Genomic DNA, 60,948 nt, shown 5'->3' on the forward strand with positions numbered 1-60,948 from the left:
ATCATTTTTGAGGATTTGAAAAAAATGACGAAATGACAAAAACGATGGGTTATAGCCCATGTTTTTTGAAATTTTGAAAAAAAAAGTTAGCCTCGTTTCTCATCATTTTGGACCGTGGGCTATAGCCCATATCGTACGGCATACTATAGCGCGCCGTTTTTCATCATTTTTGAGGATTTGAAAAAAATGACGAAATGAAAAAAACGATGGGTTATAGCCCATGTTTTTTGAAATTTTGAAAAAAAAAGTTAGCCTCGTTTCTCATCATTTTGGACCGTGGGCTATAGCCCATATCGTACGGCATACTATAACGCGCCGTTTTTCATCATTTTTGAGGATTTGAAAAAAATGACGAAATGACAAAAACGATGGGTTATAGCCCATGTTTTTTGAAATTTTGAAAAAAAACGTTAGCCTCGTTTCTCATCATTTTGGACCGTGGGCTATAGCCCATATCGTACGGCATACTATAGCGCGCCGTTTTTCATCATTTTTGAGGATTTGAAAAAAATGACAAAATGACAAAAACGATGGGTTATAGCCCATGTTTTTTGAAATTTTGAAAAAAAAAGTTAGCCTCGTTTCTCATCATTTTGGACCGTGGGCTATAGCCCATATCGTACGGCATATTATAGCGCGCCGTTTTTCATCATTTTTGAGGATTTGAAAAAAATGACGAAATGACAAAAACGATGGGTTATAGCCCATGTTTTTTGAAATTAAAAAAAAAAAGTTAGCCTCGTTTCTCATCATTTTGGACCGTGGGCTATAGCCCATATCGTACGGCATACTATAGCGCGCCGTTTTTCATCATTTTTGAGGATTTGAAAAAAATGACGAAATGACAAAAACGATGGGTTATAGCCCATGTTTTTTGAAATTTTGAAAAAAAAAGTTAGCCTCGTTTCTCATCATTTTGGACCGTGGGCTATAGCCCATATCGTACGGCATACTATAGCGCGCCGTTTTTCATCATTTTTGAGGATTTGAAAAAAATGACGAAATGACAAAAACGATGGGTTATAGCCCATGTTTTTTGAAATTTTGAAAAAAAAAGTTAGCCTCGTTTCTCATCATTTTGGACCGTGGGCTATAGCCCATATCGTACGGCATACTATAGCGCGCCCTTTTTCATCATTTTTGAGGATTTGAAAAAAATGACGAAATGACAAAAACGATGGGTTATAGCCCAATGTATTTTGAAATTTTGAAAAAAAAAGTTAGCCTCGTTTCTCATCATTTTGGACCGTGGGCTATAGCCCATATCGTACGGCATACTATAGCGCGCCGTTTTTCATCATTTTTGAGGATTTGAAAAAAATGACGAAATGAAAAAAACGATGGGTTATAGCCCATGTTTTTTGAAATTTTGAAAAAAAAAGTTAGCCTCGTTTCTCATCATTTTGGACCGTGGGCTATAGCCCATATCGTACAGCATACTATAACGCGCCGTTTTTCATCATTTTTGAGGATTTGAAAAAAATGACGAAATGACAAAAACGATGGGTTATAGCCCATGTTTTTTGAAATTTTGAAAAAAAACGTTAGCCTCGTTTCTCATCATTTTGGACCGTGGGCTATAGCCCATATCGTACGGCATACTATAGCGCGCCGTTTTTCATCATTTTTGAGGATTTGAAAAAAATGACGAAATGACAAAAACGATGGGTTATAGCCCATGTTTTTTGAAATTTTGAAAAAAAATGTTTGCCTCGTTTCTCATCATTTTGGACCGTGGGCTATAGCCCATATCGTACGGCATACTATAGCGCGCCGTTTTTCATCATTTTGGAGGATTTGAAAAAAATGACGAAATGACAAAAACGATGGGTTTATAGCCCATGTTTTTTGAAATTTTGAAAAAAAAAGTTAGCCTCGTTTCTCATCATTTTGGACCGTGGGCTATAGCCCATATCGTACGGCATACTATAGCGCGCCGTTTTTCATCATTTTTGAGGATTTGAAAAAAATGACGAAATGACAAAAACGATGGGTTATAGCCCATGTTTTTTGAAATTTTGAAAAAAAAAGTTAGCCTCGTTTCTCATCATTTTGGACCGTGGGCTATAGCCCATATCGTACGGCATACTATAGCGCGCCGTTTTTCATCATTTTTGAGGATTTGAAAAAAATGACGAAATGACAAAAACGATGGGTTATAGCCCATGTTTTTTGAAAATTTGAAAAAAAATGTTTGCCTCGTTTCTCATCATTTTGGACCGTGGGCTATAGCCCATATCGTACGGCATACTATAGCGCGCCGTTTTTCATCATTTTGGAGGATTTGAAAAAAATGACGAAATGACAAAAACGATGGGTTATAGCCCATGTTTTTTGAAATTTTGAAAAAAAAAGTTAGCCTCGTTTCTCATCATTTTGGACCGTGGGCTATAGCCCATATCGTACGGCATACTATAGCGCGCCGTTTTTCATCATTTTTGAGGATTTGAAAAAAATGACGAAATGACAAAAACGATGGGTTATAGCCCATGTTTTTTGAAATTTTGAAAAAAAAAGTTAGCCTCGTTTCTCATCATTTTGGACCGTGGGCTATAGCCCATATCGTACGGCATACTATAGCGCGCCCTTTTTCATCATTTTTGAGGATTTGAAAAAAATGACGAAATGACAAAAACGATGGGTTATAGCCCAATGTATTTTGAAATTTTGAAAAAAAAAGTTAGCCTCGTTTCTCATCATTTTGGACCGTGGGCTATAGCCCATATCGTACGGCATACTATAGCGCGCCGTTTTTCATCATTTTTGAGGATTTGAAAAAAATGACGAAATGAAAAAAACGATGGGTTATAGCCCATGTTTTTTGAAATTTTGAAAAAAAAAGTTAGCCTCGTTTCTCATCATTTTGGACCGTGGGCTATAGCCCATATCGTACGGCATACTATAACGCGCCGTTTTTCATCATTTTTGAGGATTTGAAAAAAATGACGAAATGACAAAAACGATGGGTTATAGCCCATGTTTTTTGAAATTTTGAAAAAAAACGTTAGCCTCGTTTCTCATCATTTTGGACCGTGGGCTATAGCCCATATCGTACGGCATACTATAGCGCGCCGTTTTTCATCATTTTTGAGGATTTGAAAAAAATGACGAAATGACAAAAACGATGGGTTATAGCCCATGTTTTTTGAAATTTTGAAAAAAAATGTTTGCCTCGTTTCTCATCATTTTGGACCGTGGGCTATAGCCCATATCGTACGGCATACTATAGCGCGCCGTTTTTCATCATTTTGGAGGATTTGAAAAAAATGACGAAATGACAAAAACGATGGGTTATAGCCCATGTTTTTTGAAATTTTGAAAAAAAAAGTTAGCCTCGTTTCTCATCATTTTGGACCGTGGGCTATAGCCCATATCGTACGGCATACTATAGCGCGCCGTTTTTCATAATTTTTGAGGATTTGAAAAAAATGACGAAATGACAAAAACGATGGGTTATAGCCCATGTTTTTTTTAATTTTGAAAAAAAAAGTTAGCCTCGTTTCTCATCATTTTGGACCGTGGGCTATAGCCCATATCGTACGGCATACTATAGCGCGCCGTTTTTCATCATTTTTGAGGATTTGAAAAAAATGACAAAATGACAAAAACGATGGGTTATAGCCCATGTTTTTTTAAATTAAAAAAAAAAAAGTTAGCCTCGTTTCTCATCATTTTGGACCGTGGGCTATAGCCCATATCGTACGGCATACTATAGCGCGCCGTTTTTCATCATTTTTGAGGATTTGAAAAAAATGACGAAATGACAAAAACGATGGGTTATAGCCCATGTTTTTTGAAATTTTGAAAAAAAAAGTTAGCCTCGTTTCTCATCATTTTGGACCGTGGGCTATAGCCCATATCGTACGGCATACTATAGCGCGCCGTTTTTCATCATTTTTGAGGATTTGAAAAAAATGACGAAATGACAAAAACGATGGGTTATAGCCCATGTTTTTTGAAATTTTGAAAAAAAAAAGTTAGCCTCGTTTCTCATCATTTTGGACCGTGGGCTATAGGCCATATCGTACGGCATACTATAGCGCGCCCTTTTTCATCATTTTTGAGGATTTGAAAAAAATGACGAAATGACAAAAACGATGGGTTATAGCCCATGTATTTTGAAATTTTGAAAAAAAAGGTTAGCCTCGTTTCTCATCATTTTGGACCGTGGGCTATAGCCCATATCGTACGGCATACTATAGCGCGCCGTTTTTCATCATTTTTGAGGATTTGGAAAAAATGACGAAATGACAAAAACGATGGGTTATAGCCCATGTTTTTTGAAATTTTGAAAAAAAAAGTTAGCCTCGTTTCTCATCATTTTGGACCGTGGGCTATAGCCCATATCGTACGGCATACTATAGCGCGCCGTTTTTCATCATTTTTGAGGATTTGAAAAAAATGACGAAATGACAAAAACGATGGGTTATAGCCCATGTTTTTTGAAATTTTGAAAAAAAAAGTTAGCCTCGTTTCTCATCATTTTGGACCGTGGGCTATAGCCCATATCGTACGGCATACTATAGCGCGCCGTTTTTCATCATTTTTGAGGATTTGAAAAAAATGACGAAATGACAAAAACGATGGGTTATAGCCCATGTTTTTTTTAATTTTGAAAAAAAAAGTTAGCCTCGTTTCTCATCATTTTGGACCGTGGGCTATAGCCCATATCGTACGGCATACTATAGCGCGCCGTTTTTCATCATTTTTGAAGATTTGAAAAAAATGACAAAATGACAAAAACGATGGGTTATAGCCCATGTTTTTTTAAATTAAAAAAAAAAAAGTTAGCCTCGTTTCTCATCATTTTGGACCGTGGGCTATAGCCCATATCGTACGGCATACTATAGCGCGCCGTTTTTCATCATTTTTGAGGATTTGAAAAAAATGACGAAATGACAAAAACGATGGGTTATAGCCCATGTTTTTTGAAATTTTGAAAAAAAAAGTTAGCCTCGTTTCTCATCATTTTGGACCGTGGGCTATAGCCCATATCGTACGGCATACTATAGCGCGCCGTTTTTCATCATTTTTGAGGATTTGAAAAAAATGACGAAATGACAAAAACGATGGGTTATAGCCCATGTTTTTTGAAATTTTGAAAAAAAAAAGTTAGCCTCGTTTCTCATCATTTTGGACCGTGGGCTATAGCCCATATCGTACGGCATACTATAGCGCGCCGTTTTTCATCATTTTTGAGGATTTGAAAAAAATGACGAAATGACAAAAACGATGGGTTATAGCCCATGTTTTTTGAAATTTTGAAAAAAAACGTTAGCCTCGTTTCTCATCATTTTGGACCGTGGGCTATAGCCCATATCGTACGGCATACTATAGCGCGCCGTTTTTCATCATTTTTGAGGATTTGAAAAAAATGACGAAATGACAAAAACGATGGGTTATAGCCCATGTTTTTTGAAATTTTGAAAAAAAATGTTTGCCTCGTTTCTCATCATTTTGGACCGTGGGCTATAGCCCATATCGTACGGCATACTATAGCGCGCCGTTTTTCATCATTTTGGAGGATTTGAAAAAAATGACGAAATGACAAAAACGATGGGTTATAGCCCATGTTTTTTGAAATTTTGAAAAAAAAAGTTAGCCTCGTTTCTCATCATTTTGGACCGTGGGCTATAGCCCATATCGTACGGCATACTATAGCGCGCCGTTTTTCATCATTTTTGAGGATTTGAAAAAAATGACGAAATGACAAAAACGATGGGTTATAGCCCATGTTTTTTGAAATTTTGAAAAAAAAAGTTAGCCTCGTTTCTCATCATTTTGGACCGTGGGCTATAGCCCATATCGTACGGCATACTATAGCGCGCCCTTTTTCATCATTTTTGAGGATTTGAAAAAAATGACGAAATGACAAAAACGATGGGTTATAGCCCAATGTATTTTGAAATTTTGAAAAAAAAAGTTAGCCTCGTTTCTCATCATTTTGGACCGTGGGCTATAGCCCATATCGTACGGCATACTATAGCGCGCCGTTTTTCATCATTTTTGAGGATTTGAAAAAAATGACGAAATGAAAAAAACGATGGGTTATAGCCCATGTTTTTTGAAATTTTGAAAAAAAAAGTTAGCCTCGTTTCTCATCATTTTGGACCGTGGGCTATAGCCCATATCGTACGGCATACTATAACGCGCCGTTTTTCATCATTTTTGAGGATTTGAAAAAAATGACGAAATGACAAAAACGATGGGTTATAGCCCATGTTTTTTGAAATTTTGAAAAAAAACGTTAGCCTCGTTTCTCATCATTTTGGACCGTGGGCTATAGCCCATATCGTACGGCAGGGGTATTCAATTAGATTAGGCCGGGGGCCACAACTGTAGAATGATTGTGTGTGGGGGGCCGCACAGTGTGCGCGCGAAGCGCGGAAATTTGTGGGTTCTCAAAATGCTTTTTGTGCTCAAACACGAAGATTTATGTATATTTCCGCACAGTAATGAGCAGGGTAATATGTCGATACAGTTATATGCCACCTTAGAATAGATGTAGGCCTAGACCTATTTGACAGTGCATAAACAGCATTGCTTTGACATTAACGACCATCAGCTGGACGGAAACACACACACACACACAAACATTACATAGAGCAGTGATTCCAAAGTGGGGTTCGGGGACCCCCAGGGTCCTTGAGGCAGTTCCAGGGGGTCCCCAGGGAAATGGTTTGGAATCAAATGGACCCTTATGGGTCTGTAACTCTGAGAGTGTACAAATGGAACCAAATGGACCCTAACAGGGTTTATTATTGTGAGAATGATGGCTTCCATTTTCGCAACTTTTCAGGACTAGAAAGCCTGCAGTTTCTATTAGCTTGGATTCTCCATTGATGTCACTGTGGGTTTCTGAACTGCCCACAGCCCTCCTATGAGACACAGACCGAGTAGAAAAAAACGTGTCATTTTATCATGATTATTAGTGAGGACCTATTATGAAGATAGGTTGAAAAGTGGTCCTTTAATGATTACTGTCATTATGGTAATCTCACAATTAATATCGCACAAACCATACCTGTAACTTTTATTAGCCCTATTATTATTCTCAAAAAAAAAAAGAAAAAAAAAGATTTTTTTTTTTTTTTTTTTCAAAATTCTTCCAGGGGCCACAAGGAGGCGCTCCGCGGGCCACATGTGGCCCGCGGGCCGCCAATTGAATATCCCTGTCGTACGGCATACTATAGCGCGCCGTTTTTCATCATTTTTGAGGATTTGAAAAAAATGACGAAATGACAAAAACGATGGGTTATAGCCCATGTTTTTTGAAATTTTGAAAAAAAATGTTTGCCTCGTTTCTCATCATTTTGGACCGTGGGCTATAGCCCATATCGTACGGCATACTATAGCGCGCCGTTTTTCATCATTTTGGAGGATTTGAAAAAAATGACGAAATGACAAAAACGATGGGTTATAGCCCATGTTTTTTGAAATTTTGAAAAAAAAAGTTAGCCTCGTTTCTCATCATTTTGGACCGTGGGCTATAGCCCATATCGTACGGCATACTATAGCGCGCCGTTTTTCATCATTTTTGAGGATTTGAAAAAAATGACGAAATGACAAAAACGATGGGTTATAGCCCATGTTTTTTTTAATTTTGAAAAAAAAAGTTAGCCTCGTTTCTCATCATTTTGGACCGTGGGCTATAGCCCATATCGTACGGCATACTATAGCGCGCCGTTTTTCATCATTTTTGAGGATTTGAAAAAAATGACAAAATGACAAAAACGATGGGTTATAGCCCATGTTTTTTTAAATTAAAAAAAAAAAAGTTAGCCTCGTTTCTCATCATTTTGGACCGTGGGCTATAGCCCATATCGTACGGCATACTATAGCGCGCCGTTTTTCATCATTTTTGAGGATTTGAAAAAAATGACGAAATGACAAAAACGATGGGTTATAGCCCATGTTTTTTGAAATTTTGAAAAAAAAAGTTAGCCTCGTTTCTCATCATTTTGGACCGTGGGCTATAGCCCATATCGTACGGCATACTATAGCGCGCCGTTTTTCATCATTTTTGAGGATTTGAAAAAAATGACGAAATGACAAAAACGATGGGTTATAGCCCATGTTTTTTGAAATTTTGAAAAAAAAAAGTTAGCCTCGTTTCTCATCATTTTGGACCGTGGGCTATAGCCCATATCGTACGGCATACTATAGCGCGCCCTTTTTCATCATTTTTGAGGATTTGAAAAAAATGACGAAATGACAAAAACGATGGGTTATAGCCCATGTATTTTGAAATTTTGAAAAAAAAGGTTAGCCTCGTTTCTCATCATTTTGGACCGTGGGCTATAGCCCATATCGTACGGCATACTATAGCGCGCCGTTTTTCATCATTTTTGAGGATTTGGAAAAAATGACGAAATGACAAAAACGATGGGTTATAGCCCATGTTTTTTGAAATTTTGAAAAAAAAAGTTAGCCTCGTTTCTCATCATTTTGGACCGTGGGCTATAGCCCATATCGTACGGCATACTATAGCGCGCCGTTTTTCATCATTTTTGAGGATTTGAAAAAAATGACGAAATGACAAAAACGATGGGTTATAGCCCATGTTTTTTGAAATTTTGAAAAAAAAAGTTAGCCTCGTTTCTCATCATTTTGGACCGTGGGCTATAGCCCATATCGTACGGCATACTATAGCGCGCCGTTTTTCATCATTTTTGAGGATTTGAAAAAAATGACGAAATGACAAAAACGATGGGTTATAGCCCATGTTTTTTTTAATTTTGAAAAAAAAAGTTAGCCTCGTTTCTCATCATTTTGGACCGTGGGCTATAGCCCATATCGTACGGCATACTATAGCGCGCCGTTTTTCATCATTTTTGAAGATTTGAAAAAAATGACAAAATGACAAAAACGATGGGTTATAGCCCATGTTTTTTTAAATTAAAAAAAAAAAAGTTAGCCTCGTTTCTCATCATTTTGGACCGTGGGCTATAGCCCATATCGTACGGCATACTATAGCGCGCCGTTTTTCATCATTTTTGAGGATTTGAAAAAAATGACGAAATGACAAAAACGATGGGTTATAGTCCATGTTTTTTGAAATTTTGAAAAAAAAAGTTAGCCTCGTTTCTCATCATTTTGGACCGTGGGCTATAGCCCATATCGTACGGCATACTATAGCGCGCCGTTTTTCATCATTTTTGAGGATTTAAAAAAAATGACGAAATGACAAAAACGATGGGTTATAGCCCATGTTTTTTGAAATTTTGAAAAAAAAAAGTTAGCCTCGTTTCTCATCATTTTGGACCGTGGGCTATAGCCCATATCGTACGGCATACTATAGCGCGCCCTTTTTCATCATTTTTGAGGATTTGAAAAAAATGACGAAATGACAAAAACGATGGGTTATAGCCCATGTATTTTGAAATTTTGAAAAAAAAGGTTAGCCTCGTTTCTCATCATTTTGGACCGTGGGCTATAGCCCATATCGTACGGCATACTATAGCGCGCCGTTTTTCATCATTTTTGAGGATTTGGAAAAAATGACGAAATGACAAAAACGATGGGTTATAGCCCATGTTTTTTGAAATTTTGAAAAAAAAAGTTAGCCTCGTTTCTCATCATTTTGGACTGTGGGCTATAGCCCATATCGTACGGCATACTATAGCGCGCCGTTTTTCATCATTTTTGAGGATTTGAAAAAAATGACGAAATGACAAAAACGATGGGTTATAGCCCATGTTTTTTGAAATTTTGAAAAAAAAAGTTAGCCTCGTTTCTCATCATTTTGGACCGTGGGCTATAGCCCATATCGTACGGCATACTATAGCGCGCCCTTTTTCATCATTTTTGAGGATTTGAAAAAAATGACGAAATGACAAAAACGATGGGTTATAGCCCAATGTATTTTGAAATTTTGAAAAAAAAAGTTAGCCTCGTTTCTCATCATTTTGGACCGTGGGCTATAGCCCATATCGTACGGCATACTATAGCGCGCCGTTTTTCATCATTTTTGAGGATTTGAAAAAAATGACGAAATGAAAAAAACGATGGGTTATAGCCCATGTTTTTTGAAATTTTGAAAAAAAAAAGTTAGCCTCGTTTCTCATCATTTTGGACCGTGGGCTATAGCCCATATCGTACGGCATACTATAGCGCGCCGTTTTTCATCATTTTTTAGGATTTGAAAAAAATGACGAAATGACAAAAACGATGGGTTATAGCCCATGTTTTTTGAAATTTTGAAAAAAAAAGTTAGCCTCGTTTCTCATCATTTTGGACCGTGGGCTATAGCCCATATCGTACGGCATACTATAGCGCGTCCTTTTTCATCATTTTTGAGGATTTGAAAAAAATGACGAAATGACAAAAACGATGGGTTATAGCCCAATGTATTTTGAAATTTTGAAAAAAAAAGTTAGCCTCGTTTCTCATCATTTTGGACCGTGGGCTATAGCCCATATCGTACGGCATACTATAGCGCGCCGTTTTTCATCATTTTTGAGGATTTGAAAAAAATGACGAAATGAAAAAAACGATGGGTTATAGCCCATGTTTTTTGAAATTTTGAAAAAAAAAAGTTAGCCTCGTTTCTCATCATTTTGGACCGTGGGCTATAGCCCATATCGTACGGCATACTATAACGCGCCGTTTTTCATCATTTTTGAGGATTTGAAAAAAATGACGAAATGACAAAAACGATGGGTTATAGCCCATGTTTTTTGAAATTTTGAAAAAAAAAGTTAGCCTCGTTTCTCATCATTTTGGACCGTGGGCTATAGCCCATATCGTACGGCATACTATAGCGCGCCGTTTTTCATCATTTTTGAGGATTTGAAAAAAATGACGAAATGAAAAAAACGATGGGTTATAGCCCATGTTTTTTGAAATTTTGAAAAAAAAAGTTAGCCAAGTTTCTCATCATTTTGGACCGTGGGCTATAGCCCATATCGTACGGCATACTATAGCGCGCCGTTTTTCATCATTTTTTAGGATTTGAAAAAAATGACGAAATGACAAAAACGATGGGTTATAGCCCATGTTTTTTGAAATTTTGAAAAAAAAAGTTAGCCTCGTTTCTCATCATTTTGGACCGTGGGCTATAGCCCATATCGTACGGCATACTATAGCGCGCCGTTTTTCATCATTTTTTAGGATTTGAAAAAAATGACGAAATGACAAAAACGATGGGTTATAGCCCATGTTTTTTGAAATTTTGAAAAAAAAAGTTAGCCTCGTTTCTCATCATTTTGGACCGTGGGCTATAGCCCATATCGTACGGCATACTATAGCGCGCCCTTTTTCATCATTTTTGAGGATTTGAAAAAAATGACGAAATGACAAAAACGATGGGTTATAGCCCAATGTATTTTGAAATTTTGAAAAAAAAAGTTAGCCTCGTTTCTCATCATTTTGGACCGTGGGCTATAGCCCATATCGTACGGCATACTATAGCGCGCCGTTTTTCATCATTTTTGAGGATTTGAAAAAAATGACGAAATGAAAAAAAACGATGGGTTATAGCCCATGTTTTTTGAAATTTTGAAAAAAAAAAGTTAGCCTCGTTTCTCATCATTTTGGACCGTGGGCTATAGCCCATATCGTACGGCATACTATAACGCGCCGTTTTTCATCATTTTTGAGGATTTGAAAAAAATGACGAAATGACAAAAACGATGGGTTATAGCCCATGTTTTTTGAAATTTTGAAAAAAAAAGTTAGCCTCGTTTCTCATCATTTTGGACCGTGGGCTATAGCCCATATCGTACGGCATACTATAGCGCGCCGTTTTTCATCATTTTTGAGGATTTGAAAAAAATGACGAAATGAAAAAAACGATGGGTTATAGCCCATGTTTTTTGAAATTTTGAAAAAAAAAGTTAGCCAAGTTTCTCATCATTTTGGACCGTGGGCTATAGCCCATATCGTACGGCATACTATAGCGCGCCGTTTTTCATCATTTTTTAGGATTTGAAAAAAATGACGAAATGACAAAAACGATGGGTTATAGCCCATGTTTTTTGAAATTTTGAAAAAAAAAGTTAGCCTCGTTTCTCATCATTTTGGACCGTGGGCTATAGCCCATATCGTACGGCATACTATAGCGCGCCCTTTTTCATCATTTTTGAGGATTTGAAAAAAATGACGAAATGACAAAAACGATGGGTTATAGCCCAATGTATTTTGAAATTTTGAAAAAAAAAGTTAGCCTCGTTTCTCATCATTTTGGACCGTGGGCTATAGCCCATATCGTACGGCATACTATAGCGCGCCGTTTTTCATCATTTTTGAGGATTTGAAAAAAATGACGAAATGAAAAAAACGATGGGTTATAGCCCATGTTTTTTGAAATTTTGAAAAAAAAAGTTAGCCTCGTTTCTCATCATTTTGGACCGTGGGCTATAGCCCATATCGTACGGCATACTATAACGCGCCGTTTTTCATCATTTTTGAGGATTTGAAAAAAATGACGAAATGACAAAAACGATGGGTTATAGCCCATGTTTTTTGAAATTTTGAAAAAAAACGTTAGCCTCGTTTCTCATCATTTTGGACCGTGGGCTATAGCCCATATCGTACGGCATACTATAGCGCGCCGTTTTTCATCATTTTGGAGGATTTGAAAAAAATGACGAAATGACAAAAACGATGGGTTATAGCCCATGTTTTTTGAAATTTTGAAAAAAAAAGTTAGCCTCGTTTCTCATCATTTTGGACCGTGGGCTATAGCCCATATCGTACGGCATACTATAGCGCGCCGTTTTTCATCATTTTTGAGGATTTGAAAAAAATGACGAAATGACAAAAACGATGGGTTATAGCCCATGTTTTTTTTAATTTTGAAAAAAAAAGTTAGCCTCGTTTCTCATCATTTTGGACCGTGGGCTATAGCCCATATCGTACGGCATACTATAGCGCGCCGTTTTTCATCATTTTTGAGGATTTGAAAAAAATGACAAAATGACAAAAACGATGGGTTATAGCCCATGTTTTTTTAAATTAAAAAAAAAAAGTTAGCCTCGTTTCTCATCATTTTGGACCGTGGGCTATAGCCCATATCGTACGGCATACTATAGCGCGCCGTTTTTCATCATTTTTGAGGATTTGAAAAAAATGACGAAATGACAAAAACGATGGGTTATAGCCCATGTTTTTTGAAATTTTGAAAAAGAAAGTTAGCCTCGTTTCTCATCATTTTGGACCGTGGGCTATAGCCCATATCGTACGGCATACTATAGCGCGCCGTTTTTCATCATTTTTGAGGATTTGAAAAAAATGACGAAATGACAAAAACGATGGGTTATAGCCCATGTTTTTTGAAATTTTGAAAAAGAAAAGTTAGCCTCGTTTCTCATCATTTTGGACCGTGGGCTATAGCCCATATCGTACGGCATACTATAGCGCGCCCTTTTTCATCATTTTTGAGGATTTTAAAAAAATGACGAAATGACAAAAACGATGGGTTATAGCCCATGTATTTTGAAATTTTGAAAAAAAAGGTTAGCCTCGTTTCTCATCATTTTGGACCGTGGGCTATAGCCCATATCGTACGGCATACTATAGCGCGCCGTTTTTCATCATTTTTGAGGATTTGGAAAAAATGACGAAATGACAAAAACGATGGGTTATAGCCCATGTTTTTTGAAATTTTGAAAAAAAAAGTTAGCCTCGTTTCTCATCATTTTGGACCGTGGGCTATAGCCCATATCGTACGGCATACTATAGCGCGCCGTTTTTCATCATTTTTGAGGATTTGAAAAAAATGACGAAATGACAAAAACGATGGGTTATAGCCCATGTTTTTTGAAAATTTGAAAAAAAAAGTTAGCCTCGTTTCTCATCATTTTGGACCGTGGGCTATAGCCCATATCGTACGGCATACTATAGCGCGCCCTTTTTCATCATTTTTGAGGATTTGAAAAAAATGACGAAATGACAAAAACGATGGGTTATAGCCCAATGTATTTTGAAATTTTGAAAAAAAAAGTTAGCCTCGTTTCTCATCATTTTGGACCGTGGGCTATAGCCCATATCGTACGGCATACTATAGCGCGCCGTTTTTCATCATTTTTGAGGATTTGAAAAATATGACGAAATGAAAAAAACGATGGGTTATAGCCCATGTTTTTTGAAATTTTGAAAAAAAAAGTTAGCCTCGTTTCTCATCATTTTGGACCGTGGGCTATAGCCCATATCGTACGGCATACTATAGCGCACCGTTTTTCATCATTTTTGAGGATTTGAAAAAAATGACGAAATGACAAAAACGATGGGTTATAGCCCATGTTTTTTGAATTAAAAAAAAAAAAAGTTAGCCTCGTTTCTCATCATTTTGGACCGTGGGCTATAGCCCACATCGTACGGCATACTATAGCGCGCCGTTTTTCATCATTTTTGAGGATTTGAAAAAAATTACGAAATGACAAAAACGATGGGTTATAGCCCATGTTTTTTGAAATTTTGAAAAAAAAAGTTAGCCTCGTTTCTCATCATTTTGGACCGTGGGCTATAGCCCACATCGTACAGCATACTATAGCGCGCCGTTTTTCATCATTTTTGAGGATTTGAAAAAAATGACGAAATGACAAAAACGATGGGTTATAGCCCATGTTTTTTGAAATTTTGAAAAAAAAAGTTAGCCTCGTTTCTCATCATTTTGGACCGTGGGCTATAGCCCATATCGTACGGCATACTATAGCGCGCCGTTTTTCATCATTTTTGAGGATTTGAAAAAAATGACGAAATGACAAAAACGATGGGTTATAGCCCATGTTTTTTGAAATTTTGAAAAAAAAAGTTTGCCTCGTTTCTCATCATTTTGGACCGTGGGCTATAGCCCATATCGTACGGCATACTATAGCGCGCCGTTTTTTATCATTTTTGAGGATTTAAAAAAAATGATGAAATGACAAAAACGATGGGTTATAGCCCATGTTTTTTGAAATTTTGAAAAAAAAAGTTTGCCTCGTTTCTCATCATTTTGGACCGTGGGCTATAGCCCATATCGTACGGCATACTATAGGGCGCCGTTTTTTATCATTTTTGAGGATTTGAAAAAAATGACGAAATGACAAAAACGATGGGTTATAGCCCATGTTTTTTGAAATTTTGAAAAAAAAAGTTAGCCTCGTTTCTCATCATTTTGGACCGTGGGCTATAGCCCATATCGTACGGCATACTATAGCGCGCCGTTTTTCATCATTTTTTAGGATTTGAAAAAAATGACGAAATGACAAAAACGATGGGTTATAGCCCATGTTTTTTTAAATTAAAAAAAAAAAGAGTTAGCCTCGTTTCTAATCATTTTGGACCGTGGGCTATAGCCCATATCGTACGGCATACTATAGCGCGCCGTTTTTCATCATTTTTGAGGATTTGAAAAAAATGACGAAATGACAAAAACGATGGGTTATAGCCCATGTTTTTTGAAATTTTGAAAAAAAACGTTAGCCTCGTTTCTCATCATTTTGGACCGTGGGCTATAGCCCATATCGTACGGCATACTATAGCGCGCCGTTTTTCATCATTTTTGAGGATTTGAAAAAAATGACGAAATGACAAAAACGATGGGTTATAGCCCATGTTTTTTGAAAATTTGAAAAAAAAAGTTAGCCTCGTTTCTCATCATTTTGGACCGTGGGCTATAGCCCATATCGTACGGCATACTATAGCGCGCCGTTTTTCATCATTTTTGAGGATTTGAAAAAAATGACGAAATGAAAAAAACGATGGGTTATAGCCCATGTTTTTTGAAATTTTGAAAAAAAAAGTTAGCCTCGTTTCTCATCATTTTGGACCGTGGGCTATAGCCCATATCGTACAGCATACTATAGCGCGCCGTTTTTCATCATTTTTGAGGATTTGAAAAAAATGACGAAATGACAAAAACGATGGGTTATAGCCCATTTTGAAAAAAAAAGTTAGCCTCGTTTCTCATCATTTTGGACCGTGGGCTATAGCCCATATCGTACGGCATACTATAGCGCGCCGTTTTTCATCATTTTTGAGGATTTGAAAAAAATGACGAAATGACAAAAACGATGGGTTATAGCCCATGTTTTTTGAAAAAAAAAAAAAAAAAAGTTAGCCTCGTTTCTCATCATTTTGGACCGTGGGCTATAGCCCATATCGTACGGCATACTATAGCGCGCCGTTTTTCATCATTTTTGAGGATTTGAAAAAAATGACAAAATGACAAAAACGATGGGTTATAGCCCATGTTTTTTGAAATTTTGAAAAAAAACGTTAGCCTCGTTTCTCATCATTTTGGACCGTGGGCTATAGCCCATATCGTACGGCATACTATAGCGCGCCGTTTTTCATCATTTTTGAGGATTTGAAAAAAATGACGAAATGACAAAAACGATGGGTTATAGCCCATGTATTTTGAAATTTTGGAAAAAAAAGTTAGCCTCGTTTCTCATCATTTTGGACCGTGGGCTATAGCCCATATCGTACGGCATACTATAGCGCGCCGTTTTTCATCATTTTTGAGGATTTGAAAAAAATGACGAAATGACAAAAACGATGGGTTATAGCCCATGTTTTTTGAAATTTTGAAAAAAAAAGTTTGCCTCGTTTCTCATCATTTTGGACCGTGGGCTATAGCCCATATCGTACGGCATACTATAGCGCGCCGTTTTTCATCATTTTTGAGGATTTGAAAAAAATGACGAAATGACAAAAACGATGGGTTATAGCCCATGTTTTTTGAAATTTTAAAAAAAAACGTTAGCCTCGTTTCTCATCATTTTGGACCGTGGGCTATAGCCCATATCGTACGGCATACTATAGCGCGCCGTTTTTCATCATTTTTGAGGATTTGAAAAAAATGACGAAATGACAAAAACGATGGGTTATAGCCCATGTTTTTTGAAAATTTGAAAAAAAAGTTAGCCTCGTTTCTCATCATTTTGGACCGTGGGCTATAGCCCATATCGTACGGCATACTATAGCGCGCCGTTTTTCATCATTTTTGAGGATTTGAAAAAAATGACGAAATGAAAAAAACGATGGGTTATAGCCCATGTTTTTTGAAATTTTGAAAAAAAAAGTTAGCCTCGTTTCTCATCATTTTGGACCGTGGGCTATAGCCCATATCGTACAGCATACTATAGCGCGCCGTTTTTCATCATTTTTGAGGATTTGAAAAAAATGACGAAATGACAAAAACGATGGGTTATAGCCCATTTTGAAAAAAAAAGTTAGCCTCGTTTCTCATCATTTTGGACCGTGGGCTATAGCCCATATCGTACGGCATACTATAGCGCGCCGTTTTTCATCATTTTTGAGGATTTGAAAAAAATGACGAAATGACAAAAACGATGGGTTATAGCCCATGTTTTTTGAAAAAAAAAAAAAAAAAAGTTAGCCTCGTTTCTCATCATTTTGGACCGTGGGCTATAGCCCATATCGTACGGCATACTATAGCGCGCCGTTTTTCATCATTTTTGAGGATTTGAAAAAAATGACAAAATGACAAAAACGATGGGTTATAGCCCATGTTTTTTGAAATTTTGAAAAAAAACGTTAGCCTCGTTTCTCATCATTTTGGACCGTGGGCTATAGCCCATATCGTACGGCATACTATAGCGCGCCGTTTTTCATCATTTTTGAGGATTTGAAAAAAATGACGAAATGACAAAAACGATGGGTTATAGCCCATGTATTTTGAAATTTTGGAAAAAAAAGTTAGCCTCGTTTCTCATCATTTTGGACCGTGGGCTATAGCCCATATCGTACGGCATACTATAGCGCGCCGTTTTTCATCATTTTTGAGGATTTGAAAAAAATGACGAAATGACAAAAACGATGGGTTATAGCCCATGTTTTTTGAAATTTTGAAAAAAAAAGTTTGCCTCGTTTCTCATCATTTTGGACCGTGGGCTATAGCCCATATCGTACGGCATACTATAGCGCGCCGTTTTTTATCATTTTTGAGGATTTGAAAAAAATGACGAAATGACAAAAACGATGGGTTATAGCCCATGTTTTTTGAAATTTTGAAAAAAAAAGTTAGCCTCGTTTCTCATCATTTTGGACCGTGGGCTAGAGCCCATATCGTACGGCATACTATAGCGCGCCGTTTTTCATCATTTTTGAGGATTTGAAAAAAATGACGAAATGACAAAAACGATGGGTTATAGCCCATGTTTTTTGAAAATTTAAAAAAAAAAAGTTAGCCTCGTTTCTCATCATTTTGGACCGTGGGCTATAGCCCATATCGTACGGCATACTATAGCGCGCCGTTTTTCATCATTTTTGAGGATTTGAAAAAAATGACAAAATGACAAAAACGATGGGTTATAGCCCATGTTTTTTGAAATTTTGAAAAAAAACGTTAGCCTCGTTTCTCATCATTTTGGACCGTGGGCTATAGCCCATATCGTACGGCATACTATAGCGCGCCGTTTTTCATCATTTTTGAGGATTTGAAAAAAATGACGAAATGACAAAAACGATGGGTTATAGCCCATGTATTTTGAAATTTTGGAAAAAAAAGTTAGCCTCGTTTCTCATCATTTTGGACCGTGGGCTATAGCCCATATCGTACGGCATACTATAGCGCGCCGTTTTTCATCATTTTTGAGGATTTGAAAAAAATGACAAAATGACAAAAACGATGGGTTATAGCCCATGTTTTTTGAAATTTTGAAAAAAAACGTTAGCCTCGTTTCTCATCATTTTGGACCGTGGGCTATAGCCCATATCGTACGGCATACTATAGCGCGCCGTTTTTCATCATTTTTGAGGATTTGAAAAAAATGACAAAATGACAAAAACGATGGGTTATAGCCCATGTTTTTTGAAATTTTGAAAAAAAACGTTAGCCTCGTTTCTCATCATTTTGGACCGTGGGCTATAGCCCATATCGTACGGCATACTATAGCGCGCCGTTTTTCATCATTTTTGAGGATTTGAAAAAAATGACGAAATGACAAAAACGATGGGTTATAGCCCATGTATTTTGAAATTTTGGAAAAAAAAGTTAGCCTCGTTTCTCATCATTTTGGACCGTGGGCTATAGCCCATATCGTACGGCATACTATAGCGCGCCGTTTTTCATCATTTTTGAGGATTTGAAAAAAATGACGAAATGACAAAAACAATGGGTTATAGCCCATGTTTTTTTAAATTTTGAAAAAAAAAGTTAGCCTCGTTTCTCATCATTTTGGACCGTGGGCTATAGCCCACATCGTACGGCATACTATAGCGCGCCGTTTTTCATCATTTTTGAGGATTTGAAAAAAATGACGAAATGACAAAAACGATGGGTTATAGCCCATGTTTTTTGAAATTTTGAAAAAAAAAGTTAGCCTCGTTTCTCATCATTTTGGACCGTGGGCTATAGCCCATATCGTACGGCATACTATAGCGCGCCGTTTTTCATCATTTTTGAGGATTTGAAAAAAATGACGAAATGACAAAAACGATGGGTTATAGCCCATGTTTTTTGAAATTTTGAAAAAAAACGTTAGCCTCGTTTCTCATCATTTTGGACCGTGGGCTATAGCCCATATCGTACGGCATACTATAGCGCGCCGTTTTTCATCATTTTTGAGGATTTGAAAAAAATGACGAAATGACAAAAACGATGGGTTATAGCCCATGTTTTTGAAATTTTGAAAAAAAAAGTTAGCCTCGTTTCTCATCATTTTGGACCGTGGGCTATAGCCCATATCGTACGGCATACTATAGCGCGCCGTTTTTCATCATTTTTGAGGATTTGAAAAAAATTACGAAATGACAAAAACGATGGGTTATAGCCCATGTTTTTTGAAATTTTGAAAAAAAAAGTTAGCCTCGTTTCTCATCATTTTGGACCGTGGGCTATAGCCCATATCGTACGGCATACTATAGCGCGCCGTTTTTCATCATTTTTGAGGATTTGAAAAAAAATGACGAAATGACAAAAACGATGGGTTATAGCCCATGTTTTTTTAAATTTTGAAAAAAAAAGTTTGCCTCGTTTCTCATCATTTTGGACCGTGGGCTATAGCCCATATCGTACGGCATACTATAGCGCGCCGTTTTTTATCATTTTTGAGGATTTGAAAAAAATGACGAAATGACAAAAACGATGGGTTATAGCCCATGTTTTTTGAAATTTTGAAAAAAAAAGTTTGCCTCGTTTCTCATCATTTTGGACCGTGGGCTATAGCCCATATCGTACGGCATACTATAGCGCGCCGTTTTTTATCATTTTTGAGGATTTGAAAAAAATGACGAAATGACAAAAACGATGGGTTATAGCCCATGTTTTTTGAAATTTTGGAAAAAAAAGTTAGCCTCGTTTCTCATCATTTTGGACCGTGGGCTATAGCCCATATCGTACGGCATACTATAGCGCGCCGTTTTTCTACATTTTTTAGGATTTGAAAAAAATGACGAAATGACAAAAACGATGGGTTATAGCCCATGTTTTAAAAAAAAAAAAAAAAAAAAAAGTTAGCCTCGTTTCTAATCATTTTGGACCGTGGGCTATAGCCCATATCGTACGGCATACTATAGCGCGCCGTTTTTCATCATTTTTGAGGATTTGAAAAAAATGACGAAATGACAAAAACGATGGGTTATAGCCCATGTTTTTTTAAATTAAAAAAAAAAACGTTAGCCTCGTTTCTCATCATTTTGGACCGTGGGCTATAGCCCATATCGTACGGCATACTATAGCGCGCCGTTTTTCATCATTTTTGAGGATTTGAAAAAAATGACGAAATGACAAAAACGATGGGTTATAGCCCATGTTTTTTGAAAATTTGAAAAAAAAAGTTAGCCTCGTTTCTCATCATTTTGGACCGTGGGCTATAGCCCATATCGTACGGCATACTATAGCGCGCCGTTTTTCATCATTTTTGAGGATTTGAAAAAAATGACGAAATGAAAAAAACGATGGGTTATAGCCCATGTTTTTTGAAATTTTGAAAAAAAAAAGTTAGCCTCGTTTCTCATCATTTTGGACCGTGGGCTATAGCCCATATCGTACAGCATACTATAGCGCGCCGTTTTTCATCATTTTTGAGGATTTGAAAAAAATGACGAAATGACAAAAACGATGGGTTATAGCCCATGTTTTTTGAAATTTTGAAAAAAAAAGTTAGCCTCGTTTCTCATCATTTTGGACCGTGGGCTATAGCCCACATCGTACGGCATACTATAGCGCGCCGTTTTTCATCATTTTTGAGGATTTGAAAAAAATGACGAAATGACAAAAACGATGGGTTATTGCCCATGTTTTTTGAAATTTTGAAAAGAAAAGTTAGCCTCGTTTCTCATCATTTTGGACCGTGGGCTATAGCCCATATCGTACGGCATACTATAGCGCGCCGTTTTTCATCATTTTTGAGGATTTGAAAAAAATGACGAAATGACAAAAACGATGGGTTATAGCCCATGTTTTTTGAAATTTTGGAAAAAAAAGTTAGCCTCGTTTCTCATCATTTTGGACCGTGGGCTAATGACGAAATGACAAAAACGATGGGTTATAGCCCATGTTTTTTGAAATTTTGAAAAAAAAAGTTAGCCTCGTTTCTCATCGTTTCTCATCAAATGACAAAAACGATGGGTTATAGCCCATGTTTTTTGAAATTTTGGAAAAAAAAGTTAGCCTCGTTTCTCATCATTTTGGACCGTGGGCTATAGCCCATATCGTACGGCATACTATAGCGCTCCGTTTTTCATCATTTTTGAGGATTTGAAAAAAATGACGAAATGACAAAAACGATGGGTTATAGCCAATGTATTTTGAAATTTTCAAAAAAAAAGTTAGCCTCGTTTCTCATCATTTTGGACCGTGGGCTATAGCCCATATCGTACGGCATACTATAGCGCGCCGTTTTTCATCATTTTGGAGGATTTGAAAAAAATGACAAAATGACAAAAACGATGGGTTATAGCCCATGTTTTTTGAAATTTTGAAAAAAAAAGTTTGCCTCGTTTCTCATCATTTTGGACCGTGGGCTATAGCCCATATCGTACGGCATACTATAGCGCGCCGTTTTTTATCATTTTTGAGGATTTGAAAAAAATGACGAAATGACAAAAACGATGGGTTATAGCCCATGTTTTTTGAAATTTTGAAAAAAAAAGTTAGCCTCGTTTCTCATCATTTTGGACCGTGGGCTATAGCCCATATCGTACGGCATACTATAGCGCGCCGTTTTTCATCATTTTAGAGGATTTGAAAAAAATGACGAAATGACAAAAACGATGGGTTATAGCCCATGTTTTTTGAAAATTAAAAAAAAAAAAGTTAGCCTCGTTTCTCATCATTTTGGACCGTGGGCTATAGCCCATATCGTACGGCATACTATAGCGCGCCGTTTTTCATCATTTTTGAGGATTTGAAAAAAATGACAAAATGACAAAAACGATGGGTTATAGCCCATGTTTTTTGAAATTTTGAAAAAAAACGTTAGCCTCGTTTCTCATCATTTTGGACCGTGGGCTATAGCCCATATCGTACGGCATACTATAGCGCGCCGTTTTTCATCATTTTTGAGGATTTGAAAAAAATGACGAAATGACAAAAACGATGGGTTATAGCCCATGTATTTTGAAATTTTGGAAAAAAAAGTTAGCCTCGTTTCTCATCATTTTGGACCGTGGGCTATAGCCCATATCGTACGGCATACTATAGCGTGCCGTTTTTCATCATTTTTGAGGATTTGAAAAAAATGACGAAATGACAAAAACAATGGGTTATAGCCCATGTTTTTTGAAATTTTGAAAAAAAAAGTTAGCCTCGTTTCTCATCATTTTGGACCGTGGGCTATAGCCCACATCGTACGGCATACTATAGCGCGCCGTTTTTCATCATTTTTGAGGATTTGAAAAAAATGACGAAATGACAAAAACGATGGGTTATAGCCCATGTTTTTTGAAATTTTGAAAAAAAACGTTAGCCTCGTTTCTCATCATTTTGGACCGTGGGCTATAGCCCATATCGTACGGCATACTATAGCGCGCCGTTTTTCATCATTTTTGAGGATTTGAAAAAAATGACGAAATGACAAAAACGATGGGTTATAGCCCATGTTTTTGAAATTTTGAAAAAAAAAGTTAGCCTCGTTTCTCATCATTTTGGACCGTGGGCTATAGCCCATATCGTACGGCATACTATAGCGCGCCGTTTTTCATCATTTTTGAGGATTTGAAAAAAATTACGAAATGACAAAAACGATGGGTTATAGCCCATGTTTTTTGAAATTTTGAAAAAAAAAGTTAGCCTCGTTTCTCATCATTTTGGACCGTGGGCTATAGCCCATATCGTACGGCATACTATAGCGCGCCGTTTTTCATCATTTTTGAGGATTTGAAAAAAATGACAAAATGACAAAAACGATGGGTTATAGCCCATGTTTTTTGAAATTTTGAAAAAAAAAGTTTGCCTCGTTTCTCATCATTTTGGACCGTGGGCTATAGCCCATATCGTACGGCATACTATAGCGCGCCGTTTTTTATCATTTTTGAGGATTTAAAAAAAATGATGAAATGACAAAAACGATGGGTTATAGCCCATGTTTTTTGAAATTTTGAAAAAAAAAGTTTGCCTCGTTTCTCATCATTTTGGACCGTGGGCTATAGCCCATATCGTACGGCATACTATAGCGCGCCGTTTTTTATCATTTTTGAGGATTTGAAAAAAATGACGAAATGACAAAAACGATGGGTTATAGCCCATGTTTTTTGAAATTTTGAAAAAAAAAGTTAGCCTCGTTTCTCATCATTTTGGATCGTGGGCTATAGCCCATATCGTACGGCATACTATAGCGCGCCGTTTTTCATCATTTTTTAGGATTTGAAAAAAATGACGAAATGACAAAAACGATGGGTTATAGCCCATGTTTTTTGAAATTAAAAAAAAAAAAGTTAGCCTCGTTTCTAATCATTTTGGACCGTGGGCTATAGCCCATATCGTACGGCATACTATAGCGCGCCGTTTTTCATCATTTTTGAGGATTTAAAAAAAATGACGAAATGACAAAAACGATGGGTTATAGCCCATGTTTTTTGAAATTTTGAAAAAAAACGTTAGCCTCGTTTCTCATCATTTTGGACCGTGGGCTATAGCCCATATCGTACGGCATACTATAGCGCGCCGTTTTTCGTCATTTTTGAGGATTTGAAAAAAATGACGAAATGACAAAAACGATGGGTTATAGCCCATGTTTTTTGAAAATTTGAAAAAAAAAGTTAGCCTCGTTTCTCATCATTTTGGACCGTGGGCTATAGCCCATATCGTACGGCATACTATAGCGCGCCGTTTTTCATCATTTTTGAGGATTTGAAAAAAATGACGAAATGAAAAAAACGATGGGTTATAGCCCATGTTTTTTGAAATTTTGAAAAAAAAAGTTAGCCTCGTTTCTCATCATTTTGGACCGTGGGCTATAGCCCATATCGTACAGCATACTATAGCGCGCCGTTTTTCATCATTTTTGAGGATTTGAAAAAAATGACGAAATGACAAAAACGATGGGTTATAGCCCATGTTTTTTGAAATTTTGAAAAAAAAAGTTAGCCTCGTTTCTCATCATTTTGGACCGTGGGCTATAGCCCATATCGTACGGCATACTATAGCGCGCCGTTTTTCATCATTTTTGAGGATTTGAAAAAAATGACGAAATGACAAAAACGATGGGTTATAGCCCATGTTTTTTGAAAATTAAAAAAAAAAAAGTTAGCCTCGTTTCTCATCATTTTGGACCGTGGGCTATAGCCCATATCGTACGGCATACTATAGCGCGCAGTTTTTCATCATTTTTGAGGATTTGAAAAAAATGACAAAATGACAAAAACGATGGGTTATAGCCCATGTTTTTTGAAATTTTGAAAAAAAACGTTAGCCTCGTTTCTCATCATTTTGGACCGTGGGCTATAGCCCATATCGTACGGCATACTATAGCGCGCCGTTTTTCATCATTTTTGAGGATTTGAAAAAAATGACGAAATGACAAAAACGATGGGTTATAGCCCATGTATTTTGAAATTTTGGAAAAAAAAGTTAGCCTCGTTTCTCATCATTTTGGACCGTGGGCTATAGCCCATATCGTACGGCATACTATAGCGCGCCGTTTTTCATCATTTTTGAGGATTTGAAAAAAATGACGAAATGACAAAAACGATGGGTTATAGCCCATGTTTTTTGAAATTTTGAAAAAAAAAGTTTGCCTCGTTTCTCATCATTTTGGACCGTGGGCTATAGCCCATATCGTACGGCATACTATAGCGCGCCGTTTTTTATCATTTTTGAGGATTTGAAAAAAATGACGAAATGACAAAAACGATGGGTTATAGCCCATGTTTTTTGAAATTTTGAAAAAAAAAGTTAGCCTCGTTTCTCATCATTTTGGACCGTGGGCTATAGCCCATATCGTACGGCATACTATAGCGCGCCGTTTTTCATCATTTTTGAGGATTTGAAAAAAATGACGAAATGACAAAAACGATGGGTTATAGCCCATGTTTTTTGAAAATTAAAAAAAAAAAAGTTAGCCTCGTTTCTCATCATTTTGGACCGTGGGCTATAGCCCATATCGTACGTCATACTATAGCGCGCCGTTTTTCATCATTTTTGAGGATTTGAAAAAAATGACAAAATGACAAAAACGATGGGTTATAGCCCATGTTTTTTGAAATTTTGAAAAAAAAGTTAGCCTCGTTTCTCATCATTTTGGACTGTGGGCTATAGCCCATATCGTACGGCATACTATAGCGCGCCGTTTTTCATCATTTTTGAGGATTTGAAAAAAATGACGAAATGACAAAAACGATGGGTTATAGCCCATGTATTTTGAAATTTTGGAAAAAAAAGTTAGCCTCGTTTCTCATCATTTTGGACCGTGGGCTATAGCCCATATCGTACGGCATACTATAGCGCGCCGTTTTTCATCATTTTTGAGGATTTGAAAAAAATGACGAAATGACAAAAACGATGGGTTATAGCCCATGTTTTTTGAAAATTAAAAAAAAAAAGTTTGCCTCGTTTCTCATCATTTTGGACCGTGGGCTATAGCCCATATCGTACGGCATACTATAGCGCGCCGTTTTTTATCATTTTTGAGGATTTGAAAAAAATGACGAAATGACAAAAACGATGGGTTATAGCCCATGTTTTTTGAAATTTTGAAAAAAAAAGTTTGCCTCGTTTCTCATCATTTTGGACCGTGGGCTATAGCCCATATCGTACGGCATACTATAGCGCGCCGCTTTTTATCATTTTTGAGGATTTGAAAAAAATGACGAAATGACAAAAACGATGGGTTATAGCCCATGTTTTTTGAAATTTTGAAAAAAAAAGTTAGCCTCGTTTCTCATCATTTTGGACCGTGGGCTATAGCCCATATCGTACGGCATACTATAGCGCGCCGTTTTTCATCATTTTTGAGGATTTGAAAAAAATGACGAAATGACAAAAACGATGGGTTATAGCCCATGTTTTTTGAAAATTAAAAAAAAAAAAGTTAGCCTCGTTTCTCATCATTTTGGACCGTGGGCTATAGCCCATATCGTACGTCATACTATAGCGCGCCGTTTTTCATCATTTTTGAGGATTTGAAAAAAATGACAAAATGACAAAAACGATGGGTTATAGCCCATGTTTTTTGAAATTTTGAAAAAAAAGTTAGCCTCGTTTCTCATCATTTTGGACTGTGGGCTATAGCCCATATCGTACGGCATACTATAGCGCGCCGTTTTTCATCATTTTTGAGGATTTGAAAAAAATGACGAAATGACAAAAACGATGGGTTATAGCCCATGTATTTTGAAATTTTGGAAAAAAAAGTTAGCCTCGTTTCTCATCATTTTGGACCGTGGGCTATAGCCCATATCGTACGGCATACTATAGCGCGCCGTTTTTCATCATTTTTGAGGATTTGAAAAAAATGACGAAATGACAAAAACGATGGGTTATAGCCCATGTTTTTTGAAAATTAAAAAAAAAAAGTTTGCCTCGTTTCTCATCATTTTGGACCGTGGGCTATAGCCCATATCGTACGGCATACTATAGCGCGCCGTTTTTTATCATTTTTGAGGATTTGAAAAAAATGACGAAATGACAAAAACGATGGGTTATAGCCCATGTTTTTTGAAATTTTGAAAAAAAAAGTTTGCCTCGTTTCTCATCATTTTGGACCGTGGGCTATAGCCCATATCGTACGGCATACTATAGCGCGCCGCTTTTTATCATTTTTGAGGATTTGAAAAAAATGACGAAATGACAAAAACGATGGGTTATAGCCCATGTTTTTTGAAATTTTGAAAAAAAAAGTTTGCCTCGTTTCTCATCATTTTGGACCGTGGGCTATAGCCCATATCGTACGGCATACTATAGCGCGCCGTTTTTTATCATTTTTGAGGATTTGAAAAAAATGACGAAATGACAAAAACGATGGGTTATAGCCCATGTTTTTTGAAATTTTGAAAAAAAAAGTTTGCCTCGTTTCTCATCATTTTGGACCGTGGGCTATAGCCCATATCGTACGGCATACTATAGCGCGCCGTTTTTCATCATTTTTTAGGATTTGAAAAAAATGACGAAATGACAAAAACGATGGGTTATAGCCCATGTTTTTTTAAATTAAAAAAAAAAAAGTTAGCCTCGTTTCTAATCATTTTGGACCGTGGGCTATAGCCCATATCGTACGGCATACTATAGCGCGCCGTTTTTCATCATTTTTGAGGATTTGAAAAAAATGACGAAATGACAAAAACGATGGGTTATAGCCCATGTTTTTTGAAATTTTGAAAAAAAACGTTAGCCTCGTTTCTCATCATTTTGGACCGTGGGCTATAGCCCATATCGTACGGCATACTATAGCGCGCCGTTTTTCATCATTTTTGAGGATTTGAAAAAAATGACGAAATGACAAAAACGATGGGTTATAGCCCATGTTTTTTGAAAATTTGAAAAAAAAAGTTAGCCTCGTTTCTCATCATTTTGGACCGTGGGCTATAGCCCATATCGTACGGCATACTATAGCGCGCCGTTTTTCATCATTTTTGAGGATTTGAAAAAAATGACGAAATGAAAAAAACGATGGGTTATAGCCCATGTTTTTTGAAATTTTGAAAAAAAAAGTTAGCCTCGTTTCTCATCATTTTGGACCGTGGGCTATAGCCCATATCGTACAGCATACTATAGCGCGCCGTTTTTCATCATTTTTGAGGATTTGAAAAAAATGACGAAATGACAAAAACGATGGGTTATAGCCCATGTTTTTTGAAATTTTGAAAAAAAAAGTTAGCCTCGTTTCTCATCATTTTGGACCGTGGGCTATAGCCCACATCGTACGGCATACTATAGCGCGCCATTTTTCATCATTTTTGAGGATTTGAAAAAAATGACGAAATGACAAAAACGATGGGTTATAGCCCATGTTTTTTGAAATTTTGAAAAAAAAAGTTAGCCTCGTTTCTCATCATTTTGGACCGTGGGCTATAGCCCATATCGTACGGCATACTATAGCGCGCCGTTTTTCATCATTTTTGAGGATTTGAAAAAAATGACGAAATGACAAAAACGATGGGTTATAGCCCATGTTTTTGAAATTTTGAAAAAAAACGTTAGCCTCGTTTCTCATCATTTTGGACCGTGGGCTATAGCCCATATCGTACGGCATACTATAGCGCGCCGTTTTTCATCATTTTTGAGGATTTGAAAAAAATGACGAAATGACAGAAACGATGGGTTATAGCCCATGTTTTTTGAAATTTTGAAAAAAAAAGTTAGCCTCGTTTCTCATCATTTTGGACCGTGGGCTATAGCCCATATCGTACGGCATACTATAGCGCGCCGTTTTTTATCATTTTTGAGGATTTTAAAAAAATGACGAAATGACAAAAACGATGGGTTATAGCCCATGTTTTTTGAAATTTTGAAAAAGAAAGTTAGCCTCGTTTCTCATCATTTTGGACCGTGGGCTATAGCCCATATCGTACGGCATACTATAGCGCGCCGTTTTTCATCATTTTTGAGGATTTGAAAAAAATGACGAAATGACAAAAACGATGGGTTATAGCCCATGTTTTTTGAAAATTAAAAAAAAAAAAGTTAGCCTCGTTTCTCATCATTTTGGACCGTGGGCTATAGCCCATATCGTACGGCATACTATAGCGCGCCGTTTTTCATCATTTTTGAGGATTTGAAAAAAATGACAAAATGACAAAAACGATGGGTTATAGCCCATGTTTTTTGAAATTTTGAAAAAAAACGTTAGCCTCGTTTCTCATCATTTTGGACCGTGGGCTATAGCCCATATCGTACGGCATACTATAGCGCGCCGTTTTTCATCATTTTTGAGGATTTGAAAAAAATGACGAAATGACAAAAACGATGGGTTATAGCCCATGTTTTTGAAATTTTGAAAAAAAAAGTTAGCCTCGTTTCTCATCATTTTGGACCGTGGGCTATAGCCCATATCGTACGGCATACTATAGCGCGCCGTTTTTCATCATTTTTGAGGATTTGAAAAAAATGACGAAATGACAAAAACGATGGGTTATAGCCCATGTTTTTTGAAAATTTGAAAAAAAAAGTTAGCCTCGTTTCTCATCATTTTGGACCGTGGGCTATAGCCCATATCGTACGGCATACTATAGCGCGCCGTTTTTCATCATTTTTGAGGATTTGAAAAAAATGACGAAATGACAAAAACGATGGGTTATAGCCCATGTTTTTTGAAATTTTGAAAAAAAAAGTTAGCCTCGTTTCTCATCATTTTGGACCGTGGGCTATAGCCCATATCGTACAGCATACTATAGCGCGCCGTTTTTCATCATTTTTGAGGATTTGAAAAAAATGACGAAATGACAAAAACGATGGGTTATAGCCCATGTTTTTTGAAATTTTGAAAAAAAACGTTAGCCTCGTTTCTCATCATTTTGGACCGTGGGCTATAGCCCATATCGTACGGCATACTATAGCGCGCCGTTTTTCATCATTTTTGAGGATTTGAAAAAAATGACGAAATGACAAAAACGATGGGTTATAGCCCATGTTTTTTGAAAATTTGAAAAAAAAAGTTAGCCTCGTTTCTCATCATTTTGGACCGTGGGCTATAGCCCATATCGTACGGCATACTATAGCGCGCCGTTTTTCATCATTTTTGAGGATTTGAAAAAAATGACGAAATGAAAAAAACGATGGGTTATAGCCCATGTTTTTTGAAATTTTGAAAAAAAAAGTTAGCCTCGTTTCTCATCATTTTGGACCGTGGGCTATAGCCCATATCGTACAGCATACTATAGCGCGCCGTTTTTCATCATTTTTGAGGATTTGAAAAAAATGACGAAATGACAAAAACGATGGGTTATAGCCCATGTTTTTTGAAATTTTGAAAAAAAAAGTTAGCCTCGTTTCTCATCATTTTGGACCGTGGGCTATAGCCCACATCGTACGGCATACTATAGCGCGCCATTTTTCATCATTTTTGAGGATTTGAAAAAAATGACGAAATGACAAAAACGATGGGTTATAGCCCATGTTTTTTGAAATTTTGAAAAAAAAAGTTAGCCTCGTTTCTCATCATTTTGGACCGTGGGCTATAGCCCATATCGTACGGCATACTATAGCGCGCCGTTTTTCATCATTTTTGAGGATTTGAAAAAAATGACGAAATGACAAAAACGATGGGTTATAGCCCATGTTTTTGAAATTTTGAAAAAAAACGTTAGCCTCGTTTCTCATCATTTTGGACCGTGGGCTATAGCCCATATCGTACGGCATACTATAGCGCGCCGTTTTTCATCATTTTTGAGGATTTGAAAAAAATGACGAAATGACAGAAACGATGGGTTATAGCCCATGTTTTTTGAAATTTTGAAAAAAAAAGTTAGCCTCGTTTCTCATCATTTTGGACCGTGGGCTATAGCCCATATCGTACGGCATACTATAGCGCGCCGTTTTTTATCATTTTTGAGGATTTTAAAAAAATGACGAAATGACAAAAACGATGGGTTATAGCCCATGTTTTTTGAAATTTTGAAAAAGAAAGTTAGCCTCGTTTCTCATCATTTTGGACCGTGGGCTATAGCCCATATCGTACGGCATACTATAGCGCGCCGTTTTTCATCATTTTTGAGGATTTGAAAAAAATGACGAAATGACAAAAACGATGGGTTATAGCCCATGTTTTTTGAAAATTAAAAAAAAAAAAGTTAGCCTCGTTTCTCATCATTTTGGACCGTGGGCTATAGCCCATATCGTACGGCATACTATAGCGCGCCGTTTTTCATCATTTTTGAGGATTTGAAAAAAATGACAAAATGACAAAAACGATGGGTTATAGCCCATGTTTTTTGAAATTTTGAAAAAAAACGTTAGCCTCGTTTCTCATCATTTTGGACCGTGGGCTATAGCCCATATCGTACGGCATACTATAGCGCGCCGTTTTTCATCATTTTTGAGGATTTGAAAAAAATGACGAAATGACAAAAACGATGGGTTATAGCCCATGTTTTTGAAATTTTGAAAAAAAAAGTTAGCCTCGTTTCTCATCATTTTGGACCGTGGGCTATAGCCCATATCGTACGGCATACTATAGCGCGCCGTTTTTCATCATTTTTGAGGATTTGAAAAAAATGACGAAATGACAAAAACGATGGGTTATAGCCCATGTTTTTTGAAAATTTGAAAAAAAAAGTTAGCCTCGTTTCTCATCATTTTGGACCGTGGGCTATAGCCCATATCGTACGGCATACTATAGCGCGCCGTTTTTCATCATTTTTGAGGATTTGAAAAAAATGACGAAATGACAAAAACGATGGGTTATAGCCCATGTTTTTTGAAATTTTGAAAAAAAAAGTTAGCCTCGTTTCTCATCATTTTGGACCGTGGGCTATAGCCCATATCGTACAGCATACTATAGCGCGCCGTTTTTCATCATTTTTGAGGATTTGAAAAAAATGACGAAATGACAAAAACGATGGGTTATAGCCCATGTTTTTTGAAATTTTGAAAAAAAAAGTTAGCCTCGTTTCTCATCATTTTGGACCGTGGGCTATAGCCCACATCGTACGGCATACTATAGCGCGCCATTTTTCATCATTTTTGAGGATTTGAAAAAAATGACGAAATGACAAAAACGATGGGTTATAGCCCATGTTTTTTGAAATTTTGAAAAAAAAAGTTAGCCTCGTTTCTCATCATTTTGGACCGTGGGCTAAAGCCCATATCGTACGGCATACTATAGCGCGCCGTTTTTCATCATTTTTGAGGATTTGAAAAAAATGACGAAATGACAAAAACGATGGGTTATAGCCCATGTTTTTGAAATTTTGAAAAAAAACGTTAGCCTCGTTTCTCATCATTTTGGACCGTGGGCTATAGCCCATATCGTACGGCATACTATAGCGCGCCGTTTTTCATCATTTTTGAGGATTTGAAAAAAATGACGAAATGACAAAAACGATGGGTTATAGCCCATGTTTTTTGAAATTTTGAAAAAAAAAGTTAGCCTCGTTTCTCATCATTTTGGACCGTGGGCTATAGCCCATATCGTACGGCATACTATAGCGCGCCGTTTTTTATCATTTTTGAGGATTTTAAAAAAATGACGAAATGACAAAAACGATGGGTTATAGCCCATGTTTTTTGAAATTTTGAAAAAGAAAGTTAGCCTCGTTTCTCATCATTTTGGACCGTGGGCTATAGCCCATATCGTACGGCATACTATAGCGCGCCGTTTTTCATCATTTTTGAGGATTTGAAAAAAATGACGAAATGACAAAAACGATGGGTTATAGCCCATGTTTTTTGAAAATTAAAAAAAAAAAAGTTAGCCTCGTTTCTCATCATTTTGGACCGTGGGCTATAGCCCATATCGTACGTCATACTATAGCGCGCCGTTTTTCATCATTTTTGAGGATTTGAAAAAAATGACAAAATGACAAAAACGATGGGTTATAGCCCATGTTTTTTGAAATTTTGAAAAAAAAGTTAGCCTCGTTTCTCATCATTTTGGACTGTGGGCTATAGCCCATATCGTACGGCATACTATAGCGCGCCGTTTTTCATCATTTTTGAGGATTTGAAAAAAATGACGAAATGACAAAAACGATGGGTTATATATAGCCCATGTATTTTGAAATTTTGGAAAAAAAAGTTAGCCTCGTTTCTCATCATTTTGGACCGTGGGCTATAGCCCATATCGTACGGCATACTATAGCGCGCCGTTTTTCATCATTTTTGAGGATTTGAAAAAAATGACGAAATGACAAAAACGATGGGTTATAGCCCATGTTTTTTGAAAATTAAAAAAAAAAAGTTTGCCTCGTTTCTCATCATTTTGGACCGTGGGCTATAGCCCATATCGTACGGCATACTATAGCGCGCCGTTTTTTATCATTTTTGAGGATTTGAAAAAAATGACGAAATGACAAAAACGATGGGTTATAGCCCATGTTTTTTGAAATTTTGAAAAAAAAAGTTTGCCTCATTTCTCATCATTTTGGACCGTGGGCTATAGCCCATATCGTACGGCATACTATAGCGCGCCGCTTTTTATCATTTTTGAGGATTTGAAAAAAATGACGAAATGACAAAAACGATGGGTTATAGCCCATGTTTTTTGAAATTTTGAAAAAAAAAGTTTGCCTCGTTTCTCATCATTTTGGACCGTGGGCTATAGCCCATATCGTACGGCATACTATAGCGCGCCGTTTTTTATCATTTTTGAGGATTTGAAAAAAATGACGAAATGACAAAAACGATGGGTTATAGCCCATGTTTTTTGAAATTTTGAAAAAAAAAGTTTGCCTCGTTTCTCATCATTTTGGACCGTGGGCTATAGCCCATATCGTACGGCATACTATAGCGCGCCGTTTTTCATCATTTTTTAGGATTTGAAAAAAATGACGAAATGACAAAAACGATGGGTTATAGCCCATGTTTTTTTAAATTAAAAAAAAAAAAGTTAGCCTCGTTTCTAATCATTTTGGACCGTGGGCTATAGCCCATATCGTACGGCATACTATAGCGCGCCGTTTTTCATCATTTTTGAGGATTTGAAAAAAATGACGAAATGACAAAAACGATGGGTTATAGCCCATGTTTTTTGAAATTTTGAAAAAAAACGTTAGCCTCGTTTCTCATCATTTTGGACCGTGGGCTATAGCCCATATCGTACGGCATACTATAGCGCGCCGTTTTTCATCATTTTTGAGGATTTGAAAAAAATGACGAAATGACAAAAACGATGGGTTATAGCCCATGTTTTTTGAAAATTTGAAAAAAAAAGTTAGCCTCGTTTCTCATCATTTTGGACCGTGGGCTATAGCCCATATCGTACGGCATACTATAGCGCGCCGTTTTTCATCATTTTTGAGGATTTGAAAAAAATGACGAAATGAAAAAAACGATGGGTTATAGCCCATGTTTTTTGAAATTTTGAAAAAAAAAGTTAGCCTCGTTTCTCATCATTTTGGACCGTGGGCTATAGCCCATATCGTACAGCATACTATAGCGCGCCGTTTTTCATCATTTTTGAGGATTTGAAAAAAATGACGAAATGACAAAAACGATGGGTTATAGCCCATGTTTTTTGAAATTTTGAAAAAAAAAGTTAGCCTCGTTTCTCATCATTTTGGACCGTGGGCTATAGCCCACATCGTACGGCATACTATAGCGCGCCATTTTTCATCATTTTTGAGGATTTGAAAAAAATGACGAAATGACAAAAACGATGGGTTATAGCCCATGTTTTTTGAAATTTTGAAAAAAAAAGTTAGCCTCGTTTCTCATCATTTTGGACCGTGGGCTATAGCCCATATCGTACGGCATACTATAGCGCGCCGTTTTTCATCATTTTTGAGGATTTGAAAAAAATGACGAAATGACAAAAACGATGGGTTATAGCCCATGTTTTTGAAATTTTGAAAAAAAACGTTAGCCTCGTTTCTCATCATTTTGGACCGTGGGCTATAGCCCATATCGTACGGCATACTATAGCGCGCCGTTTTTCATCATTTTTGAGGATTTGAAAAAAATGACGAAATGACAGAAACGATGGGTTATAGCCCATGTTTTTTGAAATTTTGAAAAAAAAAGTTAGCCTCGTTTCTCATCATTTTGGACCGTGGGCTATAGCCCATATCGTACGGCATACTATAGCGCGCCGTTTTTTATCATTTTTGAGGATTTTAAAAAAATGACGAAATGACAAAAACGATGGGTTATAGCCCATGTTTTTTGAAATTTTGAAAAAGAAAGTTAGCCTCGTTTCTCATCATTTTGGACCGTGGGCTATAGCCCATATCGTACGGCATACTATAGCGCGCCGTTTTTCATCATTTTTGAGGATTTGAAAAAAATGACGAAATGACAAAAACGATGGGTTATAGCCCATGTTTTTTGAAAATTAAAAAAAAAAAAGTTAGCCTCGTTTCTCATCATTTTGGACCGTGGGCTATAGCCCATATCGTACGGCATACTATAGCGCGCCGTTTTTCATCATTTTTGAGGATTTGAAAAAAATGACAAAATGACAAAAACGATGGGTTATAGCCCATGTTTTTTGAAATTTTAAAAAAAAACGTTAGCCTCGTTTCTCATCATTTTGGACCGTGGGCTATAGCCCATATCGTACGGCATACTATAGCGCGCCGTTTTTCATCATTTTTGAGGATTTGAAAAAAATGACGAAATGACAAAAACGATGGGTTATAGCCCATGTTTTTGAAATTTTGAAAAAAAAAGTTAGCCTCGTTTCTCATCATTTTGGACCGTGGGCTATAGCCCATATCGTACGGCATACTATAGCGCGCCGTTTTTCATCATTTTTGAGGATTTGAAAAAAATGACGAAATGACAAAAACGATGGGTTATAGCCCATGTTTTTTGAAAATTTGAAAAAAAAAGTTAGCCTCGTTTCTCATCATTTTGGACCGTGGGCTATAGCCCATATCGTACGGCATACTATAGCGCGCCGTTTTTCATCATTTTTGAGGATTTGAAAAAAATGACGAAATGACAAAAACGATGGGTTATAGCCCATGTTTTTTGAAATTTTGAAAAAAAAAGTTAGCCTCGTTTCTCATCATTTTGGACCGTGGGCTATAGCCCATATCGTACAGCATACTATAGCGCGCCGTTTTTCATCATTTTTGAGGATTTGAAAAAAATGACGAAATGACAAAAACGATGGGTTATAGCCCATGTTTTTTGAAATTTTGAAAAAAAAAGTTAGCCTCGTTTCTCATCATTTTGGACCGTGGGCTAAAGCCCATATCGTACGGCATACTATAGCGCGCCGTTTTTCATCATTTTTGAGGATTTGAAAAAAATGACGAAATGACAAAAACGATGGGTTATAGCCCATGTTTTTGAAATTTTGAAAAAAAACGTTAGCCTCGTTTCTCATCATTTTGGACCGTGGGCTATAGCCCATATCGTACGGCATACTATAGCGCGCCGTTTTTCATCATTTTTGAGGATTTGAAAAAAATGACGAAATGACAAAAACGATGGGTTATAGCCCATGTTTTTTGAAATTTTGAAAAAAAAAGTTAGCCTCGTTTCTCATCATTTTGGACCGTGGGCTATAGCCCATATCGTACGGCATACTATAGCGCGCCGTTTTTTATCATTTTTGAGGATTTTAAAAAAATGACGAAATGACAAAAACGATGGGTTATAGCCCATGTTTTTTGAAATTTTGAAAAAGAAAGTTAGCCTCGTTTCTCATCATTTTGGACCGTGGGCTATAGCCCATATCGTACGGCATACTATAGCGCGCCGTTTTTCATCATTTTTGAGGATTTGAAAAAAATGACGAAATGACAAAAACGATGGGTTATAGCCCATGTTTTTTGAAAATTAAAAAAAAAAAAGTTAGCCTCGTTTCTCATCATTTTGGACCGTGGGCTATAGCCCATATCGTACGGCATACTATAGCGCGCCGTTTTTCATCATTTTTGAGGATTTGAAAAAAATGACAAAATGACAAAAACGATGGGTTATAGCCCATGTTTTTTGAAATTTTGAAAAAAAACGTTAGCCTCGTTTCTCATCATTTTGGACCGTGGGCTATAGCCCATATCGTACGGCATACTATAGCGCGCCGTTTTTCATCATTTTTGAGGATTTGAAAAAAATGACGAAATGACAAAAACGATGGGTTATAGCCCATGTTTTTGAAATTTTGAAAAAAAAAGTTAGCCTCGTTTCTCATCATTTTGGACCGTGGGCTATAGCCCATATCGTACGGCATACTATAGCGCGCCGTTTTTCATCATTTTTGAGGATTTGAAAAAAATGACGAAATGACAAAAACGATGGGTTATAGCCCATGTTTTTTGAAAATTAAAAAAAAAAGTTAGCCTCGTTTCTCATCCTTTTGGACCGTAGGCTATAGCCCATATCGTACGGCATACTATAGCGCGCCGTTTTTCATCATTTTTGAGGATTTGAAAAAAATGACGAAATGACAAAAACGATGGGTTATAGCCCATGTTTTTTGAAAAACAAAAAAAAAAAGTTAGCCTCGTTTCTCATCATTTTGGACCGTGGGCTATAGCCCATATCGTACGGCATACTATAGCGCGCCGTTTTTCATCATTTTTGAGGATTTGAAAAAAATGACGAAATGACAAAAACGATGGGTTATAGCCCATGTTTTTTGAAAAAAAAAAAAAAAGTTAGCCTCGTTTCTCATCATTTTGGACCGTGGGCTATAGCCCATATCGTACGGCATACTATAGCGCGCCGTTTTTCATCATTTTTGAGGATTTGAAAAAAATGACGAAATGACAAAAACTATGGTTTATAGCCCATGTTTTTTGAAATTTTGAAAAAAAAAGTTAGCCTCGTTTCTCATCATTTTTGACCGTGGGCTATAGCCCATATCGTACGGCATACTATAGCGCGCCGTTTTTCATCATTTTTGAGGATTTGAAATGACAAAAACGATGGGTTATAGCCCATGTTTTTTGAAATTTTGGAAAAAAAAGTTAGCCTCGTTTCTCATCATTTTGGACCGTGGGCTATAGCCCATATCGTACGGCATACTATAGCGCGCCGTTTTTCATCATTTTTGAGGATTTGAAAAAAATGACGAAATGACAAAAACGATGGGTTATAGCCCATGTTTTTTTTAATTTTGAAAAAAAAAGTTAGCCTCGTTTCTCATCATTTTGGACCGTGGGCTATAGCCCATATCGTACGGCATACTATAGCGCGCCGTTTTTCATCATTTTTGAGGATTTGAAAAAAATGACGAAATGACAAAAACGATGGGTTATAGCCCATGTGTTTTGAAATTTTGAAAAAAAAAGTTAGCCTCGTTTCTCATCATTTTGGACCGTGGGCTATAGCCCATATCGTACGGCATACTATAGCGCGCCGTTTTTCATCATTTTTGAGGATTTGAAAAAAATGACGAAATGACAAAAACTATGGTTTATAGCCCATGTTTTTTGAAATTTTGAAAAAAAAAGTTAGCCTCGTTTCTCATCATTTTTGACCGTGGGCTATAGCCCATATCGTACGGCATACTATAGCGCGCCGTTTTTCATCATTTTTGAAGATTTGAAAAAAATGACGAAATGACAAAAACGATGGGTTATAGCCCATGTTTTTAGAAATTTTGAAAAAAAAAGTTAGCCTCGTTTCTCATCATTTTGGACCGTGGGCTATAGCCCATATCGTACGGCATACTATAGCGCGCCGTTTTTCATCATTTTTGAGGATTTGAAAAAAATGACGAAATGACAAAAACGATGGGTTATAGCCCATGTTTTTTGAAATTTTGAAAAAAAAAGTTAGCCTCGTTTCTCATCATTTTGGACCGTGGGCTATAGCCCATATCGTACGGCATACTATAGCGCGCCGTTTTTCATCATTTTTGAGGATTTGAAAAAAATGACGAAATGACAAAAACGATGGGTTATAGCCCTTGTTTTTTGAAATTTTGAAAAAAAAAGTTAGCCTCGTTTCTCATCATTTTGGACCGTGGGCTATAGCCCATATCGTACGGCATACTATAGCGCGCCCTTTTTCATCATTTTTGAGGATTTGAAAAAAATTACGAAATGACAAAAACGATGGGTTATAGCCCATGTATTTTGAAATTTTGAAAAAAAAAGTTAGCCTCGTTTCTCATCATTTTGGACCGTGGGCTATAGCCCATATCGTACGGCATACTATAGCGCGCCGTTTTTCATCATTTTTGAGGATTTGAAAAAAATGACGAAATGACAAAAACGATGGGTTATAGCCCATGTTTTTTGAAATTTTGAAAAAAAAAGTTAGCCTCGTTTCTCATCATTTTGGACCGTGGGCTATAGCCCATATCGTACGGCATACTATAGCGCGCCGTTTTTCATCATTTTTGAGGATTTGAAAAAAATGACGAAATGAAAAAAACGATGGGTTATAGCCCATGTTTTTTGAAATTTTGAAAAACAAAGTTAGCCTCGTTTCTCATCATTTTGGACCGTGGGCTATAGCCCATATCGTACAGCATACTATAGCGCGCCGTTTTTCATCATTTTTGAGGATTTGAAAAAAATGACGAAATGACAAAAACGATGGGTTATAGCCCATGTTTTTTGAAATTTTGAAAAAAAAAGTTAGCCTCGTTTCTCATCATTTTGGACCGTGGGCTATAGCCCACATCGTACGGCATACTATAGCGCGCCATTTTTCATCATTTTTGAGGATTTGAAAAAAATGACGAAATGACAAAAACGATGGGTTATAGCCCATGTTTTTTGAAATTTTGAAAAAAAAAGTTAGCCTCGTTTCTCATCATTTTGGACCGTGGGCTATAGCCCATATCGTACGGCATACTATAGCGCGCCGTTTTTCATCATTTTTGAGGATTTGAAAAAAATGACGAAATGACAAAAACGATGGGTTATAGCCCATGTTTTTGAAATTTTGAAAAAAAACGTTAGCCTCGTTTCTCATCATTTTGGACCGTGGGCTATAGCCCATATCGTACGGCATACTATAGCGCGCCGTTTTTCATCATTTTTGAGGATTTGAAAAAAATGACGAAATGACAAAAACGATGGGTTATAGCCCATGTTTTTTGAAATTTTGAAAAAAAAAGTTAGCCTCGTTTCTCATCATTTTGGACCGTGGGCTATAGCCCATATCGTACGGCATACTATAGCGCGCCGTTTTTTATCATTTTTGAGGATTTTAAAAAAATGACGAAATGACAAAAACGATGGGTTATAGCCCATGTTTTTTGAAATTTTGAAAAAGAAAGTTAGCCTCGTTTCTCATCATTTTGGACCGTGGGCTATAGCCCATATCGTACGGCATACTATAGCGCGCCGTTTTTTATCATTTTTGAAAAAAATGACGAAATGACAAAAACGATGGGTTATAGCCCATGTTTTTTGAAAATTAAAAAAAAAAAAGTTAGCCTCGTTTCTTATCATTTTGGACCGTGGGCTATAGCCCATATCGTACGGCATACTATAGCGCGCCGTTTTTCATCATTTTTGAGGATTTGAAAAAAATGACTAAATGACAAAAACGATGGGTTATAGCCCATGTTTTTTGAAATTTTGAAAAAAAAAGTTAGCCTCGTTTCTTATCATTTTGGACCGTGGGCTATAGCCCATATCGTACGGCATACTATAGCGCGCCGTTTTTTATCATTTTTGAAAAAAATTACGAAATGACAAAAACGATGGGTTATAGCCCATGTTTTTTGAAATTTTGAAAAAAAAAGTTAGCCTCGTTTCTTATCATTTTGGACCGTGGGCTATAGCCCATATCGTACGGCATACTATAGCGCGCCGTTTTTCATCATTTTTGAGGATTTGAAAAAAATGAAAAAATGAAAAAAAATCCGCAATTTCCATTTCCGCAATTTCCGCAATTACCATTTTCACAATTTCGGCAAATTCCAATAACAAACGGCAGATAGGCCTATATGGAGTCTTACTATAGCATGGCGTTTTTCATCATTTTTGAGGATTTGAAAAAAAAAAGACGAAAATCACTCGAGACAATGGTCTCGGAGTGATTTTCGTCTTTTTTTCAAATCCTCGTTTTTCATAATTTTTGACCATGGGCTGTAGCCCATCTCAGACGATAGCATGCCGTTTTTCATCATTGGAGGATACTACTAGTAGTATCCATCCTCTATAGAGTATAAGTATACTACTACTTATACGTATTATACTACCAAGTTATACTACTAGTACTTGGGGTTATCATCTATGAAAAGGCAACACAATGAGCAGAAGAAAAAAAAGAAACCATGTAAATACAACAAATTGAGCAGAGCACTGCAGGGACTTGAAGCCCGTTCTGGTAAACCAGGAGTACCACACCAGTGCCTTAGTTAGTTTTATTGTAATTTACAGGTCCATTATTTTCATCCTGTACTCAAATCCTGCAAAATCATGAAAAACGTCATGCGAAACCATGGACTATAGTATACCTTTTTTACGTGATTAATCTTTTGTTCAAATCCTCCAATCTTGAAAAATCACACCTGTGTGAAGTAAGTGCTGCAACTCTGCTGAGTTGCACCACGGCATACTATAGTATAGAGCGTCGCAGTCCCGCCCCCTCGAGTGACCCGGAAAATAAATCCCTGTTTTTTTCCTCAGACTTTTCAGAAAGTATTTATTTAAAGACGTTTACGCCGCGGACAAAGCCAACTGGAGTTGTGACAAAATCATGACGGCACAATGTTTTGGGCAAAACAAAGAATTAGAAAAAAAACGGCAGGTACAACACTTTGTTGTTTTTCTTCTTTGTTTGGGCCAAGATATTGTGTTTGTTGTCATGATTCGTCACCACTCTGCTTTGTACGACACTTGGGTCTTTAAATAAATACTGATGTCTATGGGAAAAATGCATTGGGATTCATTTCCTGGGCCTGGCATTGTCATGAAAGCTTTTTTTCCAATCCTCTTAAATCATGAGCTTGTAGCATCAGATTTTTTTGCCAATGTTCCCCTCAGAATAGTGATTCTAGGGTTAATGTAATTAATGTAGCAAATACATAAATGAAAATTTGATTTATTACATTAATGATATGAACGAATGAATGGATATTAAATGAAAAAAGTAGCAATCAAAGATTTGGCACTCCTCTGTAGTAACGAGGAACCCCTATACTAGGGGTCCGAGAACCATGTGATCAGAACCATCACTGGCCTCTACACTGGCTCCCGGTTAAATACATATACCGGTAGTTCAAAATCCTCACCTATAAAGCTCACAATGGTCAGGCACCACAATATTTCAAAGAACTCATCGATCCCTACAATCTTAACAGAACAGTGTGTTCATAGTTTACAAAAATGTTTAGTCCTGAATATCAAAAGTTACAATAGGAGGCAGAGCGTTTAAGTTCTCCCGGCATCTGTCCTCGGGGGTGACACGCTCTGCACAGTCAAGACTAGATTAAAAACCTCTATGACAAAAGGTCACCCGACAAAGTAAAGAGGGTGAGAAGAGAACCCCTCCACCCAACCCCTCGGCGTGGTCACGCCACCAGGGCGAGTTAATTGCACAACCAAACACTGTTGTATATACAGTATATTATGTACACGTATTAGAGGCTAGTATTTTATAGAGAAAGACTTTATTATGTGATGGGAGTTTAATTGTGTTTAAGTGCTTTGCATTATATGAAATGTCTTGTCGTAGTTTACCGTTTTGCCTCATTCTAGTGTTGTTCTATAACCCACTGAGTATTTACTTTAATAAAGATTGTTATACATTTAAAACCCTCGTCTGTGGTCCTTCCAGGTTCGGACAACTCAGTCTTTTACTTAATTTCCATATATAAATGTTTAGGCATTTTGAGCAAAGATCCCAGGAGGAGAGAGATACAAAAGTCAGAATACGAAAGTGAGGCAAGAGGAGACACATGGGTAGGGATGGAGCTCATTAATTTATATCGATAACGATCAGGCTTAGAGCAATTTATATTATTTTGAGGAAAGACAGGAGACAATAAACTCTGAACAGAACCAGTATCTACTGGGGCAATTGCCCCAATGGGGCAAATACTAGGGCAATTGACCTTTTTACCAATAAAATATTAAAGAAACTGTTAACAGGTTAATATATGTTCCGCCACTTTAAAAGCGTAATTGAGTTTACCCAGATAGTGCTGGTTGGCATTTATTGATTCACCTCTTGATTATTCAAACATGAACGGGCCACTACGCTCAACAAGCCCAAAGCTTATTGATAACGGGTACTCAATAAGTTTAAGGATTTTTCCTGGTATCGCTCCATCCCTACACAGCTTATTGATAACGGGGACTCAAGTTTAAGGATTTTGTTCGGGTATCGAGCTCCATCGCTACACATGGGTATCAACGTTTTATTGCTCATGGTCAAGCGGTCCATGAGCTATGCCCGTTTAAAGTTTGAATTTTCAGTTGAGTGCTATAGCGCCACCTATTGGACAATGGTTGTGGGCTTTGTGTCCTCGCCGTTTGGCATTGCCCTCTAGGTTGTCCTGATCAGATGGGGTGATGGGAAATCAGGGCAAATCGTCATTTTCAAATTATTGGGAGCCCAAAAAAATAAAGGAGGGCTACCATATTGCCAAGTTTGACGAAAACCCGACAGCACAGTTCAGCCAGAACTAACATTTTTGGTGGAAGGAGAAGAGAAAAATAAGGGACCAAGAGTCCCTTCGGACTTGGTCCCTAAATAGACTTGTAACCCAACTGTAGGGAGTACAAACACAGTAAAGAACCTGGGGGTTATAATCTATGAAAAGGAAACAATGAGCAGAAAATGAACCATGTAAATACAACAAATTGAGGGCACCACAGGGAGTTGAACCCCGTTCTGGTAAACCAGGAGTACCACACCAGTGCCTTAGTTTTTGTTTATAATTTACAGGTCCAAATCAGTCGTTTGTTTCAATTTTGCAATATAATTAAAAAAAAGAGAGAGCCTACACACTCAATTTGAATCTTGACTATAATGATAGCCATGCTTATGTCTTTATACAATTGAAAGCCGGAAGACTCACTCCACAAATACCTTAAGGAAAACTCCTCAGACATAAACTAAGAAAATATTTTGTCTTGCTCATAAAGTGCTGCAAAGTGCTAAAAGTGAAAAGTGCAGCAGAAAACGTTTGGGTCATAGGCCCATCGTCAATGCCAAAGTTTTAGCTGCAAATGGCAGCATAAATAAATCACATCAATACACACCACATAATGTGATGTTAACTGACACGATGAAGCTTGCACATTATAAGACATACATCACATCAACCAACATCACATACCTAGCCCTACCCTAACCCTAAGTTAATTATGTGATGTTGGGATGACATGATGAAGCCTTACTCACAAATGTGAAATGAGACAAGACATAAACACACATCACATACCGGGCCTGTGTTCATAGGTGATGTGGGCTTACGTAATGAAGCTTTACTCACAAATTAGATCTGATAATATAGCACGAACAATGGTCTTATGACCTAGATGTTTGCTGCTGCACTTTTCACTTCAAGCACTTTGAGCGCTTTATGAACATGAACAAAATAGATTTTCTTGGTCTCTGCCCAAGCAGTTGGCCTTTAGGTTTCCGTGGCGCAAGTATTTTTCTATCTAGTTGTCCCATGTAGGAAACATGGGGCAAGACTGTACAATTTATGCCATTTGTGGACGATTGACATAAATTATACGAGGTAGCAGCATTCGTTGCGCCCCAGTATTTGTCAGCAATATGAACATTAGTACACAACATGAACAGCAATAAACACAATTCATATGGCGCAATGCCAACAGACGTGAATGACGAGCTAGCCGCAATTGCTGTGAAAAATCACCTTTAAAAAAAACCACATAAATGCACATCACATATCGGCCTGTGTTCATATCTGATGTGAACTGACGTGATGACGCTTTACTGGTAAATTACATGAAACAGCTCCAAATGAGAAACTGTACTCGAGACATGACCCGAGTCACACATACACTAGTGAAAAACTAGTGTCATAGATAGGAAAGAAATAAATAAGAAATTACAATACAATAAAGCAAAATGCGATTAAAAACTCTGAGACCAAAAACAAATAACTTTATTAAAGCAAAGAAGAGAGAAAAGATGAAGGTTGGGTAAAAACCTTGTACGTCCAAAATGGTTACTTTTATGGACCAAAACAACTGATCCAATATTATTAATATAATAATCTGTGTTCCAATGTTATTATTTAGTCACTGGTTTGAAAAACAGAATACTACATGTTAAATATTCAATAATGGATTATCTTTGCCTCATGAGATTGGCCATTTGGTACTTGTGTGTGACACTGTAGCATGACCAAGTAAGGAAATTAATTTACAAAAGGTTGAACTATGGAGATACAAGGTTTCTGCCCAACAGTCAAGGATAATAAACTACACTCACTTACCTTCAATATCAGCACTAAACAAAGTACACACACCAACGAAGGAAGCAAATGACACAGCGGCCATCATTTGCTTCCTCTTGTTAGTGTACACAGACCTACAGCATAGTAAGCTGTAAACACAGTGTTAAGGGGCTACATGCTACCATAATGACATAAGACATAAAGCACACACCTCCACATCACATAAAACACTAGTGAAGAACTAGGGAAAGATAGGCAAGAAGAAAGAAATTACCTAAATAAAATAAAGCAAAATGCGATTAAAAACTATGACAACAAAAAATAAACAACTTTATTAAAGAATAGAGAGGAGACACAAGAGAACATACATTATGTGATGTGGATGTGGACAGACTTTACCCGTAAATTATGTTAAACGATAAATAAATCACATGCCTCCACAAACATCACATAACTGTGATGTGGACTGGCATTATACACACAAATTAAGTGAAATTATACATGGCGCGAAAGACAACCTATGGTATGGTAGCATGTAGCCCACTTAAACAAGCAGCAGGAATCAGACGGTTAACTAACCTTCACTGATAACAGCACCCAGCAGTGGCAACAGCATAGAGTTCACCCAGCAGTGGCAACAGCATAGAGTTCACACCTCCAGTCCGCTTCACTTTCTGAAATGGCAGGGGAAAAGAAAATTAGTTGTCGGCCTACAGGATGACATTTTGGAAGTCATAACAGTCACTGACAGAGCTGTGTCACCATTATTACACACATTCTAGGGCTATAATCTGCCTTGTGCAACCATTTCTTTTATGAAGCCTAAAAGCTAAAAAGTTCTGTATGTAATTACCATGGGGGGCCTTCCGTCGCTCGGTTGAAGATAGCCGGTATTAATAGAGCCGCGTAGGTTGTATGGCACAATACGTCCCGAGCACCGTACGCCTCGTAATCTCAGGGAGCGTTCGTTGACACCGTTATTCGTTTCAGCTCAGCCGAGTAGACACTCTATTATCAATACCAGCTATCTCCTGAAGACAGCAGCCAAGGTCACCGCAAGACACCAAGGTCACATGATCAACCTGTAAGACACAAACATACACCAACATTACTCTTTATCCAGATATTATACATTGTAGAAAACACATCTTTAGGAAATTCTTGCATTTTTCTTTTGCAACCAGATCTTATTTTAATGATGTTAGAGACAAAAAACACTTTCCTGGGGTTTTTATGCGTTTAGATATTTCAGTATTTCAAAGAGTCCATGATGTCATCATGGACACTGGGCTCACTTCCTTCCTGGACTAAATGTTGTCTCAGTAAGACAGCCCTCCCCCTATCCACAAGGAGGAGCAGTGGCCCAAAGCATTGTGGGAATTGTAGTTCAGGAAGGAAGTGAGCCCGGTGTCCATGACATCATGGAGTCCATGGACACTTTGAAATACTAAAATATCTAAAAACACATAAAAACCCCAGGAAAGTGTGTCTCAAAAATCATTCAAATAAGATCTGGTTGCAAAAGGGGTGAAGTGTCTGAGCCACAGTTACAACTTGTTTTACCATTATGTACTAAAGTAAAAGGGTATGGCATCAAAATGCACTTAAAAAATGACCAAATGTAGCTCATTACACAGAAATGTCCCATATCAAAAGTTTGAAAGAAAAATTAATCTGAAAATAGCAGAACTACAATCTCACAATGCATTGCATCACAATGCATTGTGAGATTGTAGATCAGCTACTTCCAAATGGCCAAAATGTGGTTGTAGCTAGCCCAGTGGTAAATGGTGTAGCCAAAGGGATATTTTTTTTAAATAATCCAAATCTACAAAACAACTAGTAGTGTCCAAATAAAATATAAAAGTACAATATATTGTCCACAGCACTTCAGTAGATGTAATTATTTACTTTCCACCTGTTTGTTTGTTTATTTGTTTGTGTCTCAAAAAGTACCAACACATTCCTCATATTGTTGTCCTTTTAGAGTCACAATAAACAACCAACAGTCCTTCTAACAACACTAATATTAAAAAAAACAACAGAGTTAATGTTGGCTAACAACCATGCGGTTCTAAAACAAACCTTACCTTGTTGCAGCTACGCCCCAAACACACTGCTACGGAACGCGTGCGGTTCCATTTTAAATCATAAGCCCCGACTACTGTATCCGGGTCTAGACCGTCGGTCATTGGTCCGTCAGAGTGTATGGATCACAGCTGTGTGGAAGGAAGCCGCACGCATGCGCGCGCACACACGCACGCACACACGACAGACAGACAGACAGTTGATGGACAGTTCAACATAATTAATCGGTTCACATTGCTGTCGGTCGGAGGAGGAGGAGGAGGATTTGCTGTGGTGAACGGAATGTTAGTCAAGTCAGTTACAGTTCCCACTGGGATTTCCTGACAGTGTGGGAGGGTGCCCCACTCCTGGGGAGGGAGTTGGCTGAGATCCAGGAAGGTGTTGCTGGCTGCAATGAATAAAGGTTGGGTTTTGGTTGGTATGTCTATCTATTAGTAAAGTAAATGAGGTGGTTGAATGGAGTGATAATAGTAGGCTAGCACTCTGAGATTCCTTGTGAATGAAAAGTGCATTATAAATAAAATGCATTATTATTATTATTATTATTATGAGTAGCTGTCTGCCTGCCTGCCCAATTGTCTATGAGTAGCTGTCTGTCTGTCTGTCTATGAGTAGCTGTCTGCCTTCCTGCCTGTCCAATTGTCCATGAGTAGCTGTCTGTCTGTCTATGAGTAGCTGTCTGCCTGCCTGCCTAATTGTCCATGAGTAGCTGTCTGTCTGCCTGTCTATGAGTAGCTGTCTGCCTTCCTGCCTGTCCAATTGTCCATGAGTAGCTGTCTGTCTGTCTATGAGAAGCTCATCCATGCCTTTATCTCCTCTAGACTGGACTACTGCAACGCCCTCTTCATCGGGATTCCTGGCAAACATATACAGAAGCTGCAATACATTCAGAACAGCGCTGCCAGGGTCCTGATGAAAGTCCGCAAGCATGACCATATCACACCCATCCTCCTCACATTGCACTGGCTCCCCGTTACAGCCAGGATCCACTACAAGGTCCTGCTGATCACTTACAACTGCATAAACGGACATGCCCCTCCATACCTACAGGAACTAATCACCCCTCCAAAAACATCCTCTACCCGCACCCTCAGATCTGCAAACAAACTCCTACTCCATGTTCCCGATACCAAGCTGCGCACCATGGGGGACCGGGCCTTTTTCTCAGCAGCACCACGTTTGTGGAATGGCCTCCCCATAGACCTGAGAGTGCCACAGACTGTGGAATGTTTTAAAAAAGGCCTGAAAACCTTCCTGTTCCCGAAGGCCTTTTTATGCTGAACTGTTTTTGCACTGTTTTTTGTTAAACCTGTTTTTAACCTTTTATGATATATGTTTTTTAAACCTTGTAGCACTCTGAGATTCCTTGTGAATGAAAAGTGCATTATAAATAAAATTCATTATTATTATTATTATTATTATTATGAGTAGCTGTCTGCCTGCCTGCCCAATTGTCTATGAGTAGCTGTCTGTCTGTCTATGAGTAGCTGTCTGCCTTCCTGCCTGTCCAATTGTCCATGAGTAGCTGTCTGTCTGTCTTGACAATTGGGCAGGCAATATGTAGCCTATAGCCTACGCTGTTGAATGACGTCACTCGCGCAGGCATTCAGAATAAGCAGAATAAGCAGCTGTTTACACATGTGTGTAGCAAATAGCAGGCCAGGCCTACACTATAGGTTCTAGGTTCGAACTAATATAAGGACATTTTCTACATGCTTTCGACACAGTAAGGTATGTCTAGCCTATATCATATTCTATTTCTTAGAATCGGATATTTCCCACGCTGTAAAAGGAATATAATTCAGCGATGCGGTGCGCTATAGGTTGGGTGGAAAAATCTGCGTCGCTAGTTTATTACAATGAATCACAGATTATAAGGAGAGAGACTAAGGACTGCTATAAGATTAAGGACTGCTATATTCGTATCATTATATCTGTTGCCATGGCTGTTTTATTATTAGCACAATACGTTACGTAATGAAAGCACTTATTATTATGTGTGCGCATTGTGATTTTCCATCCGATTCTAATGATGATGGACAGCAGGTGGTGCACTTGTCTTGGATAACGTAGTCGTAGCCTATACGTGGCTCGTTCACTGCTAATCAGCGGTTCGTGTTTAATTCCGGTTTGTATGGTTTGGTAGAAATAAAAATGAACCCATGCCCGTATCCCACTTGATTTATAAATGGAAATATATATACCTATATATAAATATATCTACTATAACTTTTATTTTTGCCCACAGCTGTTTCTCAAATATGGAGGGGGGAAATTAGTGAGTATACTTCAAATTATATTGCTGATGAACAACCTTCTATCTACAATTAACATCTTATTCTTTGAGAGCAACTGCATAATATAAATTACACTGATGATTCTCAATCTTTTTTTAATGCCGATATCTTCTATTAGGCCACAGACCCCCATTTGACATGATATGTATAATGTAGGCATATTTCTCTGGGATCCCAATCTACACTTTAAAATAGCCTGGCTACTGTAGCCTACACTCATGGGACAGTCCACACAATAAAACATCACACTCTTATCATCATACATCCATGCTCAGTCAATCAAATCATCACAAATGTCATTCCAGCCAATCACTTTAGGCATCTTCACTTTTCTGCCCTTACTTTTTATCCTCAATATGTACTTTGCTCAGCCAATCAAATCATCGCTATGGGGTGATCAGCCAATCAAATCATCGTGTTTGTGTTCACACAAACAGACAAAGCTGGTTATAGGAGGGTCTAGCGCCCCTTAGTAGGATCCTTTTGGTTCCTAGCTACCAATCATTTAGCTGGGGACCCCCGTGACCCCACCTTGTGAGACTGATAGAGACCACTTTGTCATTTCAGTGGCTTCTCCCGCGAGTACATTGATGGTTTTATCCAAAGCCAAGACTCCTCTGTGGTGAACAAGTTCCAGCAGAGGTACTGGAAAACCAAACAGACACTCATCAAGGTCACTGGGAAGAAAGAAGACGAACATGTGGTCGCCTCAGATACAGATCTGGACGGCAAGCTGGAGGTGAGGAAGAGCACAGAGAGCTGTCGGGTCTCTCAAACAATTTAGCTTGACATCCAAAAGAGAAATGTAATGTCACATCGCAACGCATTCTGAGGTTGCAGATTTTTTGTTTGTTTGTTGGTTTGTTTGACATTGTTTTGCTTTTAGTTGTTAGTTTTGTGGGGTTTTTTTAATAATAATAATAACTAGAGAAGTCGCAATTAAAAAAAATTGCAAAGTGTGGTTGCCGCAGTCGCTTACATAGGCCCCTCCCTTATTTGAAAATGTATTTAACACCTGAATAGTTTGGTCTTCTGCCCCTGCAAGGGAATTTCTGTCTTTATAATCAATTGTAAAACATAGATTGGTTACGTAACCAACAACAGCCAATTCGCTACTACAAACGTTATGCAAAGCTCGGCCAATCACAGTGGAAGTTAGGTAGATTACTCCGGAAGAAGAACAATAAAAAAGTGTGACAATTATATACAGTATTATAAATATAGTCTGGTTAGTAATAATATTAATAATTGAAATAATCATTAAAAAATCACACTCGTGTGAAGTGATGGGCGCTCTTCTTCATCTTACAACATGTTGTAAAACAAACATTGAGACAAAACAAACATTAAACCTGTACAGTATATAGGAGAGACTAGCGCCCTGAAAAATGAAACCATTTTCTTTTTCAAGCAAATTCATATCATATCATATATCAATTTACCCTTTCACACATGCCCTTTGTTACATAATGATAGATGTTGTATGGCGGTAGATGATTCTTTTGCTGTCCTCTGCCCATGTGGTAGAATGAAAAACCCCACTGTCATCGTTATTTTCGGCAAGCAGCACCATCGTACTATACGAAGTCTAAATCAAGCTCAAGGTTTCCTGGTGGTGTCTGTATTCATTGTCCTCTTGTTGGTGTGTCTCTGCAGGTGTTCCACTCTATTCAGAGAACATGCATGGAGCTTCTGAAGGTCATTGAACAGTACCAGAGGAGAATCTGCTGTACGTTCATCCCATTTTCTTTTTATTGTGTATGGAGGGACGGACGGAGCGAAAACCTTTACACATACCTGACCAAACCATGATGGCACGAGAAAAAATATTTTATTGTTTACATCAGTGATTTTGATTTCTTTTTAATTTCAAGAACCCTCCGCTTGATATGCATTAGGCCAGCAACCCCGATTTGATATTACCTTTATGATATTAAGTCTGAGAGTGTACAAATGGAACCAGGTCCATTTGGTTACATTTGTAGGATTTACAGATCTGTTAGGGTCTGATTGCTTCCGAATCATTTAGCTGCACTGAAACCCCTTCAAGGACTTCTAGTGTCCCGACCCCATGTTGCCATGGTACTATGTTGCCAGCCCTGTCACAGTCCTGTGACATGATACTAACCATGATACATCAGTAGGCTATCATGTCAGTATCATGGTCACATTGGTCAGTGTCGCAATATCATGGTCTGTATCATGTCCATAATGGTTAGTCATGGTCAGTATCATGTCAGTATCATGGTTAGTTATGGACATGGACAGTATCTTGCATGGCTGGACTGAGACAAAAATTCGGCCCGGACATTTTCGCGGAATCTGGCCCAGACTGGCCCACCACAACCAGCGTGCAGATACTCTACTGACTTTTCAGGGGTCGAGGCCCATACAAATACTTGAAATACAAGCCCTTAACACCTCCACATTTACATGATATGATACAAAAAAAAAAAATTGGCCCAGACCGGCCCACCAGAGGGTCAGCCCACCGGGCATATGCCTGGTACGTCCTGAGGCCAATCCAGGCCTGGTATCTTGTCAGTATCAGGTCTGTATCATGGTCAGTGTCATGTCATTATCATGTCAATATCACTATGTAAACAGTCATTGCAAATTTCCCAATGCAGCTCCTACAGTACATTCCATTTTCTATAGAATGGACTCTTATGAGTAATTCACCTTCTTTGTTTTAAAAGCTCCCAAAACAATTTATTGACAACAGAGCGGAAAACACTACAACGTTTCGGCCTCAGGGGCCTTCGTCAGGTATACCTCATATCAATAAATAGTTTTGAGAGCTTTTAAAACGGTGTGCGGATCTCCTTTTTCCTTTCTTAGTTATTCTTTTGGATCCTGCACTCGTTGGAATTTGTGGATGTGCATGACCATTGTAATTCACCTTCTTCCTCATGCAGTCCTTTCCCAAGAGGAGAATGAGCTGGGTCGTTTCCTCCGTTCACAAGGGTCTCAGGACAAAAACCGGGCGGGCAAAATCATGCAGGCCACAGGGAAAGCTCTGTGCTTCTCCTCACAGCAGAGGTAACAAGATAAATCTGCACAAAAGGTTCATCAGAGCCTGATGATGATCTATCTACCTTGTAGCAAAACAGTCAAATTCGGATATTGTGAATATACTTTCAAGTCTGCTGGGTGAAGCAATTGGGTGATTTGCTAGTTACATTAGTAGCCAATAATCTTTTTTTTTTTTTTTTTACAGCTGGGAAGCATCCAGTTTTCAACCCTATTCAATCTACCTTTCAATCTGTTATGTCAGACAGACCTACAGTATAGCTCCACAGTGTATTAGAAAAGGTGACTTTGAGTTTACCCAGGATGGGTAAATTGGATGGGTCAGTGAGTTAAATTACATGTTCTGGTCCGTATCTGCATGACTTTATGATAATATATTAATCTAAAACTAATGAAGATGCAAAGAGACTGTTTATTCTCTGCTTTCCATCTAGGAAGCATGATCCACTGACAGTACTAAAATAGATTACTGTATAATATAATAACCTTTTAGTCCGGCAGCTGGGGGTGTGGAGTGGGACATTTGGTATATAGTTTTTTTTATTGGCCTAAAATATTGTCATACATTCATGAATCCACTTGCTGACCAGCTGTCAGCATTGAGCAATTTCTTTTTATAGGGGTTTATGTGTGACCATACCATTAACATGAGGCAATTCATTATGCTTTAAGTAGCATGTGACATATGTCAAACTAGGGGGTTTTCATGATTCTGAATCCATTCCAAGCATTAGTCAGTGGTTATGGCAGTTTTTAGACCAAGGAGTGTTTTTTGCTTGGAATGGATTCAGAATCATGAAAACCCCAGTTTGACATGTCACATGCTACATATAAAGCATAATGAAATCTTGCCTTATATAGGATGTTAATGGTATGGTGACTCCCCTATAAAACAAATTGCTCAATACCGACAGCCGGTCAGCAAGTGGATTCATTTATGTATGTATATAGACAATATTTTAGGCCAATAAAAAAAAACTATAACAAATTTCCCACTTTAAACAAAAGAAGCCTGTTGGCTGCCGGACTATTTGGTTAATTGATCATTTTGAGCGATAATCCCCTTAAAACTTGTTCTTGTTTTGTTTTTTCCTCTTACAGATTGGCTCTGCGCAGCCCTCTGTGCCGCCTCTACCAGGAAGTAGAGACATTTCGCTACCGAGCCATCTCCGACACCTGGCTCACAGTGAATCGGATGGAGCAGTCCAGGACAGAATATAGAGGAGCATTACTGTGGATGAAAGATGTGTCCCAAGAGCTGGATCCAGACACACACAAACAGATGGAGAAGTTCCGCAAGGTTGGTTTAACGCAGTGGTTCTCCCAGGGGGGGTCCCCACATGATTTTGGGGGGTCCCCAGATGACAGTGAAGTGATTAATTAAGGACTTGATACCTAAAAAAGCTAAAACTATGAATACTGGCCGAACACTGATCAAATTGTGAAGAATTTAGAATTTGTGAAAATACCGATCTACAAGCCCTATTTTCACAATATCTGTGGAACCGAGCCGAACAAAATTGAATGCCTCAACTCTAACAAAGTGCTTGTTAGGTTATGGGGTCCCCAGTTCATATATATATTGGTCTGAAAAGGTTGAGAACCACTGGTCTAACGTACAGTCCAAGGAGCTGTGTACTGATAATTGACCTCCATTCTTACCTCTTGCTGTTGTTTGCTTTTGATTTGACCCTCCATTGTACAGTATGCTAATAAACTGTGTGCTCTGGTTGCATTTTCCTATAATAAGCAATGTTTATCAAGTACATTATGTATAGAAAATGAGAAATACCAATTGAATTGACATTTCCCATCATAGTAACACTGGGCTTCTGTGTCAAACACGGAAGAGGAACGAATCAATCCATAGATGCCTCCATAACACTCCATATTTTGTGTTGGTTAATGGTATGAATATTGGCAATAATTGTTTTGTGACTGTGAACATGGGAGTTATGTCCTTATGGCTTACTTATCTATATATTTCTAGCTATTATATTGTTATTTTGCACAGAGCAACTGTGTTGCCAATAATAATGTAGCACAAAACATGACAGTACTTAAGCAAAAGGTCCCATGTCCCCTTAATTGTAAAATGAAAACAATAGCATTCTATTGTCATAAACTGAAATCAATGCATTGTACATTCTATATTGCTACTAAAATCTTGATTCCATAAAAATATTCTGGTCCACATTGTACAGGTTTTAATTGAACCATATTAAAAAATAAAAACCATGCAGAACACTCCAAAGCAAAATGTGCTATACTTGAAAGAACCGCTAGAGGGCATAATTCATCAGCTAAACGGGTTCAACGGCATGAACCACATAGCAACTGTTGTGTATTGTTGACACTTTTTGACATGCCCTGACATGCACAGCCCTGAACTGGCGTATCTGTGTGTTCACAGTTCAAACCTGTAACCTACATTGAGAAGGTGTTATGGCACTATCTTTCACTGAGCAAATGTTTCCCAATCATCTCTCTCCATCTCAGGTTCAAACGCAGGTGCGGTCCACCAAAACAAGCTTTGACAAACTGAAGAATGATGTGTGCCAGAAAGTCGACTTGTTGGGAGCCAGTCGTTGTAACCTCCTCTCTCATGTCCTAACCACATACCAGGTACATGACAAATCCAAGAAAGTAAATATATAATGTAGCCCGGGCCTATATATTTTATACTTTTTAAAACTTAAGTTTTGTCAGTGGGGGTCAAATTGGTCTGAAAGAACTTTGCCAAATATTGAAGCCACATCATTTTTAGTCCCGACTCTCGTCTAATAATGTTTCTGCTGAACCAACAGTCACAATGCATTGTGTGAACAACCAGTCAAGCGGAGCAGACCTTAAATTCATGTATAGGCTACTGTTAAAATAGTTGGTTTCTGGTTTGGTGTTCTTAAGGTTTGCTTAAAGATCTTTGAGGTTGGTTAGCCAATGAGATAGTGTGACCTCAACCATCCAAACTATTTTACGGTTCGCTTCACCCCTGACACTTGGCAGAATTTATTTTAAGCTTTTATTGTTTGTTTTTAAGGCCCTCAATGGCCTAGCTCCTCCGTACCTTTCTGAACTCATACACCCCAACTAGAACTTTGAGGTCGGCTAATCAGTTGCTTCTGGTTGTCCAGCTGTCCGGCTGCCCCTAGGCTATGGAATAGCTTGCCTTCATATTCGTTGTGCCCAGACACTAGAGGCTTTTAAATCATTATTAAAGACTCACTTATTTTCTTTTGGCTTTAAACTCTGAAGTGTGTATCTGTGACCTTTACTGTGTATTTCTCTTTTAGTCTTTCTTTTTTATTTCACTTGTGCCATTTTCTGTTTGTCTTAGTCTATTTGCCTCTTACTGTTTAATATATTTTCTGCACAGCAATTAAATGTGCTCTATAAATAAAGTTTAGTTGAATAGAGTGACTTTAAGTTATATACAAAGGAGAACTCAATATTGAAAATAGGTTTTACGGTAAGCCTATCAAGATACTTTGACAAACATGTGTTTATCAGCCACACAAAGTGTATCTTTTTAAAACATTTTATGTGCATTTCTGTTACAAAAGGTCACAAGAGTATATATTGGGATAGCTACTGTTTATCTATTTTCCAGACAACACTCTTGCACTTCTGGGAAAAGACATCGCACACTATGGCTGCCATTCATGAAAACTTCAAGGGATGTCAGCACTATGACATCTCTACACTCAAGGTAAGAGTACATCATTAGGATCTATACATCATCACTTGAACCCTATTTTATACTTTTACAGCTATTGAGAAATTTGGAATAAGAATAAACTAAATTCTACTTTTGAGTTCCTTTTGGGGGCTCCTTGTAATAGAAATGCTAGTTTAACAGTTATAGTCTCAAGCATGATTAATTCTAGTCAGGAAACTGTGTTGCATGTTATCTCGCACTTCCTGGCTCTTTCTACTTTTCTTCAAACTATTACCATAGACATAAAAAGGTAGACACCTCCTTTCGGCTCTGGGGCGTTTGTCTCTCGAGGGGAGGCAACGTGGAAGCAAGCTTTCCCGAGATTGCTTGCGAAGCGTAGCGGAAGCTTGCCAAGCTTCCGGGTGGGGTACGTAACAGAAGGGGACGTTTGGTAGGCCAGCGTGACTCCCTCTTTCCCAGCGGCACTTGCTTTGGCAATGTCAACGTTTGTTTCGTCATGCCAATAAAGCTCGGGAAAATACACTGTGATTGACCAGTAGTCACCTGAGTGGCAGCGACGCACCGTGCCTTCATTAGTACTTGCGCTTGACTTCCTCCTCCCACTGGAGACAGGTCGCTCCAACGAACTGCAGCAACCAATAAGGCATCTATATTTCTTTATATCTAGGCTAACACTGAAGAAAGAACTAGGGGGGAAAAATAATTTGTGCCCACTGCCATAAACCCTTCAAATAAGACACTTGCACTTCTGCTGCTGTTATTTTTCTGTGAACTTGTATTTTGTCTCTGTATGCTCTCTTGCCAAAGATTGGCATTTGATGGCTAAGATTTTCTGAATCTGAATTATGCAATAACAAAAAGACATGCTATACTGTCATCTGTAGTTCACATATAGTTATTTATACTAAGCCTTGCCTTATTATACTGTCAAAAACAAATGTCCTATACTACAACACATGCTGTGTGATTCTGCATCTGTCATCTTTAGTAAGGGGACCTACAGTCTTGTCAGATACAGTAAGTCTTGCTTTATGTATGCAGAGCCTTCAAGATCCGATGGAGAAGCTGGCTAGAAAGAAAGGGAAGAAGAAAAAAAAAACTAAGACAGCAGTGAAACCTGAGTCAAGAGATGGCCGGTGAGTAAAACAACGGATACAAAATGAAAATGAAAATCGTAGTCTTATTTTGTTTAACACTTCCACACTTGCACTTCCTGTACAATTAGTTAAAAAAATGTTGCCTGTATTGCCTTTTATACCTGAAACTGATTATTTGTAAACATTGTTATATTAAATGTCTGCTCTTAGACTCATCTCACTCGAAACAGAAAATACAGATGAAGAACCCAGAGAAGGTAAACATTAATATATTAAAATTCACAGTAAATCATTTTCATCGTGATGAAGACCTGTTGTGGTTGGCACGTAATGGCATTTGCCTTGTTTTAATGAAGGCTTTTTCTCCTTTTGTTATTGTGTACCTGGATCCTCTGTTTTTTCATGTTTTATCCCGTTTTATCACCTCATACATTTAACAACCTTTTTCTCCTGTGAGCACCTGGTTGTGTTGTTCTTTCTCAGTTGTCTTCTCTACATATATATATATGACTTTTCTTTTTAGAATTATAAAAGTAGCGTAGTAGAATCAAATATCAAGAACAAATAGTAATATCCCATTCCCTAATCACTTCTTCCATGCTTACCTTTTGCAGCACAAGCCAAATCTGGACAATTATTTGAAGATACGGATATGAGCAGACAAACGGGTATCCAGCTGAGACATTTCGTCTCAATATCATAGTTACAACCTCTAAAACAACCTGTCGTTAATAAGAAGTCAATAACATAAACAAACAAGTTCTAGAGAAAGCCAAAGCAATAGGGTTTATTGAAACAAAATATCACCAATACCAACCAAATAAACATCACAAAATAGAAAAGAAAAGGGGAGAGATAGGCCGGCCAAAATCAACATAAGGAAGGGGAGCTCTCTGGGCCAACCACGCAATGGGCCATCGAACCCGGAGTGCTCATCTCCAAATTAAAAAAATAAGATGCAACTATAATCTTTCAAAGGAAACCCAAAAACTAAACTAGTTGTCCCATCTTTCCGAAAAGAAAGCAATGTTTCAAAGAAACACAAAGTAACAACTTACTCAAAGGAATAAGATAAAGTAATTGTTCCAAACATAACAGAACACAGGGGTCGACCACATGGCTGCTGCTGCTGCTGCTGCTGGAGCAGAGCACTGAGCGCTCCTGGCCTCCTAAAGTAAGCTTAGTTCAAACAGACCAGACTAGGAGTAAATCCTGATTTGCAGTATCGCTCACCATGACATGAAGGCACCAACAGGGGGAGCGCGTATCAACAAGCATCCATTTGTGTTTTGAAACTACTTATTTATTAATACTGTACTGTCTCTTTTCCTCTGCACATCCCTGTCCATTAACTTAAAACCTGACTGGTCCTTCCAGATGGTGGGGATCTTATTTCAGCCTACCAGGAACAAGAGGGAGGGGAGAAGGACAGCATGGTTTTGCTGAATGAGATTCTGGGCAGCACCTCCCTAGATGAGGGCGAGTTCTCCCGTGAGTGGAGGGAGGTGTTTGGAGAAGGGGAGGACAGGTCGAGTGTACTAGTGGAGGAGAACACCTCCCCTTCCTGCTTCCTCCCATCTCATCTATTGGACCAAAGTTTAAACAACCTGCAGTCTTCCCTCTCAGGTCAGAGTTAGTGTGAGTCATCTTAGTGTGAGACTGTGAGTGTGAGTGTGTGTGTGCTGTATTGTTTGTGTGCTCATCAGCCAAAAATAAATAAATAAGGTTTTGAATGACAAATGGTCAATTAGATTGGTCTTCTCCAATCATTAGCTAGAGTACCATTAACCATTTTCATTACCATATAATAAAGCATGGATAAATATTACAAAGTTCATCATTAGCTTAATCCAATTCACCACCTAGCTCAGCTAAATTTGCCTGGAAATTAATATAAATGTTTTTTTCTTTTATGAATGAGTGCTTTAACAGAAACATGCAGCCAACTAAATAGAGCAGTTTTTTCCATTATGCTGGACTATTGCCATACTGGGAGAAAAGCAGCCTTGAAATGATTTGTCAAAACCACAGCTGTATAAGTAATAGAAAAGGCCTATTATAACCTGGCAATTATATTTGCTTAACCGTACCTAATTGCCGATCCCTTTCCATTTCGTCCCACTCTGGGCTACCTTACTGCCAGCACATCATCTGGTTTTGTTGTTTGTCTATTTTCTGCTGGTTGTGTGTGTGTGTGTGTGTGTGTGTGTGGGGGGGGGGGGGGGGGGGGGGGTGAATGAATTGTATACAGCTACAGTACAAAGCTGTAAGGAAATTAAAGCTTGTGCATATGATTTACTGGCAGTAAGAGATTAATTTATAGGCTACTGTAATAAGATAGCTCGCAATAAAATAACTGCTATTTTCTCCATTTTACCATGTAAACATACAACTGTGCCTGTTCCTTTTGATTAGAACCATATTGTATTATGAGAATCTCACTGTAGGAATGTGTGCCTCTCCTCCCAAATACCCTGTAGTCCAACCAGAACAGATTCAGCTGATACTAACTAAAGATATAGTCTGTTTTGTCTATAATAATACTATTCAAATACTATTTTTATAAGGTCAAACAAATGTGTTAATGGTGTTTTCTTGTCGATTACACTGTCTCTCCACATCAGCATTGTGGTAAGAAAGCGTAATGATTTATGGCACTGGATCATGGTTTGACGCGTTAAGTGTCCCCCGTTGATGACTCTAAATCCCCATCTCCATTTCAGATTGGGCCAGGAGCATTCCACAGCCCATCTCCCAGGCAACCGAGCAATCATCTGGAGCCAATCAGAACCAGTCTCGGACGGCAGCAAAAGGTACGTTTATGGCCAAACGAGTAAAACATTAATAAATGAAAAAGTCATGTTTCCAGCTGAAGCCTGTGTTTATGGGCACTTTCAGACGACTTGTGGGGCGCAAATATTTCCATGAATAAGCCTAACCTTTCAGTCAGATGGAGTTCAATACAAGGCCAATAAAGGCATCCAATGTCGACCATGGCTTTCAGAAAACGTTTTATTTTAATGAAGTACAATAAGGCTTGCAGGAGCTTGACTTAGTGACATTTACCCTTACTTTTCAGCACCAACGGAGTCCTCCAAAGACCTTTCAGCATGGTTCAACCTGTTCGCTGACCTCGATCCCCTTTCTAATCCAGATGCAGTGGGCAAAATGGGGACAGAACATGAGCTACACAATGCGTAATCCTGCTTCAACAACACAGCAGAATCATTTCGGGTATCAACGGGTATCTTCATCTATGATCATCCTTTTTCTCATGTATAATATTGACCTGTTTCACAACGTTTACAGTTACTTTATTTTATTTTTTTATTCCTCAATATTAACTCAAATTAAATGCCTCTATAATGTGACTAACATTGATAATTAATAGAATAACGTCTTGACAAACATATTTACGGACAAAACTGAGAAATGTTCACGTGTTTTGGTGAAAATAGCAGAGTGCC

General features: G+C 37.8%; 1 protein-coding gene across 1 annotated transcript; it reads left to right on the forward strand.

Annotated features, from left to right (window-relative positions):
* Positions 1-49,636: 49,636 nt before the first annotated feature.
* ica1 (islet cell autoantigen 1) lies at positions 49,637-60,688 on the forward strand (the record flags this gene model as incomplete). Its single annotated transcript, XM_080768230.1, has 12 exons — positions 49,637-49,653; positions 50,240-50,411; positions 51,329-51,401; positions 52,591-52,714; positions 53,807-54,005; positions 55,205-55,330; positions 56,316-56,414; positions 57,426-57,520; positions 58,580-58,686; positions 58,859-59,107; positions 60,205-60,294; positions 60,561-60,688. 12 exons carry the CDS (start codon positions 49,637-49,639, stop codon positions 60,680-60,682), a joined length of 1,473 nt encoding a protein of 490 aa, XP_080624356.1. The 3' UTR covers positions 60,683-60,688.
* Between the last annotated feature and the right edge of the window lie 260 nt (positions 60,689-60,948).

This window comes from Protomyctophum bolini (genome assembly GCF_963924005.1).
Source record: "Protomyctophum bolini genome assembly, chromosome: 7".
Taxonomy (NCBI): Eukaryota; Metazoa; Chordata; class Actinopteri; order Myctophiformes; family Myctophidae; genus Protomyctophum; species Protomyctophum bolini.